Source organism: Calidris pugnax, unplaced genomic scaffold, assembly GCF_001431845.1.
Source record: "Calidris pugnax isolate Ruff unplaced genomic scaffold, ASM143184v1 scaffold39, whole genome shotgun sequence".
Lineage (NCBI taxonomy): Eukaryota > Metazoa > Chordata > Aves > Charadriiformes > Scolopacidae > Calidris > Calidris pugnax.
In genome coordinates this window covers 4,476,602-4,548,690 of record NW_015090828.1, presented here as the reverse complement: position 1 = coordinate 4,548,690, position 72,089 = coordinate 4,476,602, and the positions used below count along the sequence as shown (strand labels likewise).

The 72,089-nt window shown below is 42.0% G+C and overlaps 1 protein-coding gene across 2 annotated transcripts; it reads right to left on the bottom strand.

The window, feature by feature from the left end:
* Window positions 1-19,024: 19,024 nt before the first annotated feature.
* LOC106887041 (protein NDNF-like) lies at window positions 19,025-27,110 on the bottom strand. 2 transcript variants are annotated; one of them, XM_014940391.1, is made up of 5 exons: window positions 26,703-27,110; window positions 24,400-24,595; window positions 22,280-22,413; window positions 19,901-21,276; window positions 19,025-19,731 (listed from the first exon to the last, which is right to left on the bottom strand). In XM_014940391.1, exons 2-4 carry the CDS (start codon window positions 24,585-24,587, stop codon window positions 19,925-19,927), a joined length of 1,674 nt encoding a protein of 557 aa, XP_014795877.1. In that variant the 5' UTR covers window positions 24,588-24,595; window positions 26,703-27,110; the 3' UTR covers window positions 19,025-19,731; window positions 19,901-19,924. The 2 variants fall into 2 exon arrangements, with proteins under 2 accessions (XP_014795877.1, XP_014795876.1); XM_014940390.1 differs by having other exon boundaries at window positions 19,025-21,276.
* Between the last annotated feature and the right edge of the window lie 44,979 nt (window positions 27,111-72,089).

Genomic DNA, 72,089 nt, shown 5'->3' with positions numbered 1-72,089 from the left:
TGCCTAATTTGTAAGGATTTAATAAAATAGCTTGAATTAGAGTGTATTTAAAGATCCAAAAAGGCTGAGAACATGAGCACTGCCCTGGGAATCAATTTGTCATGTCAGGTGATATCCTGCATTGCTGTCAAAGGGCCTGCATTATTTATCTGTAAATTAGGAAAGGTTGTTTTGTAATATTTTCATTAAATTAGAATCTAAATACTAAACCACGGATTTCATAACCATATTATTTTCTTACCTACGAGGAAGAGAGTCTATCTCTCTCTCTTCCTTAGAAGCCACTGGAAGAAGTTCTCCTGGGTTAGGAAAAATTATTCCTGCTCTGAAACTCCCCTCTTGCCTCTGTACTCCTCACAGGTGAATTTTAGGTATTTCACACCCCTTCTATTTTACTCAAATAGGTTTAAAGTGGCAGGCAGGAAAGAGTGTCTTTATTAAAAGAGGGAACCTAAATCTAAATAATCTAAAATAATTTCTGATATAACTTTACCACTTAGGGGAGTTTCTCCTTCACTCAAAGTCAACTATATAATTAAGCAGTTTTCCTCTATATTCCTGAATTAATAGAAATAAAATTATAGATATGTTAAAGTGTTTTCTGGAGTCAGGTTCCAAATGGATTGACCTTCTTTCTTTATTAATAACATTGTGTTAATTTTGTTTTGCTATTATTGTACATGTAGTGTGCTTTTTTAGCTAAAATACTGCATTTAACAATGATGCATTCTTAAAAATTATTCTTCCATTTTTATCAGCAAATAAGATTTACTGAGTTATTATCCTAGTCCCTCAATGAAGAAAAATTCTCCTTTACACTGCTTAGGTATCCTTGGTTGCTCAAGCCTTTCATATTCTGTAAAACGGCTGGTATAATTCATGTATTTACACTTCATTAGTGAAGGGTAATAGCTGCAAAGATCAGCCTTTGTTTATCTACCAGGATTCAAACAGAAAAATGTGATTTGAGGATTTATTTTGTTTTTTCATACAAGTCTAATACTTGATTTCACTACTAAAAAATTGCTTGCGTTTTGTGAGTCACTGTTCTGTAAAAAAACCACCCAGATAGATTCAGCGATTAAAACATGCTTGTTTTGATTCCACACAACTACTCATCTGTTTGTCCTCAGTAGCCACACACTTCCACTGTCAGGGCTCTGAGTGCACTAATAAGCTTCAATTTCCCAGACCAGCCTCACCTGGGGACCCACCTACACTCTCCTCCCATGGGCCCAGGAGCTCTATTTGAGCTCAGCCCCGAGCGTGTGGTCCTGGTTTGAACTGTGCTGGAACTTCATCTCTTGTTCTGTTTGGCTTGGCTGGACATTGGGCCTATGTTGTAAGCAAATTATTTTCTCTCTGCTGTTCCTGCTTGGGCTCCCTGGGCTTGTCCTGCCTTGTGGGGCAGCCCTGCCCTCGCTGCTCCCTGGTAGGAACTTCCCTGTTGAGGGAAGTGTAGGAATACCCCTTATCCAGCTGGCTGTCCTGGATTCCTGAAAAGGATGCCTCCTCCCAAGTGAGTAAGTGTCAATACTGCAACTTAAATTGTTTAATTGCGATTGGAATCTTAGAGGTAATGTTAATGGAGCTATGCTGAGGGTGCTTTTCAGTAACACAAGGTGATATGGACATGGTTTCCTAGGTATTTAGCAGAGACCCTCATGAGCTGCAGTCTGGAATCCAGGCAACTGTTTCTCTGATATCTTTCACTCTGTGTATTCGTCTATTTCTCCAGCACCAAAAACTACTATTTCAGAATTTCTAGTAATTTATTGCCAAAGTAACAGTAATGGCTATTTTATGCAGGTCTAAGTAGCTGAACCAAAGATATGGAGTGAAAAGTCATATCAAAACAAAACACACAAAAAATTGAAAATTTTTACTTTCCATTTGGAAATTGAATAATGTGTTTAATGTGTTTTATCTAAAATAGTTTGTTGATCGAGCACAGCTGACTTGAGCAGATCATAGAACTGCAGGGAAAAAAATCTACTCTTGAAAAGGTCTTCTCTTAGTTTTTATTCAATTCCATTCTTCTCGTAATACTCTTAGTAGCTTTGATGTCTGGTTTTGCATGATTCTTGGAGAACTTTTTGTTCTGTTTTCAAACACAAAATAAACATATGACCTCTGGTAAAGGAAGGGAGACAAAAGGTCCATGAACTTTAACACGGAACTGGCTGTGAGAGCAGAAAACTTCTTGTCCTTACAAGAAGACATGGAAGTACTCAGTAAGAGGCAGGGAAACTGCTTCATCATAAGTATAAAGAAACTCATAGTTGAAATAATTTTTCTCTTGCATGATTTTTTTCTGCACTACAGAAGCTTAGTTCTGCTATGGCAATTCAGAACAGTTAAGGTTTTTTGTAGATAATGTTTATCAGTATTTTATATTCCCCACTTGTACTTCAATTCAGCATGGTACCTCTCTGAATGTTATATATAGCTAAATACAGCAAATATAGTGCAAAACAGCATCCCAGCTGTACAAATTGCATTGTAAGGGTGCATGAGAGCAGTCCTGTTTTCTTCTCTTTCAGATCTTGTGCTTTATTATATGGTGTGTAATTTGATCATTTAAATATCTACTTTATCAATGAGAGAGCAGAAGATTCCTTTACGGGGTGTTTGATCTACCAAGGGAGACAACCTATTGTGTGATTACATTTTTGGTAAAACTAGTTTATTTTAATGCAGGTATTAAACATGGGTAATGACTGGGAAGAGAGTAGCTTTAGTTTTGCTGTTGTGTTTCTGAGAGAAATACAGCTATGGGGGAGTGGTGCAGAGGAGCAAGCCTGGCTTTGCAACTACAGCTGGCTCTTGTGATACTAAAAATGTGCACCATTCCTGTTGGTGCTAGTGGCAAGATTATTAGATGCTGGAGTACCCTATTTTTCTGTGTAGTGGCCTTATACACAGGTAGTTTCAGCAGTCATCTTTTTTTCTCTTCTTCATCTGAATAACACTTTGGTGAAGCAGGCACTTTCTGTGGGAAGTCATTTGCTATCTTATACTTTTATGGGGTCTTTTAAAGTCCACTATCAATAAGAACTGTTTCAGAAGTGGTAACAGTCTTGAGCCTAAGTGGTTCAAAGATGATGCAAACCACCTTTATCTGGACTATTCTGGACCTATCATCTTGAGCTATATTTTTCGGGAAACCGATATTATAGAATGGTTTGGGTTAGAAGAGACTTTAAAGATCATCGAGTTCCAAGCCCCCTGTCACGGGCAGGGACACCTCCCACTAGACCAGGTTGCTCAAAACCTCATCCAACCCAGCCTTGAACACCTTCAGGGATGGGGCATCCACAGCTTCTCTGGGCAACCTGTGCAGTGTCTCACCACTCCTACAGAAAAGAATTTCTCTCTGGTATCTGATTTAGGATTCCTGTCTTTCTGTTTAAAACCATTAGCCCTTGTCCTATCACTACATGTTTTTGTAAAAAGTTCCTCCCCATCTCTCCTGTAGGCCCCTTTTAGGTACTGGAAGGCTGCTATAAGGTCTCCCTGGAGCCTTCTCTTCTCCAAGCTGAACAAACCCAACTCTCTCAGCCCATCTTCATAGAAGAAATTAATAAAAAATTGTTCACGTTCAGGGGTCAAAGACTTAATTTATTGATATTCTTGTTCCTTTTGTTGTATTCCTAAGCCTTGGGCAGGGAAAACATACATAGACAACTAGCCAAGCCATCAAAATGCATCAGAAGAGTTTACATATTTAGGGATAATGATTTTTTTCCATTTACTCCTTAGTCTACAGTGAGGAATGAAAGAACGGAGTAGCGCAGCCATGTTTCTGAACACATGGGAAACAGCCAGTCATCTGCAAGGGCATTGTCAGAATGGTAAGAGAACATAGGGTTTGGACACTCAACAACTGTAAACTTGTATGGCTTCAATGAAGATACACTGACAGCTGAGCTTAGACGATTTTACATTGGGTGAAAATCTTAATTATTTCAACAAAAATACCTTAGATAAAACCAGTGTAATAGAGAAATCATTCTCGCACACAGTGGAATTAAAACCAGAAGTGGAAGAGGAGCATTGGCAGTTCCTACTATCCTAAAGACTGCAGCCAAACCAGCAAAGATTTAAGGAAATGACTCACAGTACTCAGAAGAAAGAAAAACATCATAGTAATGGCAAGAAAAGCTAGGTTAATGTAACCAAACTGTTGAAGTCAAGTTTACTAGCCCACAGAGGCAGAGACAGGAAGCACTGAAATGACTGAATTACATTCCTAAAACAAGTCTGTAAGAGTGTTTTATCAGGTTAGTGACTGTAAAGGGCCAAGAACTTCAGTGGACATGAAGGAATACTTTTTGCTCTTGAACATTTTTACACAGACACATTGGAGTAAATGAGTTTGTCCATGTAGCAGATAGAGATTTGAACCAGAGATCCTCGTGGAACAAATACTCTTTGGCAGTGCTGTGAAGCATGTTCTTTAGTTTGCCTAATAAATACCTGATGCTCAACTTGCAAATATGCTCATTTTTGAAATGTAAAATATTACTTTAAAAATATCCTGTGTTTTGATGATTTCTGAGTAAGGTTTGTATTGCTCTTAAAAAAAAAAAAAATCACCACCCACATAAAACCAAACCAAAACAAAAGAAGCCCTCAACAAACCAAAACCCAAACCAAAAAGCCTCTAAACACAATTATTAGCAAGACTAATTATGTAGGAATGCTTACTATCTTACTGCATGAATGAGCTACAAATAATAAAGCCAAACCTGGGCTTCCACTGTAATTACTAAGATTGTATGTTGACATAGCATTCATCTGAAAAAGTTTAAACCCTAACAATATTTATTTCCAAAGATGAATAATTCATTAAATGGTATTTTTTTCTGGAACAATTGATGTTGCCCTCAGTGTGATCTCCAGTGTTACTGTGGCTGCAGATAGCAGGGCTGCCCGATAGCCATTCTTTTTGGTTTTTCTAAAAGGGTAGTCAGTTGATGACAGGATGTAGACAGAGGTTAGCACCTGAAGTTCTGAACAGATCTTACTTAGAGCATGATCACCTTAAGGGTGGGCAGATATTGGAACAGGTTACACAGGGAGAGTGTAGGATTTCCATCCTTGGAGGTACCAGAACTTGACTGGACAAGGCTGTGAGCAACCTGATCTCTTTGGCCCTTCTTTGACTGGGTTTGATGACTTTCTTCCTTAATTTGGTCTATGATCTTATTTTCTTCTTGTGTGAAATATACTGAGGATTTTTTCTGAATTTGCATTTCAAAATGTTATATGCTCTTTTTCTAGAAACTTAGTCCAGACCACAATTTTCTAGTTTACTTATAAGGATGTTATATGGAACTTTGTTAAAGGCTTATCTTACTATTATTATACCCTACATCTGCTAGTTGAAGCCATGACCTTCTTAACAAATCTGGCCATGCTCTCTACCCTAATTGGTCAAAAATAACTTAATAATTTGTTCTAGTATCATCTTTTATTATCTTTCCAGTCTCCCACTTTTTTCTGGCTTTGGATTTGGTGCTGTACTCTTGTGTTCCTTTTATATGTCACTTTTCCTCAGGACTGTTGTTCATGGCTTTTTTTTTTTTTTTTTTTTTTTTTTAATGGTCCTTGATGTCTCGCATGCACAGAGTGGTAACAGCCTTTGGGAAATACAGCCCCTCTACTGTGGTAACTGGAGCTGCTTCTTTTCTGTTGTTCTGCATAATGCTTTGATTCCTATAGATGGGGGGCATGGGGGCAGAGTTAGGTTTGTCATGAAAGTGCTGTTTATTGTCTAATGGAGGCAGCAACTAGTCTCTCCCCTGGAGCTACATGGTATCAAGTAAATAGTCATCTTTTGTAAGGTTGACCACACTAACATTGTTTTTCTGCTGAGCAATTTTCTGGCAGCAGCAGAGACAGATCTACTTTCTAAAAATGCTAAACTGGAGCCTGCTGGGATTATTATGTTTCTGGATTTAGCTGATGTAGGTGAGTATATTAAAAAGATTCTCAGAAAACTAACAGAATTAGGCAGTCAATTTAGATTCATTTACAGTAGGAATCAAGCACCTAATTTATTTTTGTGCCCCCTGGAAATGTTTTTTCCACTTGCTGCTGCCTTCTATGGTTTCATTGTTCTGCAAAGCTGTGAACAATATTGGGATTAAAGCAAATTTGCTTTTCAAGCATTGTTTGGAGTAGTGACCGGCTAGGACTACCAGTCACAAGTTACCATGGACCATACAGGAGGTATAAAGTACAAGTAACTTCGTGAATGTGTTTTTACATGTACAAATCTGCCTGTATCCTGAGTGAATGCCATAGTGTTTGAACTGGTGCAGTCAGCAGAGTAGTTTGATATGCAGGTATGTCTTCTGTAGCAGTCTGAGGGGCACTGAGAGGCTTGGATGCCTCCAAGGTATGTGGCTTACTGCACTCTGTCACAGCTACCAAAGTACGTAGCAATATTTTACTTCTCTGGATGCACATTGCATTTCTGTATGCAGTTACAATATGGAGCTATGCATGGATGAAATGCAAAATAATTAAACAGTCTTCCTTTTTTGTCCTAGTATGGGCACTTTTAAATGAGATGAATTGCTAACCTGACTTGGTTAACCCTAGGGGAAGGCCTTTTAATTATTAACTGAAATAGTTGTGGGAGTTTTGCACATTTTGCTCTAAGAATGTTATGCATTTTGTACTAAAATGGACTGAGTGTGTCTTATCTGACTGTGGGGATATTTAAAATAAGCAAATCTCTTAATATCCATTACAAAACCACTGGCTGAGACGTTGAACCAAATTAATCTTAAGAGGTGCAGCAGTGACTTGAGCTAACAAGAGCAGTGCCCTTCCATATGGCTGTCATGTGCAAGAAAGAGCAGGTGGAGTTGGTGAAGAGCAGTACCATTTCAGAGAGTGATGGAAGGGAGCAGGGAGATGGGGCTCTCATTTATGAGATGTAACACTGTGATACAAGGGCTTCTGCACAGATGCTGTGTGCTCACTTAATTAGTCCATACCCTTCTTGAACTCATTTTGTGTAACAAACTGGATAGTGCTGGGGTGGTAAAGGGCACGTGTGTTTTGAGGTGAGAGCAGACAAAAGATGCATTATCACTTATGTGTAGAAACAGTCCAGAAATACAGTAAAACAGACAAATAACCCACCAGTGGATGTACAGTTACTGCAGTGACGCTGAACATTGATGGGGAGGAACAGACTTCTTGAATCCCCTTTGAGAGTGTAGTAATCGGGAGACTCCCTTGTGATACCCTGTCCCTCAGAAGGAAAAGTGAACAGGATTTAGATCCCTGGGGTACCCACTCTGTGGTACCATCATATCAATGTTTAGCTAATACTGTGGCCACAAGTATTCTGAAATAGCTAAAGCTTATCAGTTGCATGTACATTTCATCATGTTAAGGTAGCTAGATGATTCTAGACAACATATGAGATTACAAAGAAAGGCCATCATTCACTGTAGTGTTTAAGTTTGGCTTTATGCATACAAACAGGTTCACCAAAATCAATAGGTTTACTTATGTGATTGCACTAATGTGTCTGCTTGCGTGTCTTTCTGGAATGAAGTCACATATTTAAGCTACAGCATGTGAAACAATGTGCTTCAGGGAGAAAGAACAATCCCCAGCAAAATTAACAGCATGAGAAGGAGGAGATAAAAATGTGTTTGGTTGTTGCTATATGAAAGTCTGAAAGCCCAAGTTTGACAAGTGGAGCATACTGTGCAGTGGGGACTGGTGTTTTGGCAGGTGGATTGTTGCTGACTTAGAAGTAGGTATTTTGATTCACGGCACAGTTTTCTGAATACTTTTCCACATTTTAGTAGGAAAAAAGGTGTATAAGTCCTTATAGGAAATAGGAAAACCTATTGACTACTAACATTCTGGTAGTGAGGAAGCATTGCCAATTATGTACCATTAACATGCAGGTGAAAATTCACATTTTTGCATCATGGAGCTGATAAAACAATAGCTAATCATTGAAAAAGCTCCATGTGCTCATACCAGATTAAGTTTCACAAGCAACATTCCTATGTCTTACAAATGAGCTGCCATGGCATTGTGATTCCTGAGCTATGAGAAAATGTTTTCTTTGGTTTACAGGTGGGTTAATATTGGAAATTGCTAAGAACAGTGCCAGATATTACTTGCTCTGATAAGGAACAGCAGTTTAGTTTTTATCTTGCTTTTGGGATAAATACATCAGTCATTTACATTCAGATAGCACGGAGGTAGAAAATTTCAGAGTGATCTTTAGCTTTTTTGAATGTTCCTCCTGTAGTTAAAGAAATTATCTTTAGGGAGGTATGATATGTGACTTGACTTTTTTTTTTTCTTCCTCATGATACATTAGTTAGACCAGAGTTGTATTCTAAAAAAATCTGCCTTTTTTTTTTTTTTGCACTAATAGCACAGGTACTACTCTTAAAGTCAATACAATAAATGAGGGATTAGTTAAATTAGTGATTTTAAGTTTCATGAAAGTGAAAACTTAGCCATAGGAAAAGACCACATTTCTAGACTCTTAAAATCATCTTCTGTAAATGCTGTTGTTTCAATGTTTAGTCTGTTCTAAGTATTTGGGGATCATTTTCCATGAATTTTGTTTGGTTGGAATGGACCAGTGTCCCTCATGATCAACTTGTCTGATTGGAAGTCTTGAAGATGAGGAGGTTCTCAGGCTTTGTGGGGCTTCTTTCTCTCATTTCAGCAGATGCATGATTTTTCAGGCTTTTTTGTCAGCAAGCAGCCTATTAGGGATGTTCCTGCAGCCTTTAGTCAGGCTGTGTTCCTGCTAGAGCAAAGCCAGAGGTCTGTAGTGTAGTAAGTGAATTCTGCTCTGGTAGGGGTTGAATGACTTGACCCAAGGGGACCGATGTCCGAGAAGTGACTGCAGGGCTGTGACTGATTAAAAAGCCAAGCATCTCAGTAATTGGCTTGCCTATGGATAATTGTTGTTTAGTATGTTTTGTTACCACCCATGGCTTAAGTCTCAGAACAGTTGCAGTAGCTGGAAGCTAAATATAAAGGACATAAGCTGTGGCTTTCATCATGCTGAATTTGAATCTAAATGCAGCACGAAGTGACCTGTGGACCTTTATCTTCCTTGCAAGATGAATGTGTGATTAAAACAAAAATTAACCCAGAAAAATACCTAGTGAAGAACATACTGTCATTGACCTGGATTTACACACTGACATAGTAGAGTGGGAATAATCCTTGACAGTTTATGTAGCTCTTAAGATGATGTAATAAATTTTGCACTATGAATATGAAATATTGTTTAGTTTACGAATGTGTTCCTCATGGTTTTTTCCGTAGAGGTTCTATAAATTCTGGTTCATTGTTGTGAGTATATCATTATTTTTCCAACTTGCTGTCAAGTAGAATGCTCAGAGATTCTTTGGGTAAGGCATGGTATGAAAGCACCGTGTGTCTGCAGAGTCTGGGTCTGAGTGCTCCTGTGAGTAAGACCATGGAACTGGACTCAGTTGTTTAGTCAGATGTATCAGTAAAGTGCCAGTGTTCTGACTGCTAATTGTAGCCTCATGTTTATCTAGTACTACAAGGATACTGCCTTAAAAAGCAATCTGCAATTAATAATGTAAATAAAAAATAATTGAAAATGATTTGGTACATTTTTATTGTCTTATGTAAGAAACACGTCTTTTTTTTCCCACTCTGACAAATGAAATAAATAAGCTGTTGCAGGAGTTTTCTGTAATGCTGGAAAGTAAACGTACCTCTAATAGTTTATGATGGCTTGAAATCAGCATTGGTAGAATGCCTAAAAATTCTTGCTTCCTGTTGAAAGCACATTCAGCACACTGGGACACATTTGTCTGGATGTGATATGTAGAAGGTCTACTTCTTTTTCTATTTACACTAAATTTTCAGTGATTCCTGTTATTTCAAACCACATACGCCCACACAGCTATGGTTACTTGGAATCTGTCTTGACTGGAATATATCAGGAGTAATTGGGTTGGTATGCCATCTTTTGTTGATAATTGGAAACTCTTGGATCTGACACAAGAAGTTAACAAATTCCCTGTACTTAGCCATATGTTTTAGAAGTTCTTGCAACAGCAATTTTCAGGTCATTTGTCTAGCTGGAATTCGAGAAGAAACATATGGCTACTGCTTATGTCCTGCCTTACTATTCTTAAGAGTATTATTTAATAAACAGAAAAGAGCTTATTAGCTGGTAAATTATTCATAGACCTGTCTGGAATTGTACCAGATATGCACAGGGACTCTTGAAAGGGTCTTTTTTAATAGCCTACATTTGGAATTGTCTGGGCAGAGCTATATTTCTCTTTTCAGTAAGACAAATAAAACACTACACAGCCATTCATCTCAGTTAAATCAAACTGTATGGCAATTTCACATTAAATACTTGTCATGTGTGATTAAGAATAGAAAAAAACTCGTTAATAAAGAAAACATGGCTTCAGCTGTAGCTTGCATTCTGATGAGCTGTGTAAAGCTATCACTTATAGTCAAGTAACTGAAGTGCTCATATGCATAGCAAAGATGACTAAATATGTTTTTTAATTTAGTGGCTACATCTGCTTTGAGGCTATCCCAGATTTCGGTTCCAGGGGTCCTTCATATTAGCGTTAAAATATTCTCTGGCGCCACCTAATGGTGAAATTATTAAATCACTTTAAAGTGAGAATAAACGATGAGTGCCCACCACATCTATTATTGCACTTAGGTTCACCAGGATCAGTGCTGGGGCCTGAATATACATATAATAATAATAAAAAAAATAGCTCCTGACCCAAATTGCTTCCAGTAAAAACTGTTGAAGGAAAAAGTACATTAAACCCTATATTACTTCCTTTAACTGTTTGAACTGTTTTTTGAAAGGTTTGGATACAAGCCTGAACCAAACAAACCAGGACTGAAATAAAAGCTGCATTCTGAAAATAACCCATAATTTTGTAAAAGGCCAAATGAAAAACCTCAATGTGCTGTTCACCCTTATTCTATTGGGAATAGGAAATCCAGATAGGGATCTGTTGTGGTTTGACCCCAGCCAGCAGCTAGGACCTGCAGCTGTTGACTCAATTCCCCCACTTCCCCTGGTAGGGTAGGGAGAAGATGGAGGAAAAAAAGGAGGAAAATAAAAAACCTAAACAAATCAACCACCCTCGTGGGTTGCGATAGACACTTTAATAGAAGAGCAATGGAAGAGGGGGGAAAAAAAAATAATGGTCAAAGAACATGCAAAATAGTGATGCAATGTGATTGCTCTCACCACCTGATGATCAATTACCCAGCCTGTCCTGAGCACCTGAGCAGTGATTGCAAATTCCTGTCCCCCAGTGAACCCCCATTTACATACTGAGCATGGCATCTGTGGTGTGGAATATTCCTTTGGCCAGCTTGTCCTGTCTGTGCTCCCTCTCAGCTTCTATGGGAAGTTGAAATAGTCCTTGACTTAGTTGTTGCTACGTAGTGCTTATGCTAAAACAATATGTATTATCAACATTACCCTCATACTAAATCTAAAACACTAGCTACTAGGAAGAAAATTAACTCTGTTCCAGCTGAAACCAGGACAGAATTCTAGGTTTGTGTCTGGATATTTTTTTTTCTGAATTCTTGCTGCAATTTGATGGTCCTATGTGACTTCCAGCAAGCAGAAGGGTGTCTCTCTGGCTGTGGGAAATAACTGCACGGATGCATGGCAATCAGGCCAGGCATTGAGCACTATCTCCATAGCTTCTGAGCGTTCTCCATAGCTTCTGAGTGTTTCAGAGCAGTTGTGCTGTCTGCACAGTGGGCAGCTCTGCTGTTAATGCACTCCATGGAGCAGACAGCGTGCTGGAGGGTGTGCAGAGGGACCCCTCTGCAGCAGGTGAGGGATGGCACCAGGGGAAAGAGGCTGCAAGCCAAAACAGGTGAGAAACTTTACAAAGTCTGGCGAGGCACTCGGAGGAGGTCAGGTTCCTGTAGATGAATTGTAGCCTGGAAGCCAGTCTCTTTGCCCAAAGTGACCCTTAAGAGGCATGGATCTGCTCCTTCCTATGTGAAGGCTGTAGGTAATTCTTTTTAGTTTCTTTCCTCTCCTGTACTTAGGGTTTAGTTTTTCTGTTGTTTTTCTTATTCCATTTGCTTACCTCTAAATATACTTTAGCAATGGGACATGAACGTGCTTAGTGTTTTGACATCGGATGTCATTGTGCCTGGCTGTGACAATTTACATAACGTTCTTGGGGAGCAAGTGGGGAACTGTTTTACTTGGGGGGGGAGGAAATAACTTCTTGCTCCAAATGGAGTAAAAGTGTATGTGAATGTTTTGCTAAATCCTGTGGAGGAAAAAAAAACTGTAGTGGGACAATAAGAGATGTAATTCTTTATCCTTGTAAGAAGCTAGTGGGAGGGACAGTGTAGCCAAAGATGTTGCAAAAGACATACTTAAATGAATTATTTCTCAATCCTCTGGAAAAGAATGTTCAGTATGTCTTGACTGATCAATTCTGCTATCACACATTTTCTGAATACCTGGTTGAGATGGAATTAATAGAGTTGAGGCAAATAAACAGCAATACCCTAGAGACAAGGAATAGTTTTATCCAAATAGCTGAAATATTAGGTTTGCTGCCAGTTTGAGGCTCAAAAGGTTGTTAAATAATGTAATTGTCAGTTACTCTAGTCAGAACTGACTGTGCCCAAAACAATGTGAGCTGCTGGTTTCCTCTCTAATATCCTGTTTTGAACTATGGACTTAGTTTTCTTCATGTTCTAAATCATGTTTCAATTCCATCTTCAAGTCCTTCAAGAATAACTACCCTTGCAGACTAAAACTATTTGCACGAATAGGAGTTCTGATATCACTTTTAAAGAAGTTTCATTTCAAAATGAAACCATCTGCTTTTTAGCTATAGAATAGTTGTATTTTGGGGTTAGAAGTGACTTCTTCTTTTGTAGCTAATTAAATTCTATTCCGGGAGGAAAAAAAAACCCACGACCCTACTTCTTTCTCCCAGGTATTCAAGAAAGTTGAGCATCAATACATGTGAATAACATGGATAAAGGAGTTGCTATAAAAGTAGTATTTTTCCTTTGCATAAGCATGACTAGGGAGAAAAATATTATGGGCCAAATTGTTTGCAGATGTAAGTGTTGTGGTTTCATTCAGTTATGGATAGATTTTTTTAAAAGATTTTGTCCCAATAGGAGATAATATGTGCAAAGAACTTAAGATGGTCTAGCCAATTTGTGGGTTCTCAGTCTAAGCTGAGAAATTGGCACTATGTGCTCTTGGAAATATGGCTTTCAGAGGACTTTGCCACATTACAAAACTAGAGGTTTTGGCCCACTTATGAAACTAGCTGTCTGAATACAAATCTTTGCATTTTTTTTAGGTCAACCCAATAATAAAATTGTGTTTCCTTCTTTGAGTTGTAGACAAAGGAAGGAATCCTTCTCAGTGGGTGGATTGTTGTTGTCCTCAAAGGCACTGGTCACTGACAGTAGTGCTAAATATTGGTTCCCTCTTTGGTTTGGATTATTCTGTATGAAAAAAGGGCAAAGGATCCTCCAAGTTAAAACTTTCCACCGTATACAGTAAACCTCTGAGGCCTCCTGATTGTCATCATAAATAAACTGTTCTTGCTTTCATGGTCTGTCATGAATCTGCAGCTGAAAATCCAGTCATGGGTACTGTCAACTCCATATGCTTAAAAATCATGAAGCTGGCTCCCAGTCATGACAAAGAGATACTTTTAAGCCACATAGCTCATGCATATAACTACTTTCTACATATCGAGAGTGGGAAAAGGTGAAGGAATTAATTAACTCCCTAATTATAGGGGTTCGGTGGGTGAAGCATTAGGAGCATCAGTGCAGTGAATAGCAGTAGTTCTGCTTGTCCCACAGCAGTGATGTTATACCAATATTGCAAGCATCCTGGAAACAGTGACACAGCAATGCTGTGCATGTTGTTGATAGCTTCATTAATTCCTGAAATTATGGGAAACTCAGCTTTGACCCATCCACTCTTTTCAGCCCTCTCTGTAGTTTCTCATTCTTGAAACATCTTCTGAGTTATGTTTTACAGCAAGTTCTTCCAGTCCCTGCTCATGATTAAGTTCATCTAAGACAAGTTCAATGGGATTTGAGAGCATGGATTTGTTAAGGACCTTGGGTGTGTCTGGGTGAGCGTGTGGAGAGAACTCTAGCTTCCTTCCTTAGTAGTACCTGGACCACACTTTGTTCAGGGATGACTTGATATCTGTACAACAACGTTGTATGCAGCATAGGTTTTATGAAAATGAAGATAGGTTCAGGGTGAGGCCTTAAAAATTTCCACCGATACATCTTACAAATGTACTTAGTATATCATGATGTTTTCAATTGTTTGCACACAGAAATGTTGACTTTAAATAACTTTCCAAACAGATGGCACTCATCCTTAATTGATTTAACGTATTTAAAGCCATCGTCAGGCTCCTTGTGCCTCCACAGAAAGTATAGGAGTCCACACCAGATGTTTTTCTCAACAATGTTACCACCTCAGCTGTGCTGTGTAGTACTGCTTTGAGTGTTGCCGGGTTAGTTTTGACCTATGTCTCCCAAAAGAAAGTGAAAAGCAGAAGAGCTAGATGTTGCCTATTTGCTTCAAGTCCCTGTTTTGGTTTTGTGGGACTTTTATGTAGCTGATCTGTTAGATGTGAAATTCAGGTCTCCACAGCACATTCCCCTAACAGTCTGCTGTGTGAGGTTGTTTTCAGAGGCTCTAAAGGAGACTCAGAGATTGAGTATTTCCTTAGAGTCAAGGTCTTGGTACAGACAACGTGCTGCATGCTGAGTTCTCCTATTTGTGTGAGTCACGAGCTCCAGGAACACTATGGGCTTAGTGGGTTTATGTGCTGGCACTGCATCTCAGGATGCAGACAGGAATGAATCCGTAGTGAAGCTCAATCAGGCAAAACCTTCCCTTTGCTGGAAAGAGAATGACAAAGTGATTGGTATCGCAGTTACCACTGTGGGGCTGTTGCCTGGAAAATGCTGCAGGACAGGCCAGGACTGATGTATCCCACTGGCAGCCTTGATCATGGCTCCTGCAGAACCCTGCTGAAAATCAATGTTGTTCTGGAGAAATCCCCATCCAGGCTTTGGCCTCTTCAGTGATGCCATCTTGGATCTCTCAGAGGCGACTGGGAACACTGGTGTTACAGTCCTTCCAGCAAGTGCCTATCTTTTTTGTTCCTTAGCTGTTGCTTGTTATGCCCTTTAATTAAAAAAATAAATAAATAAATAAACCCAAACTTGGAACACTTGAAAGAGTAAAAGAAAATAAAACGTAAGCTGGTTGGATTTTTCTTCTATCCATTTTGCCTCAGTAATCTTATCAGCAAGATGCTTGGCTTGTTAAATTTGCTGAAATATTTGCTCCCGATAAGCCTTATCGAGTGCGCTCTTTCCACTTCTCATACAGCCTGACAGTGCCCTCTCGTGCTCGCGGGCCTGGCAGCGTTTTGTGTGCTGCCTGGGATGGATGCTCAACCATCTCCTGGCAGCATTGGCAGCTGGAGCAGCAGCAGCTCATGCCAGCAGCAGTTGTTAGCCCAGTGTCCTCTGGGCTTATCCTTCAGGTATATCATGTTTCTTTGCAGAAGAATGCAACGCAGGAGTGTGATGTACTTATTGCTTGCCTCTTGTAGTAAATTTAGCTGGTTTTTACAATGCTGTTTCTTCATATTGCTTGGCAGACTTACCTGGGAAATGCCTGTTGTTTTACAAGAGAAGCACATTCACCTGTCTGGGCTGTGATGCGCTGGTGATTTCTCAATCCAGCATGTGCAGAACAGGCAACACTGGTGAGCATCCATGCATCTTCTGTTCACATTCATCCCCAAAGATACAATCATCTCTTTTGGTTCGCCTGGGTTTGTTATGTTGCTGAATGAGTGTTTATCTGCCAAGTCATCCATTTTTCTCTAAATGCCAGAGAGCTTCAGTAGCTTTACCAGCACCTGAAAGCCTTTGGCATTTTGGGGTCACTGATTTGGACTTGCTGTCAGTGCTAATATTACTTGACTCTCGAAATTCGATTTCAAGCCTTGTGCAAAGCTACATGTGGCCAGGATGTTCAAGTGCAGGTTCATAAATTCCACCCACCAAAACCCAACAGCTAATAGTAATGAAGCCCAAAATGGGAGTGGTGTGTGGTACCAGATCCACTTTGAAGGGTATTTACATTTTGATGCTGAAGAGCCTCTTGCTATACTGGTTTGTGGCTTATGGGTATCTACAATGGCAAACTTAGAAGTCTGTGCATTCTTATTTTTTCACTGTTTCAGATACCTGCACCTCATTTCCAAAATGCAAGTGGTGAGTTGTGAGGCTGAGCCCACAGAGAAAGGGGATGTGGATATGAAACGCATTTTCCCTTATTACTTGCCCTCTCTGTTTTCTGTAGCTCTGACCCCCACTTCCCAGGTGGAGCAGTGGCTGGGCAATGGGAGCAATTCCATAAAAATGCTGGGAAGAGATGTATAGCCTCAGGCTTTGATCTCAGCTGGGACAGGGCTTGAGATAGGATAGCTGGAAGCAAACAAAACCTGGGACCCACCACTGAACACTAGGAAAAATACTTTTGGCCTGATAGCAATGTTGAAGACTTACTTTAAATGATCCACAAAAGCAAAACATTGCTCTTGAAATGTTCTCCATGAAGATATTTGTCTGCGCTTCCTATGTGACTCGGATTCAGCAGGGATGGGGAGCAGATGGGAAGAGCTGATGACAGCTTAGGACAGGCTGGGCTGAAGGAACTGAGCTTCCCTAGAAATCTAGCAAGAAGGACTGCAGAAAACATAAAGAAAAGAAAGGAGGTAAAGGTGGCTTGGGAAATCAGGTCAGATTGCAGCAGGCAAGCACTAGTCAAATGGGAGGGAGAGAAGATGGAAAGATGCCAAACAGCTTTGAAAGAGAAGGGTTTCTGAGTGGTGAAGACAGGGAGCTGTGCACGTGAGCAGTTGGAAGGGGTAGGAAGAGCAGCAATGGTGTAGCACAGCACCCTTGGATAAACCTCTGAAACTTCCCTTCCAGGACAGCAATCAGCAAAGTGACACCCAACTTAAAAGCCAGTGTGTCCGAAGGCACAAGCAGGGTGTGGACACGAGTGAAATGAAGAGAGGTTTGCAGTCTGGTGCACACAGGCAGAATCGCAGTGGAAAGATCAATGGAGAGGAATATCCCCTGCTGCTCCTGGGGTCTGTGTTGCAGCCCATGGCTGGCTGCACGCATAAGTAAAGTGGGCTGCTACCTGGAGGGCAGGCTGCCTGCTCTGCTTACATTAGAGGCAATGGGTTTTGACAGAACAGCATGTTCCTCTCTATAGCCAAGCTCTCCCTCCTGTGCACAGGAGCCTTTGCTGATGGAGGGACTGGGTTGTGTGGGTGGCAGCTCTTCCTGTGAGTGAGGGACCAGCACCAGCCCTCCCAGCAGCAGCAGCAGTCAATGCTCTGCCTGTGTCACAGCCTGAGCTGCAAAGAGCACTAAGTTGTGGTCTTCAGAGCTCCTCTCTGCCTCACCCACGTGGCAATGGCCAGGGGGAGGTGGAGCGAAGAGGATCTAGGAGGAGGAAAATCTCTTGGCTCTTCCCAAAGTTCCCCTGAAATATCTGCTGATCTCCAAGCCTGCACTTCCTCCCCTCCAGATCCTGTCAATGAACTTAGTGCTACATCAAGCCCTTGTTTGTGTATCACCCCTGACCACTTGGCTCTCTTTCTGCCTTCTCCCAGACTCTCCCCCTGTCCCTTCCTCAGACCTTTTGGCTACAGCTCTAAACCAAGGTTTTGCTGGAAGGTCTAAAGCCAGTTCTGTTGTGAAAGATCTTCTTCAGCAGAGGCACTGGTATCAGGTGAGGTGCCAGTGTATCTTCCTCTTCCAAGTGACATTTTTGTGGCATTTGTGTACAGAGGGCCAAAGCAAGGGTTAACGCTCTGACAGGCTAAGGGCAGTGGATTAAGAATACTACAGAGGGCCAAAGCAAGGGTTAACGCTCTTAACCCTTAAGGCTAAGGGCAGTGGATTAAGAGTATATTGTATCTGAAGTTAAACAGATCTTCCCGTTCCTCCTCTATTATTATTATTAAGGTTGTTATTACAGTCATTTGTAGGGCATCTAAGTGAAGTTCATCCGGAATCTAAATGCCTGAAATTGAGGAGCAAGGCAGAAGAAAACATTGAAATCTCCAAGTGAAGATGACCTCTGTTGCTCTGTGAGCTCAGACTATTTTTGGCAGGAGCAAAATGGAGAGAAGGCTTGCCTTGGAAAGGAGGCAGTGCAGCTGCCAGGCCCTGTAATTAGCCGGAAGGCTTCAGAGTGCGGGGAGGAGGTCACAGAGCACATGGCTCGGGCCGTGGCACTGCTCCATCCAGAATAGTGCCTGCAGGAATGTAAAGCCTAGCCAGAGCCCAGATACCACAGCTGATTCCATGTGAAGGCCAGAACCCTTCTTCTGGGACTTGTGAGTCTACTAATGTCTAGTGTGCACTGTGTGCGTGCACGACGCTGTCGGGTCTTTGGAGCAGGAGACTTATCTTCTGATTCAGTCCTTACCAAGTGCCTCCAAGCGTGCTTGGAGGGAGTGGTGATGCAGAGTAAACTAGAACCTCGATGACCCTGAATTGCAAGAAAACTTCTGAAATGCACAGTAATGGAATTAATAATTTATATCCTTCTTTAGTGTAATTGTAGAGGAAAAATAATTACAGTAGGCAAGATTTCTCTGGCAACCTCTGGGTCAGTGAAACTATTGTATCTCTTTATATGCAAATTCCAGACCTGCCAAGAGGCTATGTACAAACGATTTTCTGCTGATAATTGAAATTGAGGGTAAGGGTGGTTTTTTTTATGAAGACTTTCGATTTTTTTTTCAAATATTTTTATACTGTGTTTTTTGCAATCTAAAGAAGGTAATCAAGGAAACAAGACTACAAAAGAAAGTGTGTAACGATTTCTACTACAGATATCTTCCTTCCATGATATTTAATAGGAAAACCACATTTATTTTTTCCTAAAGCAATTCATTCATTGATACAGGCTCATTTAAGGATGTAAAGAGCGAGTATAGTACACTCAGAAGTCACACAGCGGTAGACATGGGCTTGATATCAGAGACTAGAGATAAAAACCTCCATTCCATGACAATATTCCTTACTTGCTACTCTCATCAACGGGCAGCAGCACAACAATGTATTTGTAGGCTCCCAGAAAAGCTCAATCCAGAGCCAGTTCTTGGCCTAAATTTTGTGTTCCTACCCAAGCACAATTTCTCTATAGAAATGAAAGCCAAGCAAACATTCAGGTAATAGGGGAAGATGTATTTCAGCCTGCTTTACTTAAGGTGTGGAGTTTTACACCAGTTCCACTGCTTTTTTAAAATTTTGTTTTGTCTCCATCCCTGTTCAAGCAGCAGCAAAGTTCAGCTTCTCAAGAGCAGGTTGACTTGGGGCCGGGGGGTGTGTCTCAGTTCCTCGTTAGCTGATGGAGTTACACAATGTGGAAAATTCAGGGACTTTAAAATAATGATGTGTGCTTCTTGAGAGGCGTTTCCCATCACTTCAGTATTGAATTTCAGTGCCATTTTAGGTAACCAGTCTATTTCTTATGGGTGCCGTTGTGGGTATTTCATTTCCATGTGCATGGATTTGTTTCACGGGTCTGTTTTTAATGTCTGAATGGGACACCTGAGGGAAAAATGAGATGATAATGCAGGAGAGAAGATGAAAAAATAAACATAATGATCTAAACATCTAAGATGTTTCCTCCATAATTTTTTTGAGTCAGCATATTTTAAATTGCATGGGCTATGGCATGGATTGGCATAGAGTTTGATAATAGTCTTCATTCACTCACTTCAAAACATTTCTTTAAAAACCTTCAACATTTTTTTCTGGTCTTCACAACTTTGCTGTGGTATCTGACAGGGATGCCAGATGGCCCAAAGAGATAAACGTCAAACAGGTAAAGCGTTCCCGCGTCCAACCCTTTGATGGTCTCTGTGGTGACAGCTCGCTGGAGATTTATATCATAGAAATACTTGCACAGCACCTTCTCTGACTTGTGCCGAGACTCAGGTCCAGAGCACCTGTCTGCATTCCGCAGTTCCGTCCAGATCTGATCTTCTTCAATCTTTTTCTTGTACACACAGTACTTGCTCTCCTCTTGAGTTCCTAGCCAGGCAATGGTGACAGAGTTGCAGGTCCTCAGTTTACTGAAGGACTTGATTTTTAAGCTCTCTGGAAGAAGTGGGAATAAGGGCTTGTGGAAATGGGGGGACACCTGTACTTTCACAGAAGAGTTAGTCTCCTCTGTGGACCTCACCTGCACCAAATATGTGTCCAGCAGCTTTCCCTTCAGTGAGAAATACCTCAGTCCTGAGATGTTTTCAGATGCCACTGTTTTACCGTTCTTTGTTATGTGAACCCGTACTTGGCCACGACACAACTGAAAGGTGAATTGTATTTTCTTGTGCCTTGCCTGATACTGCAGACTGTAGGATTTTTGTTTTTTCCCGTCCAGGACAACCTGAATCACTTTCCCATCCTTCAGCTCTGTTATCTTAGGTTCAGGCTCGTCCAGGGTTCTTGCGAATGTCCCAGTGTAAGCAGCGCTGGCATTTGTGAGGAGATTGACAACAAAAACATCAAAGTAATACTGAGTGCTGGGACTGAGATTGGGCACTGTGTAAGTGTTCTTGGTACCCATGCATATCTGCCTGACTTCCCCACTGCTCACTCTGTTGATGATGCTCAATTCACTGTTGGACAATATCATCACCTGCTGCGGTTCAAGAAGGTATGGAGAAAGAGACAAAGCTAATGCTGGTGGCAGTTTCATTCCAGAGGATCTGATTGCTGTCTCAGCAGCACACAAGCTCTTATAGTTGTGCTTTTCATTAACTAGAAGACAGTACTGGATGTTTTCTCTGTGTTGCAAGACAGACGGACTGTGTTTCCAGGTCAGAGTCACCGTTGTATGCCCAATGCCAATAACATCTATGCGTGGATCCATTGGAAGCTCTGGATAGAGGTGCCCAGATGTTGTGTCAGTTGTTAAGTACACAGTGATGTGTGTGTCTCGCTCAGTGGATAAGAACTCTAGCATGTAAAGGGCAGAATGAGAAGACATACCCATGTAAGTCTCTACAGAATTTCCCTTATAGTTAAAAATGGTGGACACCATGCTTGGAGCCTTCTGAGATTTTGAGACCTCTTGTGTATCATGATCACCTGCAGGTAAAAAGCAGACTTGTAACTTTTGTTCTAACAGATGTGGAATAAAGCATATTGCATAGGTTTTATTGTTCATATGTCAGGGAGCATCATGTTTTCTTCCTAAAAAACAATAATTGTAACTAAAAAATACTTTTTGCTACTGGCAATTTATTAAAATAAAATTTGAGTAGCTTTTATTTTAGCAGTGCAGTTGTAGAATTGTTTTCAAAAAGACTATAATTATAAAACCACAACTTGCAAAAGCTTGACTTGTATCATGTCTGATGTCCCTACAATTTTCTCTTAATGCTTCTTTCCTTGGGTACGTTACTTCAAGGAGACTCATACTTTCTATGAAGGAAGTTTTCTTTGGTTTAGTTTTGTGCCATTGTCTCCTCTGAAGAGGGAAAATTTATGACTTCAAAGGAACATTATTTGAACTCCTCAGTCAGATGTACCTGCCTGACAGGTAAGAACTTGTTAATGCCAGCTTTCAGACTTTTCTTTGAAAAATTAATTAAAAACTCATGAAAGAGAATGGAATTTCCTCTTAGGCTTAAAGGCAGCATAATGCCCACTGCCATGGTAGATGGTAATCCTAGAAAAATAAATGGCTAAACCTTCTCTGCCTCACTGTGGGGAGCAAAATGACCAGTTCAAGTGGCCTAAGCCACAGAAGAAGAGCTGAGGTAGCAGAGGGCAGCGTGGGCCAGTACAAACAGCTTATGAAGCTGATGTGTTCTGGTGGAACCCCAAAGACCCAGGATTGTTCCCAAATATTAACCTTAGATTTAGACTTTTTCCACCTGTAATCCTTGATTTGCTTGAGTTGATGGCAAAATCCCATGGGCTCCCATGTTTCACACATGGAGACATGGATGCCCTCTTCAGCCAATGGCAGCTCACAGGAGAGGAAAGCATGAGATGCTTAAACTTATTGGGAATCTCCTGCAGTGCAACTCCTTATGTATAACTTATGCTTTCTTTACCTCTGCTTAGGCAGTCTTGAAGGTCTTACCTTGTGCTGCTTTTCCAAGGAAACTTGCTGAAGCCTTGTGCACAAGTATGCTCCATTCAATGGGAACATCACATGGGGTCACTGTTACTGTGAAAGGTGCAAGGGCTCTGCTTTCCTCCAAAACAAAGTAGTACCTGTAAAAGTGGATTAAAAATAGAGGGAAAGTGTCGGGAAGTTCAAGTCTGCCTAAGATTCCTTGTAATTGGCCATTCTGATATGGGTAGAAATGACTGCTACGCTTTGAGGTGCATCAACACAAGGGGATGGTGAATATCTGAAATCTTCAGCTGTGGGAAGAATAGATGCTGGAGGGTTTTTTCCAATTCAAAAATATTTGCTGGAAGTTTTATCCACTTAACTGTAGGCAATATTTTTTCCACTGCATTTTAACTCACTTGAACTGAATATCATATCTCAGTACTTACTGGTTGTTTTGGATGATGGATGTGATTAAACTGACTGCTTTCTAGATAACCACCTATTGGCTAACTCTGGGGAATTTGTTACACTTTTTTTTTTTTTTTTGCAGGGTTTCAAAAGCTTTTAGAGCTTATCCTTCCTACTATGCTTTTGCACATCTAGGTCTTCCTGGGTGTTAGATGAAGTGGATACAACACAAGAGTTTTAGCCAGTCCTGAACGTTATCAGATAACAATGTTTTTTCATCCAGGCCAGTTCTACCTTACTTGCCTTCATGACAGAAGTTGGAGCACGTGAGCAGTACAAAGCAACATCAGCCTACTCAGTCAGATTTTGATTCTTGCTTAAAAAAGCGCAGCCCCCTGTCCCACCCCTTTGGTTTTCTGTTTATTTCTGTTGGTTTGGTGTGTACAAACTATATGAAATATAGTGTACAGCCGCAGAAATGTTTGGACTCAGGTCATTCCTTCTGCAGTTAAATGAAGGCAATTCAGGATTATTTTTTTTGTTCATTAGTGAGACAAGCCTAGTTGTTATGAATAGATCATGTCAGCCTAGAGGTCTGACTTACTTTCAGGATATGGATACTGGGCCAGAGTCAAGCTTCACTGGAAACAGTTCCACAATCTTGAGTCTTCTACATTTTAAGCCAAAACTTCTGATCTCTTGTCTTTGTTTGGATGACTCTGGGGTTCATAAGGTCCTTACCTGATCATGCTAAACTGAGGGGGGGGTTTGCTTCCTCTTTGCAATCGTAGTGTGATGCTACAAGGGCACAGCAAAATTCACTTTTCTCTGAGATTTCAATACCCATTTGCCTTTAACAAGGATGGCTCTTAGTTTTGCTCTTGTGAGCATTGTCACATTATATAACTTGTGCCACGTTCCATTTTCTTTCTGTGCAATGCATATCAGCTCTGAACCATCTGGCTCACTCTCTGCTCCAGGACCACTCTGCTCTGGGTATAGGACAAAATCTGTATGTGTTGGTCACAGTCCAAAGTGAGGTCTGATTTAAGCACTTGAAGAGTGTCTCTTCCCAAACAAGCATATCAATATTTGCTACCCGAGATGCAGTGCCAGTGCTAATATCTAGTTCACCTACGTATCTAGATATGGCAGAAGGCTTTGCAGGTATTTTGGGAAAGAGAAGAATCTGTGGAATTTCTGCATACAAAGCACTTTTAATCTTGGCAAGCTTTAGTGCCATTCAACAAAAACACTTCTAACATACAGGACACTGGCAGAAGTTTTTCTGATAAGGTAAGAAGTCTGTGCAGATACTCTATTGATTTTGGGGAGTAGTTAATTTGCTAGGTAAAATTCTTGTATTTTACAGCAAATGTAGGATGGCCGATGGGTCTCTGCAGTTCTGAAGCCAGGCGGTTTGTGACACAACTGTTTGCTGTTGAAGCCCACTTATTCTGTATCAGCTCTGCTGCTGCTCTGACAAACACCGCACAGAAACCTGCCTGAGATGCATACCTGGATCTATGCTTCATCCCAGAAGGTCATTCCAGGTTATGGGTAAAATAATGACACTTGAGCCTGACAACAATGAGGCATTTCTCTAGAAATTCAGTGGACACTGATAGAGCTCTGCAGGTACATAGCAATTCTTGGGTTGTTATTGGTAGGATGCAGCTACCAGTGTGTCATCGGGAAGTAGCGGAGAATAAGAGGGACTGATTTGCTCTTACCTTTTAGGTATATCCTTCAGCAGGTGAATTGTAGTTTCCTTGCCATCAGCAAGTATCAGGGAGTGATAGAAATTGAAGAGATCGGTCCTGAAGCTCTGTTGGGAACTGGTGGTGGGGGCTTTTATGGAGTGACACAAGCAAGCCACCATGAGAAGATGGAGAGGCAGATAAAACCAGAACCAGGACATCTTCAGTACTGCAAAGTGGAATGACAAAAGTGAATGGAAACTGCTGTCTTGGGGGAGAAAATAAGTGACCCTCTCTTTCTGTGCCTTTCCTGGTATTTATCATATTCACAGCAAGCCAGGCATTCAAACACTGCCAGTCTCCATTCTGATCAGTTGCTTCAAGTTCACATGAAATATTTCTCAGAGGATCTCTCTGCAAAGGTTTAATTGAAGAAGCTACTATGAAGTCCCGTATCATAAAAATATATGGTCAAGTGCAATATCACAAGACAGTTATAAAAAACCAAAACCTTTCACTGCTGAAAAATGAGTGGATAATTGCATTCAAAATATTTTTCCTAATTGATAGTGTTCAGTCACTAAATTTCAAGGCTGAGTTATTTGTAATGGAGCTGTCGCTTTCAAACTCATAGGACATCACTATATCCCAAACACTACTTCTGCTGTTCTGTCAGAGATCATTTAATTTCCAGTTCATCCATCGTGATTGTAGGTATGTGTAGAGAATCAGAATAACTTATCAGAGAAGTGCAGGATGCTGTTTGAGGAAAAAGTGGAGCATCCTGGATAGGAATCTCTAACCTGAAAGCTTAGGAGATTTTAAGCTTTCAATGTATCTCATTTGGAGGAAGGCTTTATTACTGTTGGAAAAATTGGGCAGTTGGAAAAATTCTGAGACTTTTGTGTTGCCTGTGCCTTTCACATCTGCATCACTTCCAGCCCATCTCAGCATTTGCTGCTCACTGGAGCTATAACAGTTATTTTGTACTCACTCCGATAATAGATTTTTAGAAGTCATGTATACCCCTTCCTTTTGCCATATCAGGCTTTACTATCTGTAAATCTATGAAAAAAAAAATGTACACAAGCAGTCCCAAGAATCACCTCTGCAAATGCTGCCATTATTTCATTATTTCAACTGTGCTATGTACGTTGCACAGAGCTACACAGATGGGAGACACCAGTTAGAACAAGAAATGTTGACAGTACACTCCTATGTGAGGCTCTTGATTAGCCTTACAACTTTTATGTCTGCTTCATGCAGTTTCAGAAGGAGAAGAAAGTGCATAAAAGGGAGAAGAAAGAAGGGCATAGACCTTTAATACAGGTGCCAGCTGTAGCTCAGGGATTTGGAAAGCAGAGGGAGCTCTGTGAGCGAGATCCTTTTTTTAAGGAAAAAGAAGCTTATTGCATCTTACAAACAGCAAGAAGTAGAGATCTTGGTTAAATCTGATTATTGGCTAATGGTAGAAGAGAACATAGAAAACAAAGGCTCAATCCTTTGTAATTTTTACTCGTTTCTGAGATCAGCCCTTTTCTCATGGTGCCTGCAAATAGGCAAAAGACAGTCAAAATAGCTACAATTCAGCAGACCTGCTGTCCATTAGAATTAAAGTAATTTTATAAAAGGACTAGTTCTTCTAAAAATCCATTTATTTCAAATATGCACATTTAAACATAGTATAGAATATCTCTGTAGAGTTTAAAGTTTGTTTTAATCTCTGATTCCCAAAGTAATGTACATCTTCAGTACCAGTGAGATTATTATTGAAATTATCACTACCAGGTCATCTGAATGTCCTCCTTAACATCCTAATAAAGTTAGGATATTCTCTTCCTCCTTATAATATTTTCAGTGCCTGGCTGAAGGCAAGATTAAACAACTACCTGAACAAGCTGAAAGAACAGTTAAGATTATTACATTAATTCCATTTTTAATGTTATAACAGAGCCTTCCTTATGACTCTGAGTCACTTCTTTGCCACTTTATTATTCTTGTAGTCTAACTATAGCTTACAGATTCAAAATATAACCCCAAGTATTTTGTTTTACCTTTGACAGTGGAATCTGACTTGCTCTGCGCTTCAGAGAGGATTTAAAAAAAAAAAAAAAGTCAAGTCTTTCTGCTGCTTAAATGACAGGATCTTGCAAACCACACTGATACCACGGCAGCTCAGCTTTTCTTGTCCAGGAAAACAAACAAACCAAGCGACCGACCAACCTATAATCAGCTTATCCCAAAGAGAACATCATCCTAAAGGCTGATTTTGCTCAATTACACAGACAGTACTCTCAGACTCTTGGAAATATGTTACACAAAAATACTCTGCTTACCTATTGTATTTCTCGCCAGATGATCCCCAGACCACTTGCTTTCTTTGCCGAAAAAGCATAAAATAAAACGACATAGACTTCTCAGATCTCTGTAGACAGATGAAAACCAAAACTGTGCAACCAGTTTAACAGGACAGAACTGATTTTTCCATATGGCTCCTGAACAGACATAGTAACTAAAATGCTTGCCGTCTTTCAAGTAAAGAAGAAAAACCAGAGGGTTTGGGTATTTCCTTAAGTGGGATGTTTTCAAAGCTTATTTTAAACCTGCGTAATTTTCAAATCTTCAAAGTCCTGCTTGTTTCTCTTTCAGTTCTAGAGTTCCTTCTGGAGGGCTGCGAAGCACACTGGAGCGTGCTGCCTCCAGACAGCAGGACTTTATTCCGGCACAGAGTGTCAGCCAGGCTGTTAGAGCAGCCTAATCCCATCGGTGGCTGGCCAGAGAGCAGGTCTTTGACAGAAATGCACAGTGAGGAGGAGGGGGTGAGACGGAGAGAGCAAACACTGTTAACCCTTATTAGCCCTTAGTACAAGCCAGGGGCACACAGATCTCCTCCAGAAAACTGGTTTTGCACCAGTAGCTTGACGGCCCTTCCATGCAGCGTGCAATCTCTTTGCCCACAGCGTTGTAGAAGTTTCAGGTAGCTTCAGGTGTCCTGTGTTTCTGGTGTGTATTTTATGGGCCAACAGGTGCTGACTGGCTCACAGAAGGGAAGGCAGAAAAGCTGTAAGGGAGAGAATGCTCTGCATTTTTTAAGCAGACTGGAATTAGCAATCCTTTGAAGACTGTCAGGAATCTAGTGAATAGAGCTGAGCAGATTTCTTGGCTTGCGGAGGCCGCGTAAGAAAGAAACTCCAAAACCGTATGGGCTGGGGGGAGCATTTCTGGTGTGAACACATTGTGGCTGAGGGAGCAGGCGGGAAAAGGGTGTGTGGGAAATGGCTCACAGCGAGGGCAAACAATTGCTTCTGCAGTTGGGGCTACAAAGCAGTTGTAGCAAAGCCATGGTCCTGAAAAGGCCTGCTCCTGCTGAGCAAGAGCAGGGTATGTATGGCCAGGATCCCTGTGCTGCTTGTACTACTTGGCCTCTTGGCCAAGGTGTTGGGAAAGAAGCCCTGGGGTTGTCCCTGTGGAGATGCGTACTCAGCTTCTTCAACTCTGCTCAGAAGGCAAGCCCCAGAAACCTGCATGAGCTTCTTCTTTGCATGGGGCAAAGACAGAGTATAGTGAGGAGGCTAGGCCTTTTATTTTCTTACTTTATTTTAAAGTCTCTTGTTCAGTGTTTGAAGAGAGCAACTTGCAGCAACCCTTTACCTTGTCCACCTGGATTTAAAGCTGTATTATTTAAGCCTTCCTAAGACTAAAAGTTTGCTAAGAAGAGGGGCAGGTGAGGCAGAATTAGAGAGGCTTCAACAGATTCTGCAAAGCACATCTTTATGCAAATGTAAATTTACTTATCAACTAGAGATAACGGGAAAATATTCACAGTGTGTTTACTCTCACTTCAGAAGATGGCAAGGATAATTACGATGTTGTTCATCAAAGGTTTGCTAAAAATGTATTTGCAGAAAAATTTTGCTGAGCAACTGGGCTTTTCAAAAGGGACAGTGTGTAGGGGCTTTGGTACAGGCATTGTATGATCAGAGTATTGGCACTATTGATCTGGGAAATGACATTGCAAGATGTTTTCTAGACAACTACCAAAAGTAAAGTAAACAGCAAAAAGGATCTTTCAGACAAATTGTCATTCTGATGTGAAATCCAGAACAGGTAATGTCTGGGTAACAGACATGGGAAGTAATGAAAATATAAATACCTAGCCAGAAGCAAATCATTCCCCTAATGAAAGAGAAGCATGAGAAAAAGGTGCTGCGAAGTCCAATAAGTTCCCAGAGCAGGCCTGGAAGGGGAAAATGTAGGCCAGATGAGGTGCATCAAAAAGTGTGCACTGAAAACAGGCCACGAGAGAAAAGATATTGGCCATAACATAAGAGTAGGGACTACAGTGTGGTTTTGCTGAGATTTGGAGGGACCCACAGGCAGAAGTAAGTGGGGGAAATTGTAAGTAAGTAAACGGTGCTGTTAAGCAAATAGATCTTTAGGCAGGGCTCAGGAGCAGACATCACTCATGTCTGGTAAAATCCCCAGTCAATATGGACAGAAGAAACATGTTTGTTATAAAAGGGATGGGCTCACTGTCTCCTCCTCCCTAAACCTCCCCACTGCCATCAAGACAAGCCATTTCCCAGGGCACAATTCAGCTTCCTGTGAAGGCAATGGGAGTCATTCCACTGGCCATCATTTCAGCTGCGTGAAGCCAAATGCTTGAAGGAGTACTGCTGTCTGCTGCCGAATAACAAGGATGTAAGGTGAAAGAGGCTGACAAGATGGTTTAAGTATGGAAGTAATCCAGTCCTCTCACAACGATTTCTCTCATGCTTCCCACATGTGTGTGCTCGTATGCTTTGCTGGAGCAGGATGCGTGTTCATAGATTTAGAGGTTCACTGAAGCAGCATCAAAGGAGAAAATAGTATTCTCTACAGAGAAAGTTGAGCTAAATTCATGACTCATATAGCTTGACTGAACTCAGTGGAGTTACAACAGGGATAAATCAAACTCTTGATTTGGCATAAAATTGATACAACAGACTTCTCACTAGGAAAAATGTAGTCTATAATGAGAAGGCTCTGCTGTGCCTCAGAGCTGAATCAGTGACTTCAGGAGGGCTGTTCAAGAGATCCTACTTCTGTCCCAGCCCTGCTAGCCATTGACATCTTTCACAAATGCAAGAGATGACCACCTTTGACACCAGAGACTTGATTTATACTCTGTTATGTAGTAGCTCTGCTTAAAGATCAGTAACTTAAAAAAAAAAAAAAGGAGCTCTGTTGAAATTGGAGCATGGAGTCAGGCCATCAGGGATCTCGCTTGCAGCTCTCAAAGATGCTTCAGATGTGTATTTCCTGGAACTGCAGTCCCACTTTCTGTATTCAGGTGAGGGTTTCTGCAAGCCAAAGGAGTGTCCCACGGTCCTGACAGCAATACTGGGGGCACGCTGTCCCACAGCACTCTCTGCCAGCAGCATTTTGTTGCTCTTTCACAGATTCCTTTTCAAAAGGGACCTGGGAGAGCTCGGCAGGGTGCTTCAACCCAGCTCATGCAGCATCCCTCTGATAGCCACGCAGCACTGCTTTGTACTTGGCAGGGAGGATGCAAAAAAAATTGACCGCATGTGTTTCTGATGAGGCAATTCCCCTTGCCCTGCCAGCTTACCTTTGAGATGGTCAGGTCCCCTTCCTCAGGAAACGGTGTCCGTGTGAAGGGCCAAGAGAGCTGCAGTCCCCGCTGCTGGTACGATAGATGGGAGAGCGGTCACAGGGCTGCACGGTGTCCCCATCCTCTGCCCAGCTGCATCGGTACCCAAAGGCAGACAACTTCCCTGAGCCCTCAGCCCTGCCTAGGGAGTTCTGTTTCATGAAACTCTGTAAGCACATTAAGAATGCATGGGGAAATAGAAATCTAATCTTTCAGTTATGAGACAAGTAATATTCTCCTTTTCTGTCTTTTAGACAGCTACACGTATATCTTACAAACAACTGAGTGTTAGTCTTTGGCTCTCCGCTACCTATCTGCCTGCAAAATGCCTTCTTAACTAATTAGCATTTGTAAACTATGTTAATAGGCCTGAGTGGAAATAGCTATAGATGTCTGACGTTTCCTAATGTCTTCCATATCAGATCTGCAGGGGAATTATTGCATCCAAATACATTTTGTCTTTTCCATGGCTGCGAGTTACAATCTATTCCTTCTTGGCAAAAGAACGTACCTCCTGGCTTGCCTGACTATGGAAAGGGGTGTGCAAAGTTCTGTAAAAATCTTCTCACAAGTGGAGGGATTGTCATAATCATTGCTTGACAGCTAATGGACCTAGTGTGTCCTTGAGAAGTTAATATACTTCTGCTTAGTATTATTGCTCAAAAAATATCTTCTCAGACACACAGCTGGGCTCCAGAAAGAATCACACTTTCCTTTGAAGCTGTGAAAGATGAGCCTAAGCAAAAGTCTGGCACTCAAAACCTATCGAGGGTACCGTAGTGTGGCAGCTGCTTCTATTTCTTCCAGGTTTTGTCAAATCCTGGCAATGCATAAGGACTCAAAGGAGTGTCTGATAAGAAAAGCCCCGGTCTGTTCCTATTCAGAGGCATTAATAAGCAGGAGAGACAGGGAATTGCTTGTAAGTCAAAAGCAGACTTGGATTTTTCGTGCAGCGTGTACCCAGGTGAGAGCACAGGAATAGGTTATTTTGGAAGCTGGTGAGTTGTCCTGGCAGCGTGTATTGGTTTTGCAGGATAAAAAGCCAGTGGCCTTCTGCCTTTTGGATCTGTGGCCTGCATTATGGCATGCCTATATCGAGAAATTCTCCAGGGAATTATATAGTGATAATTGCTGAATCTACTAAAATTACACAATGTTTTTGCTTAGCAGTTCCTCTTCAGGATAAGATGCTGGCACCTATGCACTTGAAAATGATCTTTTTCTGATGCTGTTTAAACTAAAGATAGCCTTGAAGGCTATCTTTGTAAGCAATGATATAAAGATTGTGGACACATGATTGCACCTCACTGTTTTCGTATTCCATGTTTTTAATAATGATTGTAATTATTCAGAGTCAAGAAATAATAGATGTGACGGGAGATTTTCTCTGCTCTTGTGGGATGTGAGAAATTGCTTCTGAGGTTATTATATCCAGCTTAATGGGAAAATTCCTTATTTTTATGACAGAATTTGTTCCTCCACAAGTGTAAATTCAGTGCAACAGAAAAATCTTCAAGTCCCCAGCCAGCAGTCTGTATTACACTAACGGCTTCTTTATGAATTAAAGAGGAAAACATATTGAAGGTCCTGAGCTGCTATTTTCATTTCCTTTTCCTTTTACCATACCCCTAGGCTTTCAGGATTTTAGGTTAAGTCTTGTTAAATAAGGCCTATAGGAAACACCTACAAAATTCCCTTCAAGCCATTAAGCAGCAGAACAGTTTGGGCAGGTATGGAATGATACGGTGAGGTTTTCCACTTTGCTAAAAACTCCTGGGTATCTCAGTTGACAAAGTCACAGGAAGAAAAGAAGTGGCGTTGTCCATAATTGGTACACCATTTTAATAGGGTAATCCTATATTTTGTTTTTAGCTACAGTGTCACTTGTTTTATGTGCCAAAGGATTAAACTTGTATAAATAGAACTAATCCACCCTGGTGGACAAGCAGCATCCAAGTGTTTCCTGTGGTGGAGGTTCTCAAGTGTCCATTTAACTCCTTGCAGTGACAAATTGGAGAGGGGCAGGGAATGCTGAGCAGCCAGGCCCTTGCTCTTAAATCAAGCATGGGCCTGCCAAATTTCATGCATCTGGAGGAAGGCTCTCTGATCCTGCGCTACTCCGTAAGCTTTTTAAAAACACCTTCAATCTGACCAAAAGGCTTTTCATCTTGTAGGTGCTGGTTTCATTTACAGCGTTTCACTTCCCTCTTGGGCTCCTGGGAGCCCCCCTTCCTTCCCGTACCCAGGGGAATTCACAAGCAATGAAATTTCCATCTACAGCACTGGAAATTTTTTCAGAAGAACGTGATTTATCGGTCCTTGCTTTGTTTGTCCCCATGGAGTGCAGCAGTTTGCTCCCAGGACCTTTAAACTAGAACCTGCCTTTTACAGTATTGGAAAGCAGTCTGGGTTAATTTTCCAGTTCGGACCTCCTCGGCGGTGGCCGGCAGAGGAGGAGTTAACCACTGTCCTCTTTTCTGCCTTTGCTGGCTGGAGTCACTGGCATCCCATCTGGTCCAGGCTGTCTGTAGCTTTTCCCAGCGTTCTCTGGGGAAGCCACTACAATACCCAGGAATTTTAACAATCCTAAACAGATTGGGGGCCACATATGGAGCAAAATGATTAGATTATAAGAAATCCAATCACATTTGCTGCCCTGGCCTTATATTTTTAAGCATTCGGGATCAGGCTTTCTGCTCAATTACAAATATTTTACATGCAACAGAGATAAAGTTATTATGTTCGTCTCTCCATCTTGTCCCCAGAGGAATAGTATCCATTTTAATGGCTGATTGTAGGAATTTAATGAATAAGTTAACATTACATCTAATAAAATCTGCCACTTTTGTCATAAATCATCACAGCAACTTGCTGTTCGTGATAGTCAGAGTTAGACTGTACGGAAGAAGGAAGATAAAACATGTTCATACATATGTATGCAGAAGGGGGAAAAAGCAATCTCTGTGCTTTATTTATTCTGCCTTGTTTACTCTAATGCAGGTTTTTTTCTATTCAATTGAAAAGAGCTGGAAATTTCATGAGAGCTTAACAATAACAGTTTGTGTGAAACAATTTTTTTAAGCCAAAATTCTTTATTGAGCAAATCCCTCTAAATGTTAAGCACAAGTATAAAAATTAACAGAAGATCACAGAACTCATCCTACAGCTGTCTCACCCTGCATCTCTTGATATCAGCCTCCCTTGTGGTACAGAACATCCCTGTGATGTCCTAGCAGCCGTCTCTTCCCCCAGCACCCCTGGGTGAGCACAGGCCAGTGCATGGAAATTTGTTTTGATATGGAGTGCTTGTGTAGGAACATCTTTGGTTTTGAATAGGCTTCACGGGCATTTATGTGGGTGTTGAGCAAAGTCCCCAGAGACGGTAGAAGAGAATGAAGGTAGGAGGGGCAGGTCTTCAAGCTCACAGAAAGCGGCCTTCACACCCCCATGAGCACCTCCAGACCAGTTTGTTGTCCATTCTCTGCACTCCTCTGTCACAGAATCACAGAATTATCTAGGCTGGAAGAGACCCTCGGGATCATCGAGTCCAGCCATTCACCCTACTCTAAAGTACTCCCCTACACCATATCCCCCAACACCACATCTAAATGGTTCTTAAACACAGCCAGGGATGGGGACTCAACCACCTCCCTGGGCAGCCTATTCCAATGCCCGACCACTCTCTCTGTGAAGAATTGTTTCCTAATGTCCAGTCTAAACCTACCCTGGCGCAACTTGAACCCATTACCCCCTGTCCTACCCTGGTCCTTCACGACTCCAACACCTGGAGCACCGCAGTCCGTTTCTCAGCCTACTTGTCTCCTGCTGCCCTCTGATTGTCTTCTACTTCTCTCTGTTCTTCACACGGCATTTGTAAATGTGCACACCAGTAGGCAGGAAAACCTGTCCTTGCAAATTTGCAGAGGACCTTGCAAAATAACCAACACAGCTTTTTATCCCGAAGCAAGCCCAAGAGGTCAGAAAATAGTGAAACAGTCCCTTAGGGAATCCTCTTAGTGAAAATACAGAGCTAGCTCCTTTTCCTTCCCACACACCAGAAGTTTTGCATGGGGTGAATTTTCCACTTAGAAAATATGATTATAAAAATTGTCTTGCTAAGTCTTCTCCTGATGCCTTGGCTAAGATGTTACATCCTCAAGAACCCCCCAGAGGAAGCAGTCTGCCAGGCTGCTGAAAGCAGGGATTGCTGGACGAGGGCAGCCTGATAACCACAGCGCTGTATCTTATCTCTGGCACTGGTCTGCAGCAGGGATCTTAGCGGGAGGTGGAAAACCTTTGGGATAGCAGAGCAGCACACCTAAGACCAGTGATTAACAGCAGTGGCAGGAGCCAGCTAATGCTTCAGGGTCTCTAGGAAAATTGCACTGTTGACTTTTTAAAAAAAACATGACTGCTCTAAATTTACAAGTTATTTTATAGACTCATTAATTTTTCACGGGGGAAGGATAAATGGGCAGCTGGAGAGGATCTCAGAATATGGGCTATTTACACTTAATTTATAAATTATGAAGTTGAAAGCTGACACTTTATGGTGCTTGGTATCATTTCATAATGAAATGGAACAAATATCTCTGCTTCTACACAGGCTCTGACATAACATCTACACTTCCAGGCAGTTCCTAACAGTAGTGGTTTCCTTTGCAATACTCTCAGCTCATTTTCCTTGTGCTCCCTCTTTCCAATGGCACATGTTTGGACCCCACATTCTGCATATCACAGGTTATCCATTAAGTCCTGGCATGGTTTGGGGTAGAAACCGTGACTCTGTCCTGACTCCAGAACCATGTGGCTTCATCTCTTTCCCCAAGGAAAGGCTCCACCAAATCACCCTACAAAGCTTCTGCAGCACAAGGGGGAACTAAGGAAAACTAAGACAGCTCCAATAGCACATTCATTCTGGAGGATTACACGAGATATCTGGGGCAGGGATGACAGATACTGTCTTTTCTGTGCACTTCTGCTGTATTCAAGTGACCCCTAGTCTCCATGGGCAAGTTCCTGGACTCACGGACGGACCTCTGGAGAGCCCTATGGCAAGAGAAGGACTGATGGCACTGCATAGGCAGGGCTGCAGAGGATTTGGGGAAATTCCACTCTATATATGATGCTTACTGGGACTGTGTTTGCACCGAATCAGAGGCAAATGTGTGCAAAGAAAGCGCAGCCACAAGCTCACATAGGACTAGTTCAGTATTCTCCCTTCGCTGACACAGCTACTTACATCTTGGACTTGTTCTGTGTTAAAATACTATTTCTGACATTAGATCAGCTCTGGTGGTGTCTGGCTTTTCAGATTTATTCCTGACACTGGCCTTATTTATTTTACCACTTGGCCAGTGGCCATTTCTTACTAAGCCTTGCCTGTAGATTTCAGATGAAATGAAATTTCACCACCTTATTAGCACTCCCTATCACTGCAGAGCTTTCCAGGGAGCTGCTCAGAGTAGAACTGCTTCAGCACAGAGTGCTCTGGGAAGCCTGTCCCATAAGTCATGACCTGCACTGGCAGCCCCTCAGCTTCTTAATTCCATGTCCAATTTCCTTTTGGGGGTTCTGGTAATGTAACGCCAAACGGTTTCAGGCTGAAGTTTCCTCAAAGGCCTGAAGAACAGGTCATCAAAGAGGAGTTGATCATCAGAAACCCATGAGCTCTCCTCACCTCTGAGTCCTATGAACTTAATTTAATGCCCAGTTCTTTACCTACATGAAATAGTTCTTGGTTTGGGTCAAACTTGATTCTAATTTGTGTCTATTATTAGACTGATGCTAAGAATTTTTACAGTGCAGATTTATCAGATTTTCTTGTCTGGAGCAACATGCGTGAACATGTGATCTGTTTTATTAGTTTCCACAACCTGGCACTACACAGACCAAAGAATAAAAACATGTCCCCCCTCACCTGGATCCTGGGGTGAGTTTGTCTGACGTGGTATCCCAGATTTGTATTTCTGATTTATGCTAATAAATCCCCTTGTCACAGGGGAATAGGAGAAGAATCCGAGAAGTGGAACTTTTAATGAAGAACAAGTTACTGCTGGGAAACCAGGTGTTGATAAATGTCTACTCTGGGAGAATACCTTTCTAAGCAAAACTGCTCCCAGCACTACTGTCAGGGAAGACACGGTTAATTCCTAAATGAATTAATCTCTTCATAGTCGCCTCTGATGAGCATCTTTATCATACTAACAATGTTTTTTCACTGCAGTATGCACCTGATTATTTAGCTGATGGCGGGAAAAAAATCTGATAAAGCATCTTGGCTCAGAGAAAGATGCTAAAAGAGAGTTGGGGGAGAAACGTGGGGAAAGAAAGTGGATTTTTTTCAAAGGATCTACTCAGAAATACAAAGAAGGTTGTCAGAAAAAAGCATCCAAAGGAATAATGTCTCTCTGCCATCATATTTCAACTACAAGACCACAAAGAAATGAAATTCACCTTCACACTCCAACTTGCCAACCTGATCCAGCTGGAGAAGGAAGCTAAACTAGAGAATGCACATTGCACTCCTATGAAGATGTGAAATCTATCAGGCAACTAAGGAAAGTCAGCAGTCTAAATGGTCAAGACAAATGAGACATTGTTTGGGCCAAGTTGGCTTTATTCCTGGGTTTCAGAAGCCCACACATGAGCTCTCTGAACTTCAGAGCAGATGACTAAGTTAGCTCCATTGTGGTCTTATGAACAAGCCGACAAAGTCTTTTCAAAGTTTTGTTGGTTTTTTTAAAATACAAATGTCACACCTTTGCAGAGTAAACCCTTTTTTCCTTTCTTCACAACAACAGTAAAAGTGCTTGAGGGCCTCACTCTGCAAGCGCTACTCATGAATTATTAACGAGGCTTCTCCTGCCAGTGAAGTGATGCACAGGGGTGAGCGGTTACGAAGCTGAGCCTTTGGCCCAGAGAACCCATTCTGGCTTAGAAAGGTGCTAAGAATGTGCTTGTAATTGCACAGTTAAAAAAGCCAATTAAAAAAATTATTAATGCCACAAACAGCACAGCTTAACCAGAGGTGGGCCCCTCATCTTTGAGACAGAAACCCCCCGCAATTTCGTCAGCTCTATATAGCTGCTTCATGCACAAAAGAGGCTGACAAATCTGGCGGTCTGACCACATATTTTCCACTTATTAAAATGAAATGTGTGTGACCATTTCTCCAAGCTGCTTCGCGAGTATCTACCTATTAACTTTCCATAGAAGAGATTTCCCTGAGATTTTCCGCTTCTCAGAAAACCCTTTTCCACGTTGGCAGCTCCCGCAGAAGGGTCTGAGACTGCAGCTACCTTCGTTATTTGGAAAGCCTGAGGTCCACACTGTGTAGCAGGGTGCCGTGGAGGGGTGCCAGGTCCATATGCTGGGTGATCACCAGCAAACCGCTCGCTGGTGGCCCCACATCCAGAGGAGCTGGCTGAGCATTTTCACAGGGGCTGGGCTTGACCCTGGGGAGCAGCTTTGTTCTTGGCCAGAGATGCCTAAAAGCTGTGTGGAGAGAGCACAAGTGCAGATTATATTAATGCTCAGAGACAGAGATTGCTATGATACCTTGGTGAAAAACCTGCTCCCTCTGAGCTCCCCCCACCATAAACCATACTGCAAAGACACCAGCAGTACTACTTGGTGACAAATTTGGCACTTGCTCCTCTAGCCTGTCATTCAAAAGGTTTTCGTCTAGATTCTTGCCTCATCTGCTGTGTTTTTGTATTTTAGGACAAAGAGATTACCTCCTTGCAGAGCTGGCACTAACCAAAGGACAAAATACCAGACAGCATGACCCTTGTGCCTCTTGTCGAAGGTATGAGGAAAGAGGGAATCTTTATTACTGGAAATTTAATTTGTAATGTGTGGTCTACCCATCCAGCACCTTGCAGATTGAAGAACAGGTGTATTTATAATGCTGGAAAAGAGCCATGAGAGGGATGATAGATTATCATTATCATATACATTATCATAATTAGAAATAAGAATAAATTTAGTAGAGTGAAAGAATAATACTTCTAGGGATATCAGCTCCCTCCAGGCATCCCTGAGAAAATACCTAGTATGCAACATATAATTCAGCACTAAGGAGTTCAGGGAGGAATTCCTCGTACTTGTGTCTCCAACCCAGGAGCCTTTGGGAAGCATGTTCTTTTCTCCACTGGGGGAAAAAAATTCCTCTCTTTAGACAGGAATGAGAACTTGCACACTTAGTGACGCCACTTGTTTCACAGAGTGGACAGAAATGAGAGCACAGGTTGCCTGTCTCCCTCGTGAAATAGTCTTGAGAATTCAAGTATGTGAGTATGCAGCTCCTCCTACATTTAAGTCAACTGTTTTCTGTTTGCAGATCATGACCCTCTTGTCCTTTCTGCATTGCTAAATGGAGCAGGGTGGGGTGAGGATCTAGCTGCGAAACGGAGCACCACGAAGGGTGCACTTTTGTGGGGAGTCACAACTGGGAGAAGTTCAGTTACTGATCTGATTTTCAGGAGAGAGCAGATTAAGTAGGAGGCAAGACAGTTTCCTCAAGACTGACATTTACAAGTAGATGGATGCATTCTGAAATGAATGATAATTAGTTAATCTACTCCTGCCTATGGTTTGTCTCAGGGCAGTTATCAGTGTTATCTGAGATGCAGTGTTATCTGAGATGGGCTGGTAGACAGATTTGTACAGCACAGCTTGAAGTTGAGAGTCCATTTAGGCTTTCATCATTTATTCTTGTTATTGATTCACTGTTACACCACACTGCTGCCATTCAAAAGTCAGATGGTGAAAAAAAAATATAAAAAGTCCTCAATTTCCTGACTGTTGGAGTCCTAAATTTCTTTGCTGTGTTTCAAAACAGGTCCTCAGCTTTTACGTCCTTTTTCCTGACCTCAGATAAGTAACCCAATCACAAGTAAGATCCCTGTTTTGGTCATGCTTGAGTGCACATTGCACTGGAAGTCTTAAATTCAGGCCTTAGGTTCTCAGTACTTTGTGCTCCCCTCTGCTGCTGAAGTGAGCAAGAGAGGAATGGCTGAGTGCTTCTGGGGTTCATTGAGCTCCTGGTGAGGAGCTGGAAGACATTCCTTTAGCTCAGGACAAGCTGATAGGACTCTGGGCAGTTTTGGCAATAGGTGGAGGTGCAGACAGTCAGATGGGGACTGGTCCTCAGTTGTAATAGCTGAAAATAATGGCTGGGTTTCGTTTTTTTTAACACCATTCCATTAATTTTTTTTATAATACCATGAAGAGATATGACAAAATAATCTCTCTAAAAGAATGCAAGTTAATAAAAGTATAAATCTGCAAGTGGAAGCATTGATCTACAAGGTGAATTACAGTATCATTAAAAAATCAATATGTATTTGAAACTGCAAAATGCCAGTAGTTTAGCATCACTCCAACAAGCTAATAGCACTTTTCAAAGCTGTTCAAATAGTATCCAGAGTATTCAAGTAGGAGAAAAAATGCCACTGTGTGAGGGGTTGAATTACTGGGCGTCTCGCTTTCCTGATCTCCGGTAATGGAATATGGAGCTTTTCAACTCCAGGTAACTTTGGGATCCACTAATGTGATTGAGAGTTATGACTGTCCTCTGTGCAATGGTCTAAGTCCTATTCTCCAGCTATACCTCTCATTATAATCAGCTTTGGGTATTTTTGACCAGGAGAGCATCCAAATGCCTCACCAGCAGTCAGAGGCTGTGCAGAACCTGCTGCCACAGCAGGAATGGGAAAAGGCCCAGGGAGGTCATGCAAACTGGGTGGAAACCTTTCTTACCCTGAGAGATCTGAAAGGATCACCTTGTGTGAACACTTCAAATAGTTTTGAAAGTGATTTTTAAATAGTGTGGCTAATGCAGTCTCATTGCATTGAGTGACCAAAACCTAAGCAACCACAATACTTACACTCTGTGTGGAGATGAAACCACTCCACAGAGCAGGTTCTTCCTGACACCATGGGAGAAGAATTGTCATTGTCTTGCTCCATCTGTTGACGTTATATTTGTCACATCTTTATTTGCAGTAACTGCTCCGTGAATGGACACAGGATATCTAACTGCAGAGCTGTCAATCAATAACTTTCATCAATATTGACTTAATTTTTAGAGAACAATCGCACTGCACCAGGAGATAAGGACAACTCAGTGACAGCTTGGCGTGTTTTGCTATTATCTCTCTATCGATGCTGTTCTGAGGCACTCCAGTGAGCTTCAGCCAGTACCATCGATATTGTAGAAAAACACACAAAATGTCTGCATAGTTCACTTGTCTTTCTGCTGGATACCAAACCCTTACCTTCTGTAGAGAAACTAGTCACTACCAGTCCCACCAATAGATCTTAATGTCCCTGATTGGCCTCACCTGGGGCTCCCTCCACCCACAGCCCCTGCCCATGTGGCCAGCACCTTTATTTAAACTCAGCCCTGGCCTTCAGCTCTGGTCAGAGCTGTGTTGCAGAAGTGTTGGTCTCCAGCTCAGCTGTTCCTGTGGACCATGGTGCTCTAGACCCATGGGCTGGCTTAGTCAAGGATCTTGCTTGTCACCATGATGTTGTCTGATCTAGGCTGCTGTCTCCAGCTTTCCTTGTTCAGGTACTGTGGGATGGGGATGGGGCTGATAAAGCACCTTCCCTGTCAGCCCAGGTACTCTGCTTGCCTGCCTTCCTGGGTGTACCTGGCCCTTGCTGCTTCCTGATCACAGCAAAAGTGCTAAAGGGACATTTGGGGCAACCTTTAGTGGTGAGAGTTATGTATTTACGAATGAAAGCTCTGGAAAGAAATTCTCCTCTATTAATAAAGTAAAAATGTGAATTAAATACTCAGATAACTCGCCCTGCTCTCAAACCATTGCAAGCTGAGGATGCATATAGCTGTTGGAACAACATAGATTCTGTCACCTGAGCAGTAACTACTCTATGATCTGTTAAGTCCTGCATGCACTGGTAGACAAGGTGCTCATGTTTTAAGAGGCAGCTTATGGGTGCTGCTTTCCCAGGAGACTGCCTGGAATTAAGATGCCCATATCCCCATCTAGATACTAAGGCGAGCACATGCTGTTTGGGTTCCTGCACTCTGCAAGGTTGTTGCTGCAATGTCTCCAGGAAGACTTCTAGAGCAGAACAAGGTTTGCAATGGCAGCACCCTTTGCACTTGCAGTCAACCAGGCATTATCCAGGACAACGGCACACAACTTTAGATGTGTCACATCACAACTCTTGATGTGAAGCAGAGAAAGATAAGGCTCTGTAATGTATTCTGTGGCTGGGAGCTGCAACCCCATCCATTTCAGCAGTTGTGGTCAGCTTTTGATCTGACTTCTCTGAATGGTGAAGAGGAGTCAGACTGTGCTTCTGTGGATTCACAATTTCTTGCTGCTGGCTGCCTGTTATCTGGCAGGCTGCTGGATCCCAGTTTGATAGCTGAGGAAAAATAGAGGAATTTAACAATTCTTTAGCTAAAGAAAGAAAACAAAAAAATCAAATATGTAGTTCAACCATCAGGGCTACAACTGTGCTGGGCTCTCTTCCAGGTCAGGCACAGAAAAGGTGCCCCCACCTGAGTGTGTGCGGGTAGCTGGAGGCACCCATTTTGAATCTGCCTTTATAGCTAATTCCTAAAAGTCTTTCTCTTCAGCAGCATCCCTGCATGTGCTTCATGAGCCAGCCCAGCAGGTGTGTGAATGCTGCTTGTTTCCTCTGTCACCTAAAACTTGGCACAGATGCACAGGGAGTAGCGCAGTGAGAACTAATCTGGAGGCTGCTGCTTGGTCTTTGTGTGTTAGAGTTTCTTGTTGGGGCGGCAGGGGACATAAATAACAGGCGGAAGGGATGCAGACAAGGGCAATGACCTTGGCAGGATGTTTTCCCAAAAGGCCTGGAGCCAGCCTCTGCTCTCAGGCACTCACCATTTCCAGTGGGATTGACAGTGAAAACTCTAACAGCAAGGAAGAGTCCCACATAGCAGATGCGCTGCCTTGGTCATAGCAAAATAGCAGTTATTTTATACTCAACTTGCCAAATTACCTCAGCTGAAAGTAATTTTGCAGCAACTGTGCACAAACTCAGTAAGCACTGGTCCTGCAGGTGAATTTGAATTACTTGATAAGCACTCAACAAATCTCAGTCTGTTTTTTATTTTGGGGGAATCTTATTTCTAAATTGCTTTACTGTGTTGGTTGTATGCTTCTTATTTTGGGTGTGTACTTCGTAATTGGGAGTGAAGGGCCAGAGTCCTGGCTCTTAAGTGAAGGTAGATGCCCTTTTTGGTTGGTGCTTTTGAAATTTTCTTGAAGGGGGATAGTGTTTCTGTAGGGAGCTATTCGGTGTTGTTTGGCAGAAGGGAGGAAAACACTGCCACGTATCAGCTGTGGGTGTAATAACACCTCTGAATAGAGACTACAACTCTTAGGTTCACTTCTCCTCCCTTTTCCCCTTCAGGCTTGTTCAGACTGCTCCAGGATTTCTTCTGTAAACTTATAGCTGTTTTTTTACAGAAGCCTTTTGAACACGTGAATGTCATAGTCGCACATGAATATTTGCAATTCAAATGCCACGGGATGGTTATTCATATCGAAAGGGCTCGTGCATTCATCCCTCATGAGAACTGACATCACGTGGCCTATTTGAATCATCCCAAACAATCAAATTGGCTTAATCAGTAAAAATTGCATAATTATCCAGCGTGGTTTGTAATTAAAGGATAACTGTTTGAAAGAAGCTCCCATGAAGCCTGTTGGTTAGGAGTGTTGCAGAAGAAGGGCACTACAGGGTGGAAGACCTGGGTCACCACCGCTGGCTGGAGAGCAGAGTCTCCTCGATACCACCTGAGCTGCTGTGTGGAGGTAGGAGCATGCACCTAAAATCACAAATGTTTTATATGGTATGCATCAGAGTTGGAATTCTGCTTCTTTTTAATTGCCTTATGCAATAAGTCCCACTTGCTAAAAATGATTAATTAGCTTCAACTGTTCTTACTTGTACTGGGTTTGTCCTGGTTGGCTCTGGCTGGTTCTGTACGTGCTCCTATGCCATGGTGCTTCCCCGGGGAGCCTTCTCTTCAAAACAAAGTACAGGCAGGAGGCAAAAAGATGCCAAAAGAAGTATAACTTGGGATGGAATAAGGAAAATAATCAGATGTTTTTTAGGTAATTATGCCAAAAAGCAGCTATGCTGCAGCCTTCCAACCCAGATGAATTTGAAACGAGGATGTGCAGTCAGGGTGCAGCCTGACTGCAGCCCTTCCCCTTCAGCCCAGGAACATGCTGAGGAAGCTTAAAAACTGAAGTTGAAAGAGTCTCTGCTTTTTTTTTTTTTGTTTTTGCCATTTAAAGCAGTGATTTGTCTTTTCAGTTCAGGGTGAGCAAAAGGCTGCCAGAGCAGTTCAGTTTATAGAATCCTCTTGACAGCACTTTGTTCAGTATCCGTTTTGGTCCTTCCGTGGTTCTTCTGGTATGTCTTGTCCTTCGGACAACCCTCCCTTCACTCAGTGTCCAGCTGTACTGGCCAGCAATTTTTCTAGAACCAGCCTTTTGACAGGGGAAGGGAAATAAAAGGAAAGACTGGTAGTTTTCCCCCTTCAGAGCCTGGCAGCCACCTAGCTCTCCGCTGCTGAGAGCAATGAAATGGTGTGCTATGCCAGCGCTTAGTTCTGAGCACTAATTCCATTTCCCCACTGACATCATTACCAAAATCATTTACCAAAATCTTCTCCGGACCCAGAGGGACCGGAGGGCACAGAAGGGTGCCTGCTCCCTGCCAGCCCTCCTAAGCCTTGTGCGGGCAGTTACGCCGCCAGGGATGATGCCATAGGGTTAAAGAGCAGCACGTTGCTGATAGAGGGAACCAGAGTCTGGGCTTGCTTTGATTAGTGAGGCTGTATGGGCAGGGAGGGCTGGAGGGCACTTCAGATTGGGAAGGCTGCTCTCAGGCAGGGAGATGAGGGATTCTTGGAGGGAACCCGGAGAGATCTGTTTTGCTGGGTCAGTCCTGCCTGTGTTATCCCTTCCTGTAGGATGGACAACAAAGCATTTCAAAGTGTCTCCCTCTGACATCCCGGGGTGGCAGCGCAGCTACTTTGGGGGGATGGGATACCCAAAGGCTGCCCAACAGTGCACAGAGATGAGTATTGGTGTGTCCTGCTTCACAGGAGTCTCCAGTCTCACCTCTGTGAAGCTCCCACTTAATTCTAGTTGGGTGATGAGGACTAAGACATTGCAGGCACGGATGATGGGCAGAGGTTATGGTCAACCCTCACAGTGAAACAGTGAAGAATTTTCTTAGATGTTCCACTGGTAACGTCCTGTTTCTCTACCAAACACAAAGCTTCCCTATGCCCTGCTGTCCCAATTTTTTTTATTTCACTTTATCAGCTTGGTTGCAGGCAGGGTACAGAGGGAGCAGTCTTGGACCTTTTTGAGTTACTTAGTCTTTCTAGTTAGAGATTCACTGAAGAAATTCACTGAGCCACTGGAATTGTCTTTTACCTGCTATTCCACCCTCCCTTCACTGGCAACTTACCCCACAGACTGACTCCTGTGGGGCCTCTTCCTCCCTGTTTGGGACTCATTGTGGCCCAAGAGCTGTTTCCATCTGTCTACTCTGACCAGGTCTCCAGGCTGGTTTTGGCTCCACCAAGACAAGCCAAAGTACAAGTGAGAGATGCGAGATGGGTTTCAGCAACCAATTTGATGAACTTCTCTCTCATTTAGGCCAGGCAAGGGTCTGTGCCCTGTGTGATGCTGTGTCCCCAAGCCCATGTGTTAACTGGCAATTGTATTCCACCTGCCAGCCCTGTGCTCCTTGTTCTGTGTTCACAAATGAATCTGAGAAACACAGTATGCTCATGGCAATCTGTGAGCTCACAGGGATGTTCTGTGTCAGATGATCCCTTATGAATTATTTGCCTGGCACTAATAGCAGCCGTGAATGGATAAATATGCCCTTTCCAGGAAAAATTTGGTTCCTTAATGGAGATGCAAGGGAAGTCATCCATCCTTCTTAATGTTTAAAATAAAAATTGCCTGCTTGTTAGCTGTGATTTATTGTTTTTGCTTGGGTCCTACAAATGGAATGGATTCAGAAGGTTAAGCCCAGATGAGCTCATGCTGTTCAGCTGGATGATATTAGGAGTTAATCCCCTTGCATGGTTCTATGTTCTGTAATACCTCTCAAGCCTGATGATTGCAGCTGTATTTTAAAAGCTTTTTTTTTAAAGATAATCTGCTGGAAATGTGAAGCTGGTAGAAATAAAAAATATTCTCTTATTTCCATAGAAAAGATACAGTATTTGTTTCCATATTTAAACTTTTCTTTGAACTGGCTTGCAAAACAAATTCAGGATTGATGACAGCCTTCCAGTGATGACTTGTAAATTCAAATCTATTCTAGAGATGTAACTGGTAATGTTTCCCAGAACTGCTGCAAGTAATTAAAAGTCTCCTTCACAATTTTAATAACCTGCTTGTTTCCTGGCTACTAAATAGCTCTTTTGTTTCTTGTGGTTTTTCTTTGCTTTGTGTTGCTGGCATTTAAAACAACTGGTTTGTGGGAGTCCATGGACTTACGTGTTTTAACTGTAGCTTATCAACCAGGCAATTGTAGAGCCTTCTAGCTATAAGATAATTAAATATATGTATAACAAATCTATCCTGTAGACTGAAACTCCAAGTGTGTGCTTGGGTGACCTGAGGGTCCCAGCAGGGGTTATTTATTTGATTCCCATGCTAACAGAGTGTTTTAGGGATTTGCTACTTATGTGAAATCCCTGTACCAGGTTTCCGAGCCATCTACCAAACAGCTGATCCACTCATCCAGGTTAACCTTCTTGTTTCCATTTGTGTCACAGGACTCAGAGGATGGAAAGTGGATTGCAAATAACAGACTTGCTCTCTTTGAAGAATTGTGGGAACACTGCAATCCCCTGAGTGTTTGCAACACGCCTCTGAGCTAAATATCAATTAAAGTAAGCTTACTTTTGAAAGAAAGCCAGAGTATTGCTAACCCCAGCTTGCTTTATTAAATAGAAACTCTCATGAGTTTTATTTAGAGCTTCTGTGTAAAAAAAGAAAAAAGTCTATATGACAGCAGAGAAACACAATCTGAGTAAATCCTAATAATTTGAAAATCAGAAAGCAGAGTAAAGGGTTTAGCATAGGTAAGCATGCCAGACCTTTTAAGGTATGAGTTTAAATACAAAACTCTCTAGAACGTTATGGTTTATGTAGCTGGCCTCAGTCCGGTCCGTCAGGGCCAACAGGAGCTGGTAAGAAGCTCTTTCTCTTCTCTAATGGTATTTAGAATATCAGCTGTTACTCTAAGCTCCTTGTGGGCATAGGCTCTGTGTGAAGAAATGAACTCTGCAGGCACACCACAGGGGTGCTATTTTCAAGATCTGTGTGATCTGTACATCAGTCCAGTAATTCTGAGGGCCTGACTTGTGCTTTAGGAGTGCTTAGGCATGCCAGTGCCAGGAATGAGGCAGAAAGTAACAGGATAGATGTTTGGAAGGCAATTAAGTGATGAAGGAGAAATAGATGGGAGGAGGAAAAAGCACAGTATTCTTATGCCATTCATACATTTCAACTGGTATTTCTTTTTCATATGTTTCCTTGATTCATTTCCCAGTCTTCTTCTGCTCTCTTTTCTGCTTCTCACCTGCTTAGGCTCAAATCATACGTAGTGCTAGAAAACATTGGTCCTGCTTTTCATTTGCAGAAATGTGTAGAAGAGATTAGAGTTTAAGCAACCTCAGTTCTGGACTGGATTTTGTGTGACTAAAATAAATTAACAGTACACAGGTTTGGCCAAGAATATAATATTGGCTCTTCCACTGCTAGAGAAAACTTGGTCTTAAAGTTCATGAAACGGGCTCAAGAGGGCCAAAAGGGAGGTCATCTGTGCTAAACATGATACTTTGCCATATTGATTAACTGGAATAGTTCTCAAGGTCTAATCTTTCAGTTTGTCCTCCCTGGTGTAGGCTAAAAAGCTTCCTAGTTGAGCCTGAACTAAGACTTGAAAAATATTTTAGTTTTCCACTGTCCCTCCGAATGACCTTGGGCGAATCTAATCTCAGTGCATCTGTTCCAGAGAAACAGTATGTCTCTCCCAGGAGTGGGAGAGGTAAGTTATTAATGTTTACAGCGTCTGAGTGTTTCAGAGGAATGAGAAGCATACAAATAGCTACAGAGATAGGCAAGCTTCTAGAGCTGTAAATTGGAAATACCATCCTTATTGGTAGTGAATAGTATGATAGTGAATAACTTGTGAATTGCTTTAAGCATGACTAAAGTCTGCTTCGATTTCATATAAAGCAATAGTAATATGAACTGTGAGCCTAAATTAGGCTGTGTGAAATGTTTGCTGGTAACGTTATCCATGCTAGTACCAGCCAGGCTTTTTTAGCAGACTCTTCCGTGGAGGTCCTGCACGTCACCACTCTAGCAAGCAACTCACCAGCTTGTTCTTCATATCTCATGCTCTAGCTCACATTGCCCCAAAGGTACTGTAAAAACTGGCTCAGTGAGATAAGGATCTGATCCATAAGCTTTAGGTTGCTCTACTGTGCTGGCAGGGTTGTTAACCGGAGTCTAGTTCAGCAGCATTGTGCACCTAACTGGGTGGCTGTATCAAAGCATCTAGGAAGTATGAAATGTGTAGCTGAAGGGTCCCTGCTGTTGAACTTGGAGCTCCAGGAGGTACTGCTGCCTGCTGAGCACTCAGCTCTTTATTTCAGGCTGTGACCATACTTAGAGAAGGATGGGGAAGTTCTCCAGAGATGCAACCTTCAGGAGGTACCTTCCCAACCCCTGGGCCTCAGGTGATGTGCCTGGAAATCAAATGCATTGCAGTTAAGAGGGGTGAAAGCAGAGAAGTACATCTGGAAAAGGAAGCAGAACCTTCTGCCTGCCCAATTTATAGAAATGATGTGTTATTTAACAGGAGAAGATTTTCACTTTAAGATTTAGTGGAAAAATGCTTCAGCACACTGTGCCAGGGGAAGGTGTAGAGATAATGAAGCTTTTTCAGCTCTTGCTGGCCACATCTGTGGTTTCTGTTATGTTCTGTGGTGTGGACTCTCCACTGCAATATTCCCAAGAGGGAGGGAAGGAATAAATTTAGACAACCAAAGCATTTTTGTAATACTGAAAATTTAGGTATATTCTTTGTATTTTTAAAAATGTGAGAAAGGAAGAACAATACAAAGGTTCCAAGCTCTAAGACTTACTTAAACCATCATGCATTTTGGCTGCAGTAGTAGTTAAACAGTTTTTCAAAAGTCCTTCTATAAACTTGGTAGGATAATGGCTTCTTCAAAGGAAATCATGTTCCTTTAATTTGCTCATCTTCAAGTACACCAGCAAAACAGTGGACAAAGGCATACTTTGCTTGTGATCTCAGAAAAAGCCCTGTTGCCAACACAACTCTTAAGAGCTTATTAAAGTACTAAGCTATTATGGATTAAAGCAATGTCGTGGTTTACATACAGGTTAAAAGACAAAGTGATGAAATGCTTTTTAGTTAAACCTCAGCACAAAGCTACATTAATTATGACGTACCTCAAGATTTTGTTAAGACCCAGGTTGAATTACACAATATCCAAGGAAAAGTGTTGCGGGGGCTAAGTGAGATGGAGATAATGGGAACTCTAAAGAGCTTTCAGGTTTCAGTGCTTTCCAGTGGCAAATGAAATACAGAATCAATAAATGCTATATAATGCCAATGGGAAGAATGAACGAATTAAAGCCATGCAAGAGTACAGAAGAGTTGTTAACTGATTAATGAATGACTCAGGTAAAGGCTTGGATGTTGCTGTGCATTGTTCAGCAAACTTTGTGTGACAGGTCAAATAAAAGACCAAGTGACTAGTGCATACAGGACAGAGGACAGGACAGAACGTGTGCCACAGCATGTGAGTGCTCTTACCTGATGCCATGGTTGGTTCTCAAATGGGAAAGGGAATGCAAGAGGAGAGCCTTTACCTTCACCCGTTTGTGCCGGGGATGGTAATTTTGAGAGGAAAGCAGATACTTTTGCAGCATGGGCTCCAGGGCCAGCAGTGAGGTTGCACCAGAGCCCCGGATCAGGAGCCTGATAAATGTGTTGCTCCGCTTGGTTCGTGACCATCTCATGAATCAAACCTAGCAGTTTGTAGGGAGAAGTAAAGCCTGGGGTAGATGGATTAATACAAGCTGCAGGAAGGCTTTTTCTTGGGCTTGAAAAGCAGCAATGAACTTTGAGCAGAGCACAGGCTGAGAGAAATTGCTGAGTTTACCTTGATCGTGTTTTTGTGATACATCAAAAAGCCTGCTGGATTGGGGATAAGTATTGGGTCTGTTCACAGGCAGCTACGCACAGAGGTGACTGCTCCTGTCATCTGATGGCAAACCCCAGAGCAGGTGTGTACCTTGTTGAGCCACGCTGTGTGCCAGGCAGCTGGGTCCCCAACCCCAGCATAGCCAAGGCACTGCCCCCTTTCCGGGGAAGGCAAAGCAGAGTGCCTCCGAGAGAGCCAGCCTGGGCTGCCAAGCCCTGGGCAAAGCTCAAAGGTGCTCCATGCCCGAGAGCTTGCTCCAAAGCAAAGCCCTTCACAGGTCCCAGGGAGAGCCTGCAGGAGTGGTGAGGTGCTCCCTGCCTGCTCAGTGATTGCCTGTGCCTCCAGCTGGAGACAGCACAGTTCACGGCAGGAAATCTTCATCCACAATAGCTACTGAAAAATTTCTTGCTTAAAGGTTTCACTGTAGACAGGGAGAAGAAGGGAAGATCAGGTTATGATGTGATTCACATAAATTCCTCCTTGAGTAGGTGGAGGAAGGAGCGGACAAATACCTAAGGCTTTCACCATGCCTTCCAGGTGACTAAGCAGCAGTTTTATTTTTAACAAAAGCTAATGCCAGGAAAGCGAATAGCGCTGATGATACATCTGAAAGCGGTTGTGTCACTTCCTGCATTGTGAAAATCCGCTTAGTCTTTGAGAGATGCATTGCATTGCGTTATATTGATTTTTCTACTTCGGGTTGAGTGTGCTCGTTAGCTTCCTCCCCTGTGACAGATTAGGTCATCTCTGCTGAAGGTCACTGATGGTTTTTCAGCATCTTTTTCATTACGGGAGGTTGGGGCTTTGGCTTCCCTGTCTGTGCTTGATTTGGCCAGCAGATGGTACTAAATGAAAGGTTAATATTGAAAAAAAGTTTTCTTTTGCTGTCAGGCTTAGCTCAAAGTTGAGGATAAAAGCTGCACTTCTGATAATGCAGAGGCCTATAACAGACAAAAAACCAATTAGAAATACTTAAATCCTCAAATTGCCTTGCTAGGCAAAATTGCTTTGCTTTAGGATTAAAACATTGGAATTTAAAACTTGTCAGTCATGTAAATGACTGCCTTTTTTATTCACTATGCAGTTAGCAATATATGTTGTTTCACATCCTTGATGGCATCTTTTGCAGAAATAAATAAATCCTAATGATTAGGCTTTTAGTAAAAACGAAGCCATAAAACCAGTCATGAAGTCATTTCACTATTAAAAAAAAAAAAAAGAATTTACTTGAAAGAATGTATAGCTAAAGATAGAGCTTGAAAGCATCAATATGAAGTGTTTATCCTCTAAGATTAACATGGAATTTTCACCCCACTATTTTTATCCTCTTGCCACTTCACTTTCTCTTATGTCACAGCTAGTGTAATCCATCTCTCGTTACCAGATGTTGTCTGTCCTGCGCTGGGAGGGGTGTTAGACCACCTTACTCCACCTCTTTTTCAGACAGGCTTGGATAAAGATCATGTTCTGCATCTGCTTGCTTATTGCTGCATATTTCTGTAAGCCCTAGGCATGGCCTCACTGTGTTAGTCACTGTTTCAGCATGTAGACGCTCCAGAGGTCCCTGTCCTGGAGGAGATGTTGACTAATGCTGCTGAACTCCTGGAGCTGCAGAGAGGCTCTCCCTGCTCCCGTTACATTTGGGTCCCTTGCTGGAGCAGGATGCAGTCCTTGCCAGCTTCTTGTAGCAGGGAAATCACAGAATGGTTAGAGCTGGAAGGGACCTTAAAGATCGTCTAGTTCCAACCCCCCTGCCATGGGCAGGGACACCTCCCACTAGACCACCTCCCTATTTTGCTGGCCCAGATCTGAGGATGGCAGTATTGGCCAGTTGAGGTGGTATTTATGAAGTTTGTTACAGCAGCTACGCACAGTGTCACTGCTGGTGAACTTGTGTGGCTCCTGAGTTGTTATTGGAGTCCACGGTATTTATGAAGTTTGTTACAGCAGCTACGCACAGTGTCACTGCTGGTGAACTTGTGTGGCTCCTGAGTTATTGGAGTCCACAAGATGTGCCACCATGATGTGCTTCTGTGCCACTGGTACTGTGTCCCCTCTGAGCACCCTTGCTGGGCAAAGCTGTTGCAGCTTCCATGGCATCTGGAGCACTGGCCATGGGGGCTGAACACAAGGCTGCAGGCAACAAATCGACCCATTTTGGCTCATTCTGTGACATCTCCATGGATTTTAGTTTTCTCCCCTCTGCAAGGCAAGGACAATACTTTAATATTATACTGTGAAGTTGTGGCCTGGATTCATATTTTCAAAAAAATGTGTTATTACTGTTTTGTTAACTTCTCCAGTCCAGCCTTGTGTTCCCATCTGGGAGGAACTACATGTAGAAAAGTGCAATACAGCCGCTAGCAGGAAAAAATATAGGACTTTCAGAATACTTGTTAGAAAAAATAGGTTAGGAAGAAATAATGGTGGCATTTTTCAGCTTGAATTCTAAAACAATTTTACATTACCTCTGGGAAATACTTTCATCCATCTAGTGTTAGACTGATATTTTGTAGGTATATTTCATATATAAATGTATTTATCCTTTTGTCTTCAAGTTTTGTACATATAATGCTATTATGAATAGTAAAACTGATAATCAAGCATTTATCAGGAAATGCAATTTAAGACTGAAATAAAATGTGACTGAAATGCGGAGTTGAGGTTCAAGTTCCAGGTGGACCCTGTCACTTCTCACATGACTTGCAATACCACTTCTGGATAGCATGTTATTTGTCCAACAGTATGCTCTCAATAGTGTATGGAGCATGTTAAATTATGAATGTGTGTATGCATCTGCAGAAATGTAGTACGGGGTGGGGGGAGGAAGGAACTACAAGCGTTGCATTTGCTGAGCCTCAAGTGCTCTGCACCTTTTGCCCTCTCAGCTGCAACCAAATGTGGAAAATTACAGTCCTTAAGGAATTTGTTTCAGAAAGTGATGAGGCAGTGGAAGAGGTGTTATAATGGAAGCTGGAACTCAACCTTGACAATGTGAAATGTGCATCTGCTAGCTGGTAACATAAAATGTGAAAGAATGCTGTTTAGAAACCTACACGTGATCTCTACTTGCTTCTCCAATTTCTGCCTGCTTTCCCCTTTCCTGCTGGGATGTGACTGCCAGCTCTCCTTGCTGTCTGAGGCCCTTTCCTCCCAGCCTGGCCCTAGGGCTCTGTTTTTTTTTTCTCTTGTAACTCTCCCCATGTTGCTAAAGCCTCTCAGACCCCACAGAGCTCACAACAAGCACACTCTCTTCATTCTTCTGGGCCAGCCAGCTGCATTCCACATGCATCCCTATGCTTTTCCTCCCCAAACCTGTCCTTTGCTTTCTGTCACTCTCATGGTCTAGCCCTTTGTCTGCCCTTCAGCAGTGTCTGCCGGAAGATCTTTCTCTAATGGTCTGAGAGGCTGCTGGAAAGATTACAGGAGTGATGATCCCATTTTCTTCCTCCTCTACAGCTTGGCTGCAGGAAATCTTGTCTGCAAAGCCCCAGGTAACCACTGTCCCAATGTGCCCACTTCAGCATCCTTCCCTTTCTGTCATCCCCTCCCACCAAATGGAAGTCCTGGCCAGCCTTGATGGCACCATGTCAGCGTCCACCTTAGCACAGCTTTTGAGCTCTTTCTTTCTGACTGCTACAGGCATCACCACTGTCCTACTGTGACTCAGGGTGATACCCACTGTGTGGATATCATCTAAACCTCTGCAAATGTCCATATGCCCAAAAGGGGTCTATATTTCAAAAGCCGACCTTGAATGAAAGCTGTAAAGGATACAGCCCTTTCTTTCTATTCATGCTAAACCTCCTGCACAGACTGCAACCCTTTCAAATCTCTCTTGCTGCAGTATGCTCCTCTCCATCCTTAGCAAACCTTCCTGCATCCTCATGGCATAGCGAGCAAGGACTTTATTTTGTTTTATGTCCGTTTTGAGTCTCCCATCTTTCACCCCTCTCTGCTCCAGCACGTGAGATGTTATTGATCTCTCCTTTGACTGCTTTCACAGTCTAGTGCCTCTGACCCCTTTGCAGTGAGATGTCAAACCTTGCTTCTGACTGATCCACAACAACAACTTTCACCATCCCTTTGGCTGCAAAGGTCTCGTTATGGTTTTTGTTCAGTGCAACATATTTCTTAAATTCTTCTGGGCTTTCCATAACAAATATTAGTAAAAATACTACTAAAAACGCCCATGTGAATCTCTTCCAAACTGTTCTCTGTCTCAACAACAAATGAAGAGGCTTAAGAGGTAGGTGATGCTGCTGGTGTGCTGAGACTGTTGCCTGTCACAATGAGCAATGGTGATTTACTGGTTTTGTACTCCCGTGCTTACCTCTGTCACTCACGTCTTGTTTTGTACTAGATTTAAGCCTCTGGCAGACAGAAAGGCTTAATGTCTTTTGGCTGCATTATGCCTCCTTCTAACGGATGGCTAGAAAACACAAGAGTAATGGGCAAAATAAACCCCACTACTACTTACAAAATGAGCATCTAAACAAGAATAGAGCACTTTAGCATATAAGCCTCTGTAGCCATAGCTGCCTTTGCTTGTTGGCAGGAGAACCTCCCTGGAGTTACGACATCGAGGTATCGAGAGGGAAGGTTACCTACACGGCCTTGCATCGCTGCCTGGGATAGAACAGCCCTGTGTTTGAGAGGTGGGTTAGCAAAGTGAAAAGTGAAAATGGAGTGCTTGCTTTAGAAAACAGCACCATTATATTGTTTTCTGACTTTGAAAGCAGAGATGTTTAGCTTGTGTATAAATCCACTTACAGAATTTGGGCCTTGAGCGACTGAGTGATATTTTTAAAGTACTGCTGTTGTGACATACCTCCTTAAGGACTTGCACTGTTTTCTTGAGTAATTCTTGAATTTCCTACTTTTATTTGCCTCTTTCAGAGGTTCCTCCAGAAATCTCTATACAACTCAAATCTTTATAAACCTGTTTTCCCTCAGTTATTTGTGCTAAGTGCTCACTACTGCTCTTCAATGCTCAGCATGCTGAGCAGGTCAGACGGACTCTTCTAATTTCTAGGTTTTTCAAAGCCTTATGTAGTATTTAAGGCACGTGATTCTCTCTAAAATCAGTAAGAGCTGTATGACTGAAATTCTGTGTAATGCCCTGAAAGTGTAACAGTAGCCATCTTTTAATGCTTCAACAATATTTTTTTTCTGCCTTTGATTCTTGGGAGCAGATGCAGGTTAATTAAACTATAAACTGAGCTTGCAGTGGGTGACTATCATCATTATTTATTCAGGATTAATAAAGCTAGTGAAAATGACCCCTTTCTGTACTGTGACAGAAATTGTGTGTGTTATCTGTACATTCAGGGAAACAGCAACACAAACCCAGCCACATGGTCTGCCGTAAATCTTACCAGCTGTGCTGTTTATTCTCATGTGCAGTATAATGCAGCTACATACGAAATAAAGATTCATTGTCAAGCACTCTGAGGGCCGTGGTGTACGCCTGGTGTGTCAGCAAAGTTCAGCTCGTAACACTAGAAGCTTTCATGTGCCAGGAGCAGGGGACAAGAAGGGGATAATGGTATCTAGTCTAGTGCCACACAATCACAGACAGCCCCGTAATTGATACTGCTACTCCAAGCTCGTTTTATTTCAGTTTGGACTAGACTTTACAGCTAGTCTGCTGTCTGAGGAGGTGGAGCTGAAGCACGAAGCAGTCCTTTCCTTCTCCCTTTCGAATCAATCAAAATAATGGCAGAGACAGCAATTAGTGAGTTTTGCCTCAGTTGTGATTTAAAATCCTGAGCTAATGTGAAAAAAGGCAAACGGAGCCGCTTAGTGTGGTGAGGTCCATAGAGCTTCTACTCCGTGCACTGCACAACGCTTTGCAGTATCTTAAAGGGCTTTGTGCTGGTAATTAGAGATGGTAACTGCAGTGTAAGGGCAGAGCACCAGCTCTACCGAGGTGCTCACGCCGGCAGGAGTGCCCGAAGGAGAGACTTCACCCATTCAAACTGGTTTGAGAACACAGACCCATGTAGCCAGCTGCCAAGGCCTCTAGTCACTTTCATCTGGCATCTGGACAGGATCTGAGGCAGTGACATAAGGGTAAAAAGCTTGCTCTCCTGTTACAAATCCCCTGAAACTTCTGTTCCACCAGCTCTCCTTCCTGGTAAAGCTTTCCCTTTAGCAGCTACCTCTCCCATCCCATCTGGATGGGGAGCTCTTGCAGCTCTGGCCTTAAAATTCACGCGGTTTTACAAATAAGTTACACTTCCAGACTATCAGTAACGTTTCTAAAAATGCCTGGCTGTCTTCAACATCCAGGCAGGGATTAGCCTAGAGGCATCTTTTAGTTTAATTGGATAATTGCCCAATACTGTAAAGGCAGCTAAGAATGCTCCCTCCCCCCCTATTTTTCATATTATTTGCATGTATTTGGGTAACATAATTAGCATAATGTACTAAGTAGCTGTTGATGCTAATTACAAGGCTGCATCTGGAAATACTTGTAGCATCTATTTTCGCTATGATTTTTCAATTTGAAAAAGACAATCAGTTTTTGGAGCAATAGATAAATCACCATTTTTCAGCTCTGGGAGGAGAATGTATGAACAAGCCCCTCAGGATTCTTCTGTTAAAGGAAGCTTTCACAGTTCGTGCCTCAACTTTTGATTGCAAGGCATTGTTATACACTCTGAAATATTAGTTCAGCAGAAAGTGAAAGCCCCCAAAACCGCATTTTCATTATTCTCACATAAAATTCCTCATCTTGGAATTTATCTTTTGTATAATTAGAGTAACTTATTCCTACATTGAAGATGTGGTGTCAGGTGCACTGCAGACCCTGTCTTCTCAAAGTACTACTTCACACCCCTGTTCATACATGCCATAAAATTCTATTACAGTGTGTGCTGTTAAACAGCTCACTTCATTAGGAAGAAATGGCAATTACTCCACAATAATCACTTCTACATTTTACTACTTTTCTGTACACCTCATTAGGAAACTCTCAAAAGCAATTCATACTAATTTGGGTACCCAATAAACTATTTCAGTCTTATTTAACAAAACCTGAAAAGCAATTTATGGAGACATAGGAGAGGACAGTGTTAATTATATTTAGGAAATTTTTTTCTTATGTCTAAAAGATTTTCCTTTAATTTAAGGAAGGCAAACAATTCTAGACACTATCTATTTGTTTTTCAGCTGGAATATTTTTAATAAGCAAGTACTAGCAGTAATGTTTTGCTCTTTGCTTTGTTAGTGTAATGCTAAAGATTCTGTAAAGCAACTTATGCTGGAGTTATAGTTGCTTCCCTAAATACTAAGGTTCCTTTCTGTCAAACCCTAAATCTGGCACTAACTGTTTATATGAGGCAGCAGTTGCGGGGGGGAATTTGGCTTCTGTAGAGAAAGCACCACTTTCTGTTGCAGGGATTCTTCAACCCACAGGTCACGGTTCCCTGGGCACATAGTGCTTCAACGTGTATCAAATACAGCGCTTAGCAAGGCTCAGACAGTGGGTTGCTGACCTGCACTGTGATTTTTGTGATGCAGTTCTTTCCGTGCACTGCCTCTGCTGATGGTCAGCAACATAAACTGGTTTTTATTCAGTACTTGGTGTAACAGGGCTCTGTGCTGGGGAAGGCTGTGCCCTCTCTGCTATTATGGTACCACCAGCATTTTAGCAAGGCTCAGACAGTGGGTTGCTGACCCGCACTGTGATTTTTGTGACGCAGTCCTTTCACTGTGCCCCCTGTGCTACTATGGTACCAACTTGGGGTTGGGAGGGAGCTGGCTATGCTGCCCTTACAGTGAGCATCGCTGCAGTGAAGCTGTCATGTTGCCCTGGATGCATTGAGAGACATTGGAATTGCTTATTTCGCCAGAGGCAGAAGATTCACCAACTGCAGAAAGGTGCCAGGCCAGTGTGGAGCACAAGTGGCTCCTGGAGTAGAAGCCCAGCACAGAGTGTGTATGGGAGACTTGGACACGCTCTGAAAACAACAAGAAAGTGTAAATATGGGAAAGTCTTGGCTGTAACAGTGTCTTGTTGAAATATTTTTCTGAAGGCTTAGGAAACAAGTGAAGTGTTCAGTTAAATAACTGTAATTTTTTTAAAAAAATAAATTATAGTCTGGACAATGTCCATACTGGGATAAGTTAGCAGGTCAGATTCCTTTAATTAGACCCCAGCAGAGACCTCAGGGACTCTCAGTACATACACAAGAGGAAGCTATAGCAGGTCTCCTGGTGATTTAACTTGTTGGTTTTGTGGTTAGAGGCATTTCAATTAGGAAATGATTGCTTTCCCCTGCAGGAAGGGTTCAGGATTTTTACAGGGGGTAAAGCCCATAGGCCTGTGTTTAGCTGAGAGATAAGAGTGAGCAGCTTCTATTTATGCCATGCAGCTGTTGAAATGAGCACATTGCTGGCTGGAGGCATCAGCACAGCTGCTTTAAGTAGCTTACTGAATCTGAAGCTTCGCTGTTTACTGCTGCCCTTTTATTCCTTTTCAAAACACAGACAGAAAAATCATGTTTGTTCTCACAGAATAAACACCTGTTCCGCTCTTTCTCTAGGAAAAAAATTTGCTTGCTTCTGAAAAGCGATGCAGGAAGTCAAATAAAAACCATGTAGGCTGATTTCAGTTTTCCAGAGCAACCACCGTGTGTGTGGGGAGAGGTCAAGCCCTGTTCTCAGCCTACATCGCATCGTTTTATACAGTACTCCATACCACGCTGTGTTTCTTGCCCAACACTAACCAGAATCACTCACAGAAGAGCTCTGGGCTCTGAGGGCCCCCAGTAAGAGCTAGAGCCAAGAGCAGACTGAGATGGTGCTGCACCTGAGGTCAGTCTTCACACCCCCCAGCAGTGCCATGAGGAAGGGCTCCTTTTTCTCCTCTCAGGGAGAGTTAACTTCCTCGTTGTCAACCACTCCGTACATTAGGGTTGCTTTTCTGTTTGTTTTTATGGCTCACTCTCATTGATCTAGCAGCAGCTGGAGGATTTGGAAATAGCACAGAAACCATCCTATGGAGGGGGGCATCCTGGAGCTGCAACTAAAGCACCCCAGTGCCTTGGTGGGGTGGAAGATACAGGAGGGGGGGCTGGAGGTCAGTATACATTGAACTACTGCTGTTCTTCACCCCCTCCGTGGATATAAGGAGCAGAGCAGATACTGAGATGCCCCAAGCAGGTTCCAGTTTGTACTGGCTGTGCAGAATCTGGATTACAACCAGGTTTGTAAAAACAACTTCAAAGCACACAAGTTTTACATGGCAACCTCCTCTCCCTGCTGCTTTTCCCATGTGGAGCCTGGAGAACTATGATCTTGCATGCTGTTTTCCTACAGTCTTTGATACATGTGCATAAAATGCTGTAGTGCTGGTTGGTGCCTCGTAGGCATGTAAGAAAAAGGGAACAAAAGGTATTTCAATTCTCTATAAAACTCAACAGAATAATTAAATCTCATGCTGCTGAGGCAATCTATAAATAAAAAATGTAGGCTGTCACCTGTATTTTACATTTATTTTGAAATGTGAAATTATTAAGTAGAGCATATCAGCTTGTTAAATTATTTCATTATAGATATCTATGTACAATGTGAATTCAAATCAAAACAACTGGCTACTAAAGAGCCAGAAACAATGCAGTAGCTATACAAGCTTGTGAAAAAAGTTAGCCTTTTAATTTTAGATATGGACCTGGAAGCATTATAAAACTTAAATTGAATAGTATATAATGAGTAATTTCAATCGCACTGTAACTTTATCTAAAATTGAGGAACTATTTAAATAACTTTCCAGAGAAGAACACCCCATTCTTTTGTGAAAATAGGGTTTCTACAATAGCAATACTTTAATGAAAGCCCTTATTGAGAATGGAAATTAATTACTCAACTGCATAAAAGGACTTATGATGAAATTAATACAGTAGAAAATTTGTAATGTTAATTCAAATCTAAATTGACTATGGAAAGAAAAAAAACTTCAAAGGAACTACTCCAATGGGAATGTTCCACTGACTTCAGGAGGCACGGGTAGGGATGTAATTAGAGCAGAGCTGGAAGAAATGACTGAAAAAAGACAAGCAATAGAGGAGTACATTGGTGTGTAGGTCTCAGAGAGCAGGTTCCCTGAAAGCAATGTGGAAATGGGCTCCAGGTGTTGTTCTCTTTGTGCAGTGGCTATGTGGCCACCTTTACAAGTTTCCCAGCAGAAGGGCTATGTGTGAGGCTGATGTGTTCAGCTCCACTCTGCCCCACAGCAGCTTCTGGCACAAGAAAGTGCTGTTAGTCATCCAGGGTGGGGAAAAAGATTGACTGGAGGTCTGTCTGTACACCAGCAGGTAGAGCTTCTATAAATTACAGAGATAAATAATGTCAGGACAGTGTCAGATAAACTGGGAACCTGGTAAGCTGTTATGGGGCCACCTTGGCCTGACCCCAGGGCTTCCCCAGCTCCTGCAGGGCAAAATTGTCCACGCACCAGCAGTGAGTCCTGTGTGTCCAAAATGCTTATGAAATGTAGCCCGGGTTCTGCCCCTGCTGTTGCAGGTGCAGTCTCTGTCTTGGGATATGCAGACTGTAAGACTGCTTTGGCACTAATGTCATCCCTGTGCCAAGGATTTACACTTCCTAGCATCCCTCTGCAGGTGAAAGCTGTGAGAGTGCCAGGTTAGTGAACCCATGTATCTGTTGTTGCTCAAGGCAAGAAGCCTTGTCACTGAGGCGCTTGCAGCTGGAATTGAAAGAAGTTACTCGCCCAGAAGTCTCCAAAGCCTGACACATCCCATCAGTACCCCGGCAAATACAGTAGAAAACCAAGAGGAGCAGAGCACTTCACCAGCTCTGCAGGCTTCCCCTGTTTGCAAGGCAGCCCATAAAAATGCCCTACACCGGCTCCTGCTGTTTGAGATCCAGATGGTCATTTAAGGCTGCACTAAAGGCTGCCTGTGTGCAAGGGGAAAGGGCTTGGAAGCGATGGGAAGTGTTAATCTGACATCTCTAGGTACTGCTGGGAATAGGCTTATGAGCTGGGAAGAAGCAGAGCTGGGTTGGGTAGATGTTACACAACAACAGCAGTCGGTGGCATGGGATACTTTAAAACTTTTTTTACTCACCTAATTAAAAATGGTTATGCTGTTCATCTAGTATATCTGGGCTAGAACTTACAGATCTAGTAAGTAGATCTCCTTCAGGCTGTTATACAGCTTGAGACAGTTATAAAAGGAAGAAAATGGCTATTGTGAATAGAAAAAGCTCCTAAACTATAATTACAGCATCATCACTGAGATATGGCAATTTAGCTACAAATGTCATGGCAGCAATTCATAGCAGATGCACCGCATACTCTATTGAACATGCTAACTGCTGAAACTTGTTTTTCCTTTTCTCCTGGAATTTTTTCTCCCCTTCTATATAGGTTGGTTTTGGGTATTTACAAGCAGCTCCCATAAACTGTCACGCAGCTGGGCAGAACTGACCCCGAAATGTATCCACTGTACTGTGTGCAGCCAGGCTTAAACTAATAAACAGTGCTATGAAGAAACAGGTTAGCTGCAGCATTAATCTGCTTTCTAGCCTTGGCTGAAGCAACACTAATGCTGTGAGCCCCACTAGCCCTTGAGAGATGCACAGTGCCCTTGGGAAGTGATGTCTGAGAGGCTGGGCACCTTCCCAGGGTCACAGTATATTCAATATTCACCCATATTGAACATACTGCCTTCCTCCCTCTTTCTTTACACAGCCAGGAGGAAACTCCAGCAGCAACCCTGTGCTCTCCCTGAACGTGGTACCTCAGAAAAGCCCCCCTCCCTCCTCTGTAGCGTGATGAAGAAAGTAATACGTATAATATGCTGAAGTGGTGAGGGTTAGGCTTCTAGCACAAGACGACTGTTCCTGTGCTGGCTTGGAAGCTGCCTGACTGATAACAAATGGCTAAGACAAAAAAAAAATCAACAACCCTTGCTGTTTGGCTGTGACATGCACATTCAGCACAGCTGGCCAGGTCCCTGGAGGAGGGCTGTGTCCTTGCCCTTCTGCAGCCTGCCCTGTGAGTGCTCTGTTTGAGGCCAAGGAGACTTTTAGATGCCACAGGATAAAGGCTTTGAAGAAATGGCTGTTATTAGTGTTCTGATTGTTCATATTACTGTCATAATGAGGATGACGGTAAGAGCTGAAAGCCTGAATGATGAATCCATTGATAGAAGTTTAGGTAGCTGCTGGAATTTTCAAGCTATTTATGTACAACAGGTAAAAATCAGAGTGAAAAAGAGAAGCTGGTTTGTGAATCTAATCGGGCAGGAGTTGAGCTGAATGCACTGCAGTCAGCAGCTGGGAAAGCTGTCCTAGACTGAAAGGTGGCCAGTGGGGAAGGTTTGATCAATTCTCCAACAAGGTCCTGTCACTGTTGCCCCTTGCATTAAACATAAGGAAAATTCTGTAGAATTTGCAAGTTAAACTTGAATCTCACTCGTGTGGTAGATATTTTGTTTATTGCTGCAGAATTTGCTGGACGCCCTTACACAGGTCCATTGCAGTCTCATGAGCACATTATATTTTAGGCACCTACCTATGGTGCTCAGATACCAGGAAAATTCCTCTTGGATCCCTCAAGGTATGACTCCTCATTTTGCAGTGTCATCCTGCGATGCATCATTCTGCTAAATCTCTGCGGACAAATCAATTCAATTCCCTGGCCCATTCAGTTAACCCCTGTGGCTCTGAAACCCAGCTCTTCTTTAGCATGTGGAGAATTTTTTCCCCTGCGTGAAGGTAGAAGAGGAGTTCCCTGCTAGAGAGAAGATGTAATGATGGTGAACAGCAAGCAGGTAACAAGGCAGAGGCGGGTGGTGGGACTTGGCATACGGGATCGTTCTTTCCACTAGCACATATGCAAATGCTGTTTTGTCACGAGAGTAAAAAGCACATCACTTCAGAAATGGGACCGATGAGATGTTGGCTGCTGCATCACCTGTGTTGACACCATGTAAGCCCGCTGCTGAGTAATATGTGCTAGGAGTACTCCAATACCTAGGGTAAAAAGAGATCAGGTCCTGGCCCAGTATCACTCGGTGTAAATTTTTCACTGTTTGCCATCTTTTCACCCACACTTCCCTGCCCCTGAGGGCTGGAGAGCACTTTTGAACTTGGGCGCTCTGCAAAGAAAGCGTCTGCCCATCAGAGATGTGTTGACATGGAAGAGAGCTATGTTTCCCACCGGTTGAGAATTTGGCTTCGTATACTTAAACCGTGTTTTCACATGCATAAGCAAATACTACTGTAAATAATAATTTAGACCTTCAGTAAACAACCATTGTTGTGGCTCAGGAAGAAAAGTTTGTGCTGTGTTTGCACTGTAATGGGCAGCTACGTTAATTGAAAAGTGTGGAAAGAGAGTCTTATTAGAGTTGACATTACAGGAAAGGTCTGAAATATTCCTGGAGCCGATGGGAGGGAAAAGCCTTTGCAGCAGAAGTGTGCTCCTGGGTTTGCTTGCAAAATGTTTGTCCCTGTTTATGCTAGAAGTAATTGCTAACACTGGCCGCTCTGTAGTGTGGTAATAGTGCTTCCTTCCTATGGCTCTATATCAAACTCTGGAAATTAGTGGGGGAGGAACTGGGACAGGATTTCTTACTTTTGCAGCAAGCTTTTCCTGATCTCATTTGTTACCTAAAACTTTGGTTTTGCAAGGAATTCCAGCAAGTGTTCACAGGCCTATTCACGATTTAGTTTCACAAGCGCCTTTGAAATTGTAGCTCAGTGGCTGTTTGAGATAGAACACGAGAGCAACTCCTGTCACTGATGTTCTAACACGGTGAGGACATACCCCGAAAGCTATTTCCCTTCTGCTCTGGCAGCTTCAAACAGTGTATCATGCAAATCCCTACCTCAAGACTGCATTGTAATCAGCCTGTTCAGATCCTGGTGGCAGAATATTTGTCAAAAGCAACCTGAAGCTTTTCCTCAAGAGTGACTAACTGAATTGGATTTACTCCACGCTGGCATTGCTGTCAAGCGTCCCATTGACTGAGAAGTGTTTAGTGATTAAAAGCTCCAAGTCAGTAAAGGAATGCAAAGAATTTAATTAAATTATTACATCTACATGTCTGTCAAAATGAAGCAAAAAATATAACATAAGCATAGGTGCATTACCAGTGATAAACAAGACTAAATAATATGTGTAATAATTACTACAACAATGAAGGTGAAATAACTCATTAATATTTTTCCAAACTAAAATCTAGAGAAACCACACATTGCTGCAAAACATTTATTTTAATATGATTCTATTCAAGACTTTACATATTTTGCCTAGTCCCAGGGAAAAAGAAACCAAATTAGAAGAAAATCAAGGCATTCTAGAAAAATTGTCTACTTGATAACATTTTTTTCTAATATTATTTCTGTTACTGTAACTATTGATATGAAGCTCAGATCTTGATTTTATTATTTTTAAGAAGGTATTGATAAGATGTGGTAGCACTGCTTTCTGCTTGAATTTGTCCCAATTGTGGTATCAAATATTCAATATGAAAAGGATTTATGCCCTACACAAAGGTTTGGCTTTATGTAGAAATATGAGAAGTATAAACACACGGATGTGCATTACAGTGAGATTTCCATTATATGATTAACTGAGTATAGGTGAAAATTTAATAATAATCATATGATGATTATTCTATGAACATGAATGTACTTATTTAAGGCGCTTTTAATAGAACTGGGTTTTAATGTAGTTAATAGTTAAACACAGATTCTTATTATTAAAACCTCAGTGAACCCCAGAAAATTAAAAAACCCAAACCGTAATATTCAAGTCCCAGGCTAAGCTGGCTGTTCAGTCATGTAAGAAGCAAACAGACACCACCAAGCCCTGGCCTGAAGTTGTATCATGGCATGTAATGTCATAATTAGATGTCATGTGGCATTTTTCCATTTAACAGGCTCATCCTGGAGATGAGCACTGGCTCCAGGGATCAGTCAGTTCAGGTGGTGGAGTAAGGTTGTCCCAAATACCATCTTTTGTACCCTAACACAGCTGCTGTGGGCCTGATTCAAATTCCACAGACACAGGTTCTGTCAGGAGTACTTTTGATAGCCTTTCCTGATACCTCCACACCCCAACTGCTGGATGACCTCTAAAATCCTTTCTAGACCAGTTTTCTGTGAAGCCATAGATGTTTGCTTATGTTTCACAGACATGACTGCTTATGCTCTTCAATAAGGTCTCCACTCTTATGCCTCCTACATGCAGATGGAATAATTAAATACTTGCATTAAGGGAAGATTACACCCATTTAATCCTTTCTTTAATCTATCAAAAACTTGCTAACAGAGTGTGAATTTTCAGGACCATTGTCTCTCCTTCCTTGGTACTGCCGGCAACCACGTTGTATAATCCTTCTCCCAAACCAACAAAGCTCCACAGATACACAGCACATAATCTTGCTTTGCTGTCCAAGCTGGCAGTTGTCTATTCTTTGTGCTAATTCCAGACTAGAAAGAAAACAGTATACCAAGAAACCTGTTATTTTGATAATTAATACTAATGGGACACTCTGGTGTTCCTGGTGCCATTTGGGTGGGGGGACCCAGGAGACCCTCCAGTCCAGCTGACAGTGGGTTGCTGGAAAATACTGATCTAACATCCTTCCCTATAGAAATTGAAGCCTGGTGCATCCCTTCTGTGAGAACTTGGTGTGGAAGCTGTCATTGCAGGTTTCTAGTTGTTCTGCATCCATTTTATAGTGACAAAATCCCTGGGGTTTGTTGCTGCATGTGTATTTTATTGGCAGATCAGTGACTGGCAGTGGAAAAATCCAGAAACAAGCCTTTTGTTCTTCATGCTTCAGAAGCAAATATCTGAATCTGGAAATTAAATTTTAGTTTCTTGCCAAAATCTAGTGTTAGAATTTGATTGGAAGATGTCTTGTGTGTCAGGCCAAATTTTCCTAAGGCTTTCCTTTGGGAAACTAGAGATACCTACAGTGGATCATGATGGACTTGAAAAGCTAGAAATATCTCTTTCCACTTTTAAACTGTACATAATATGCACAAATGCATTTCAGCCAAAATAATGTATCAATTTAATCAATCCTCTCTCTCCACCACTGGTATAATTGCAGGCCAACTCAGAGCAGCCAATCTTGAGAGATCAAATCTTTCTGCCAGCATCACAGGCTGTGTGTCAAAGAACACCCTCGTGAGGAAAGAGAATATTCCCACAAAGGTCTTGCGGGGCTGATCAAAGCAGATTTTTTCTGCCACTGTTGATACGCACAACTAAGCAACTTCTGTGCAGCTCTGCTGCTCCCTTGTAACTCATCCGGACACCTGGGATCTGTTGTGAGTTAATGGATAAGGATTAGCATTTGCCAGCCTAAATTTTGCCAATCTATGATTCTTTTCCCCAGTTCAGGTTGCTTTTCTGCTGAACTACGACTGCTGTACGGCTTAACAGTGAAATACTACTTAGGGGGCAAAAATTAAAAACTGTCTGTTTGAAGGATGCGTGTGCTTCCTTTGTCACCCTTTAGGCAGGCAAATGCAGGGCCAGGGGCTTGGGTAGAAACGTGGCCGTGGTCTCCATATGTCCTAAACCTCTGCCATTGCCACCTGCTGATAATCTTCTAGTTCAAAACACTGGGGTCAAGCAGACCTCCTCTGCACAGGGAGACTCACCTCCCAGCTGAATTCAGCCTCTCGCCTTGGAGTCAGCTCATGTATCATGTCCAATTTTTTCTACCAATTTTAAATCGATTTTGTTAGTTCCCGAGCTTTTTTTCCACACCTTGTCTTACCAAAGTAAGTCAGCTGGGCATGAAAGCAAGAAGAAAAGCATGAAGAGGAAAAAATGTAAGGCAACAAAGTATATTGAATGTATACAATCATGGGGAAAAAATAGCAAATCTATTTTCCTCCACAACGTGGACCTGTGAAAGCTGTTTGCAAACCTGATTCAACGTTAGTAATGTAACTGCTGTCGTCCTCTTTTTCCTGTGAAGTGCTCCTGTCTATGGCAGAATGAGCTGGAATGAGTAGTTAAATCCTCTTTAAATAAGCAACGGTTTCCAAATTGTATTTGAGCTTAACACGTGGCACGTGGGCCTTCCACGGCTCTCCTGCCTGGAAGGCATCTCTGGTAGGACAAAATGAACTATTGCACCCGTGTTCCAGGACATCAACAGATCTGTGAGGGCCCCGAATATCACTTTGTAGTAGCTGCCAGGATCACATCTGTTACCTGTTGAGGTGATGCTCAAATGCCTCTGATCTAAACCAGGTGTCAAAGTCAGCAGAATTCAATCTATAATGTATGAACTCCTGCTGGAGCTTCAAATTTGGTGTTTAGATGGAATGTGTCTGTTCAGTGCCCTTTATCTCTGTCCTTCACAAAAGACCATCAATTCTCAGCTGAAAAACAGTGCCCGTGCTTTTGTATTTTGTGTTTGGCTCCGCAGACTGTCAAAGGTTCTCATGGGAATGACCTTGCAAACTCTTTGGTAATAAAATTCTGCAGAAATTCACAGTGCAACCTAGAATAACCGCTCAATTTGCATTGCAATAGATGGAGCAGCACTTCTGATACCCACCTTGTGTGCCGTGGTGAATTCTTTTGATTCTGAGTGGTGAAATGGCTGAGTGTATGCACAGCAAGGCAGATGGGATTGATTCATCAGAGTTCAGTAGGTTATCATCGCTGTAGGAATAGGTAATGACATATATTCTAATTAGAAAAAATACTCCGTGGTTAGGGTGAATTAAAGGCTAGAGCTGATTTGACCCCAATCAGTAAAAATGAAGATACAGTGCTTCATCATGCAGACAGCACCAATAGCATCAGGGTTCAAAAGCCATCTGTTCCTTCCAGCCTTTGAAAGAAATGTCCTCAAGGGTGTTTCTAGGACTGTTGTGTTTCAAACTTTGGTGTTTTCATGGAAATAGGAGTGCACTGGGCTTCTGGAGGGCAATCACTTTAATTTTTATTTAAGTCATTGTAATGTTTGGGAAAATTTTTAGCATGCTGGCAGAATTGGTGTTAAGATGTCACCTACCTACTGTCTGTGTCTAGCCTGAGGCTTGTAGATTATACATTAAATATGAACTCCATCTCCTGGTCAGCTTTACTTCAGGGACATCCATGAGTTTGCAAATCATAGTACACAGAGCTAACAAGCCATTGGGTTACTGGATGTTGTTGTTTTTACTGTTTCTGAGATTCTTACATAGCTCAAATGAAAATAAAATTGAATTTATCTCAACTGAATGAAACATTAATAATAAAAGGTAGCTGAGCATATTTCCCAGCACTATGATGGAATTCAGGCTGCCACCTAGCAATTGCTACCGATGAGCTACATATTTTTATACTAAACCCACTCAAACCTAGAGGAATTATCTGAGTAGGACACAGCATTTTGGATATCTGCAGACATGGGGCAAGAAGCTCCAAACTGTCATGACTGTGTCAGCTGGAAACATTAGCTAAGCGTTATTTTATATTCACTTGCAAGTAGTAGAACTAACAGTTAATTCAGATGAGTGCAGTAGTTTTCATTTCTTGAACTAATTGATTGTTTTGGGTGGTGTCAGACTTGAACAGGTATCAACATATTAGCTTTCCCTTTGATCTCATATTTCTTGTCATTTTTGCAAGATGCTTAAGCTTTGGAGCATAATTTCAAGGCAGTCAAAAAGCGAATGGAGGCTTTTCACATCAACTACAGCTGCTGCAGAGAGGGGCAAGGCACGTCTAAAACAGCTGGAAAATAAGAGGAAGGGTTCACAACAGACCGGAGAAAACAGGGTATTTAAAGCTTTACTCATCTCTGTATTTAGTTCCTTCACAGCTTACAGGGGAGAGTGTACTATTGACCCTCTGGTTCTACTAATCTTTTAGCAAAGAATAAAGCAGCCTGGGGATTTTTGTGTCTCGCTGTGAGAGGACATAAGATCAGGTACGTGATGATTAACTCTCACCAGGTATTCACAGCTCCAGTCCCGTCGGGGCCTGAAAAAATGAAAGTGAGTATTAAAGTGCATTACAGTCTTGCAGTAGCTTTTGCAAGTTGAGCTTAGAGTATTTAACTTTCTTTTATTGAAATATGCAATTAGCAGTCAAGGTCTTAGAGATAATCATAGCCTTTGTGTTTCAAATATTTCACTGAGGGATGAAGCCCTTAATTTCTAATGGAGGCTATTTCAGGAAGAATATATATACAGAAGCCTGACTTAAACCTACTGTAAATTATTTGATAAAGAAACCCTGCTTTCATATAAGCTGAAATATGATTATTTTTTTTTTAGGAATTTCTATGCTAGTCTGGAATATCAGGAAGCTCAAAAAAAAAAAAAAAATCAGTCCTGTACCTTCTTAGCTCAAAAAATTATTAATTCAATTAGTAAAAAGATGATTTTACCCAAGTAAATATAGCAGCCTAATTACCATCTATACTGAAGCCCCCGCCGTTTCTCCCTCCTTTAATTATTTTAGCTCTTGTCATTCTTCCAGAGTCTTGGCATTCCAAGTAGTAGAAAACAAATCCCCTGCGACAGACTGCAGGAACTTTATTCCCAGCAGCGATCCTTTTGCATAAACATCTTTCCTCATGTGACTTGAACCACAGAGGAAGCGAGACACTCCTCAGGAAAGCTGCGTTGGAGCAGGAGCTTTGCCAGAACACGAGCTTTGCTTTGAAACGGAGCTCCAGCAGTGGGGGATTCTTAGCTTCTTACACTGGTTGTGAACTGTAAATCTTTTAATTTAGAAATTCAGATTTTCTTGCTTTCAGTATAGCTTTGGATTTCTGGGTACCATGTTCATATTGCAATTGTGCAGTGAGGGCTTATGCAGAACATAAGCACTGTATTCCAAATAAAATTAAAATTTCTAGTTATCTGTCTCCTGAAAGCTAATTTAAAAGGAGGTATATGTTATTACCCATATCCCACTTGTGTTTGAATGGAAAAAAATAAATCAGATAAGGAAAACTTTGTCATAAAGTCTAAATGGGGAAGAGAATTTCTTAAGTAATGTGCCATATGACTTTCCAAAATATTAAATATTACTAATAGGCTTACTAATATTAAAAATGGAATATGAATAATTAGACATTGCATGTTAGTAAAAGAATATCATATTTAAATTTGTTAAATATGACAACTTAGTAACTTTTGCTTTTTCATAGTTCAAGAAACCTAACAGAAATACAAATAAGTAAAAATACAACAAACCTCCATTAAAGAAGTGACAAGGTCCAAAATGCAAACTGAACAATATTTGCTTATTCTGTGCAAGAGAAACCTCCACTGGTATAATTCTTGTGTGGCTTTGATGCCAAAAATAGGTGAATGACCTTGGAATAAGCTTTCTATATTAAAACAGCTTTCTTTAGTTGATAAGTATTGGCAAAAAAGTCTTATGACAACCACAGTTTTAAAATTTAATAACATGTAACAATGCATAATGTATCCAACTTCAAAGTACACTGTAAGCATATTTTGGAAAGAGATGGAATTCTCCTGTCTTGGGATTTTTTTTTTTTCTTATTTAATCCCACACTGCCAAAATTTAGCTAAAAGGATTAGCTAAAATGGAGTTTAGATTCTGTACCTCTTAGTTTAGCTCTCTAAATGACTGGACTGCTGGTGCTTACCTCTTTTTGGAAGAGAGAGGTCTCTCTTCCTCAGCCAATTATTTTTCACACCCTTTGGCCCTGCCCTGCCTCGGCAGCTCTACAGAAACTCTTAAGAATTTACAAACAGTTGCTAAAGTTGAATCTGGATCCCTTCCATTGCGGAAAAAACCATTAAATTATACTGGTTCTATTTACTACAGCTGTACCCAAGGTTAGAGTGCTCAAGAGAATGGAAATTTCAGTCACAGATGCACTTTAAAAAAGATTTGAAATAATTGATACAATCTTATATTTGGTAACTGTTTAAATTCCATTAGTGTCACACAGGAAACGGAACCACAGATTAATTAATGAGAGTAATCCTTACTGTACTCTTTTCTCCTAGTCCTCCTTCAAGGCTATTGTGAGAGCACAGAAACATTTACAAAGTTTTACAAAATTTACAAAGTTTCAGGATCATTTTATGCAGAGCCTTTTGTCGTGGTTGGTTTTTGATTGTAAACTCCATCTTGGTATTCCACCAAGATGGATTTGAGTAAAGCCATTGGGAATGGGCTTTATTGGCAGTTAAGTATGTGCTCGTGCAATTTCTATGTATAAGAATGGGAAGGGAGGGCAGGAGCAAGACAGAGACAAAATTTCTGTTGCTTTAAAAAACCAGGAGTGATTTAACAGCTCGTTGGATGAACAGAACAACAAAAGAGCTCAGTCTTGGAGGTTTTCTGATCAGATTAAAGGGTTTCCATGGTGGCAGGGAACTTTACAAATAGAATCCAATATCAGAAATTCTGTGCAAGAAGAATTCACTTACAGGAAATATCTGTTAGATTACAACTAATTAAATAGGCCTTCAACAGCAGATGTCACTGAAGCTTTAAAATTTAAGAGAGGATTTCAGAAGGCAGAGGAACTGAAACAAGTGAGCCTTGGTGTTACTTTAACCTTGAATGTATTTAGTATCTACATTCCTTTTATTACTCTGAAATTCTCTTCTCTACAAAACGCAACAAATTTATATTCTTTTTTGCACTAATTATTGCTATTACTGTTATACTTGGTTCCAGCTTCACTAACTGATGTCTGTGTTTAATTTTTTTTTCCTTCACATTGCCCTTTATATTGATAGCTCAACTTTATCACCAATAATATGTGCAGGGGGTATTAGGATAAAGATTATTCATATTAGCCTTCAATCTTCAGCCGCTGATTAGACTTAGCCTATTCCATATAACCCTCAGAAAAGAATCTCTTGTTGTGGCCTTTTTAATATATTCACTTAACTACCTCTAGAGTTTTTCTGCTCAGAGATCCTAGTGACAAATGATGCTTAAACTGCTCTCAAACAGAGGGAGGATCAGGGAGAAATCCTGTTTGTTTGGGGGCCTTGGGCCATCCCTATGGCTGGCGGGCTGGGCTGTGGGTCTGTCTGGGTCTCCTCCCTCCCCCAGTGGGGGTCAGCCAGCGGCTGGGACTTTGTTCCCCTGCTGTAGGCTGGAAAGCCTGTGGTTTGCAGCCCTGTGAGTGTCTCTGTGGGGCGGGCTGCCCCACTGACCTCAATCACTGCGGGACCTACATCTTCCCTCCTGAGACAGGGCTGTGGCAGAGAAAGGCTGTTGGCAGAGAACCCAGAGAAGGAGTGTCCCCAATAAAGATATTAGAGATTAGTCTTCACGTTGTGTTAGCGTGATACTAAGCTGCTAAGTTGTCCTACTTTTCATGTCTTTTTAATAATGCTGCTTAAAATTGAAGGAAGCTTAATATCTGTATCAGCCCTGACTGGTACGTCCCGAGACAAGGCAGGCGTGCATACGCCTCGTCAGATTGATTTTTCTGTGCTCGATTTTAACCTCTCCTTATATTCAGCCTGTTTCTTCACACTTTATTAACATAATACAAATACAATTCAGTTTTGTAATGAGAAATTGACTCAGGCTCTCTGCTCTAAAATAAAGTGAGTGGACAGTAGCAGTCAATTATGGCCAGAATGGATAAGCCCAAAGCACCCATATGGATGCAGTTATATCTGTTTATGTATCTCAGAAGCTTGCGTTTTTAAACACCTTTTGATTTGGGTGTCAGACACGGGGTTATCCAAGATGAAACTTCATGGAGGAAGCTTAGGAGGCATCCCGAGACAAGGCAGGCGTGCATACGC

Bases quoted from the DNA above. Each gene is read 5' to 3' on its own strand.
- LOC106887041 (XM_014940390.1), bottom strand. From the start codon at position 24,587: ATGTCCTGGTTCTGGTTTTATCTGCCTCTCCATCTTCTCATGGTGGCT. The intron at 22,414-24,399 runs GTAAGAGCAAAT...CCACTTTTACAG, and splicing joins CTGAAGGATATACCTAAAAG to GTACTACTTTGTTTTGGAGG. The intron at 21,277-22,279 runs GTAAGACCTTCA...TTTTACCTGCAG, and splicing joins CCTTGGAAAAGCAGCACAAG to GTGATCATGATACACAAGAG.